General features: G+C 48.6%; 4 protein-coding genes across 14 annotated transcripts in view; 3 read left to right on the top strand and 1 right to left on the bottom strand.

Annotated features, from left to right (window-relative positions):
* The first annotated feature begins 28,866 nt into the window (after positions 1-28,866).
* On the top strand, positions 28,867-31,087 carry IER3 (immediate early response 3). Its single transcript, XM_002816638.5, has 2 exons — positions 28,867-29,993; positions 30,106-31,087. The coding sequence occupies exons 1-2, from the start codon at positions 29,784-29,786 to the stop codon at positions 30,364-30,366; spliced, it is 471 nt and encodes a 156-aa protein (XP_002816684.1). The 5' UTR covers positions 28,867-29,783; the 3' UTR covers positions 30,367-31,087.
* A 519-nt stretch (positions 31,088-31,606) lies between these two features.
* On the top strand, positions 31,607-46,393 carry FLOT1 (flotillin 1). Of its 2 annotated transcripts, NM_001132011.1 has the most exon segments (13): positions 31,607-31,736; positions 32,060-32,116; positions 32,402-32,477; positions 32,565-32,655; positions 32,936-33,079; positions 33,478-33,597; positions 33,685-33,780; positions 33,965-34,117; positions 43,104-43,285; positions 43,477-43,522; positions 43,638-43,775; positions 44,017-44,181; positions 46,078-46,393. In NM_001132011.1, coding segments are annotated over 12 exon segments (1,284 nt in total). In that variant the 5' UTR covers positions 31,607-31,736; positions 32,060-32,073; the 3' UTR covers positions 46,108-46,393.
* A 2,388-nt stretch (positions 46,394-48,781) lies between these two features.
* TUBB (tubulin beta class I) lies at positions 48,782-53,754 on the bottom strand. Its single transcript, NM_001132525.1, is given in 4 exon segments — positions 48,782-50,904; positions 51,216-51,326; positions 51,598-51,706; positions 53,671-53,754. Coding segments are annotated over 4 exon segments (1,335 nt in total). The 5' UTR covers positions 53,728-53,754; the 3' UTR covers positions 48,782-49,846.
* Positions 53,755-56,353: 2,599 nt separating this feature from the next.
* The window catches only part of MDC1 (mediator of DNA damage checkpoint 1), an 18,334-nt gene continuing 4,591 nt past the window's right edge, over positions 56,354-70,096 (top strand). Inside the window, exons 1-11 of one of the 10 annotated variants that reach the window (XM_063725175.1) lie at positions 56,946-56,998; positions 57,465-58,666; positions 59,079-59,217; positions 60,085-60,465; positions 60,551-60,620; positions 60,914-62,382; positions 62,534-62,593; positions 62,756-62,848; positions 65,916-66,707; positions 66,819-66,889; positions 68,030-70,096. The exon at positions 68,030-70,096 is cut by the window's right edge and continues 780 nt beyond it. In XM_063725175.1, coding sequence (XP_063581245.1) covers positions 59,082-59,217; positions 60,085-60,465; positions 60,551-60,620; positions 60,914-62,382; positions 62,534-62,593; positions 62,756-62,848; positions 65,916-66,707; positions 66,819-66,889; positions 68,030-70,096 — 5,139 coding nt within the window. In that variant the 5' untranslated portion in view covers positions 56,946-56,998; positions 57,465-58,666; positions 59,079-59,081. The other 9 variants (XM_054558644.2, XM_054558641.2, XM_024248146.3 and 6 more) reach the window with 9 other exon arrangements.

The following is a 70,096-nucleotide window of genomic DNA, read 5'->3' as shown; positions in this document are numbered from 1 at the left end:
AGTCTGTAACTTCTGAGAACTTTTTTCCCTCAGCGTAATGCCTTTGAGATTCATCCAAGTCATTGCATGTGTCAGTAATTTGTTTCCTTTTTTCATTTTAAAAATGTATGCAGTTTGATGTTTTTTTCCTTTTCCTTTTCTTTTCTTTTTTTAAGCAAGGTTTCATTGTGTTGCCCAGGCTGGAGTGCAGTGGCATGATAACGGTTCACTGCAGCCTCAACCTCCTTGGCTCAAGTGATCCTTCTGCCTCAGCCTGAGCAGCTAGGATTACACGCATGCACCACTATGCCCAGATAATTTTTGTATTTTTTGCAGAGACAGGGTTTCACCATGTTGCCCAGACTGGTCTTGAACATCTGGGCTCAAGCGATCCTCCCACCTCAGTCTCCTAAAGTGCTGGGATTACAGGAATGAGCCACTGTACCTGGCCCCAATTAGTTTTTTAAAATTAAATTAATTAATTAACTAATTGACTATCAGCAAGAAACAAATCCGATGAGCTTTTACATTTATATTTACCCATTTAACCACCACACCATCAGCCATGAAGATAGCTTCAACCCAGAAGTCTCCCTTGTTTCCCTTCCAGTCAATATGTAGCACACTCTTTCCTCCCACCTCACTCCAAACTAACCACCATTCTGACTTTTTTTTTTTTTTTTTTTTTGAGACAGAGTCTTGCTCTTGTTGCCCAGGCTGGAGGGCAATGGAATGACTTCAGCTCACGTAACCTCCACCTCCCAGGTTCAAGCGATTCTCTTGCCTCAGCCTCCCGAGTAGCTGAGATTACAGGCGCCCACCACCACGCCCAGCTAATTTTTGTATTTTTAGTAGAGACGGGGTTTCACCATGTTGGCTAGGCTAGTCTCAAACTCCTGACCTCAAGTGATCTGCCCACCTCGGCCTCCCAAAGTGCTGGGATTACAGGTATGAGCTATCGTGCCCAGCCTGCATCCCCTCTTTTCCCTGAGTCCATGGAGGTCTAAGAGTAAACCAAGAAGTAGGCTCCTGCCCTCACACCCTGTACTCTCAGACCATCCGGCACCACAGGTATCTTTCCAGCTCTTCCAAAACAAGGCCTGCTTAGGGTGGGTTTCCTTTACAGCCCCACCCAGACTGATTCTTTCTGTTCCTTCTAAAACATACACAAAAAGTCAAACACCTCAGGGGTCAGGAAATCCACAGCTTCAAAGAAACGAAGTCCTGGTTACCCAGGGGTGGGAGAGGAGAGGAACACTTTCGTTTCTTTTTAATTCTCAATAGATTGTTGTTACATGACATTCATAATAAACTGTCCTGCTATGTAACATATTCTTTTAAATATGATTGTTCCTTCAAATGTGATACATGTTGGGAAGGTTGTAGGGAGATCGATTAATAATCATTTATGGGAATATTTCCTGAATGAAGGAGCCCAGGATGGGCACGGGATAGGAGATTTCAAGTAAGGAACAGATAGGACCCTTCTGAGAGATTTCAACTCAAATTAGACAACAAAATACATATACTCTCTGAGGACAGCTCAGGTCAATGGAAATGTATTGAGCATCCACCAATAAAAGCTAATCTTGACTGCTTAGTAGGCACCAGGCACCGTGCTAGCCCTGGGGATGTTGCAACCAACCAGATAGAGATCTTCTTTCCTTGTGGAGCTCAGAGGGACAGATATAAAACACACAGGACTGAGGTGGTGACTCTTACACAAGGTGGAGTTCAGGGTACCATAGGCATGTATAGCCAGAGGACCTAACACAGGATGCGGATCAGGGAAGGCCTCTCCTAGAAGCTAATGTTCAAACTGAGACTTGAAAATGATGAAAATATAAAAACATCAGAGCAGGGGGAGGGGGAACCTGAGCTACAAGAGATCCAGACAAGCTGGAGGAACCAAAAAAATTCCAAGATATAAAAGCGTACAGGCAGAGAGGTGAGTTGGGTTTGGAAGAGGCTGGTAAGGTGGGCCCAACCAAAAAAGGCCCAGTGGACCCTACACTATGGAATGAATTGTGTCCCCCCAAATTCATATGTTGAATCCCTAACCCCCAATGCGACTATATTTGGAGATAGGGTTTTTAGGTGATCCAGGTTAAATGAGGTCCTAACGGTGAGGCCCTAATCTGATGGGATAGGTGTTCTTATAAAAGGAACAGGATGCACAAGAGAGCTCTCTCTCCCCACATGCACAAAGAGGCCATGTGGGTACAGAGCAAAATGGCGGCCACCTACAACCAAGCAAAGAGGACTCTGGGCCAGGTGCGGTGGCTCACACCTGTAATCCCAGCACTTTGGGAGGCTGAGGAGGGTGGATCACCTGAGATCAAGAGTTTGAGATCAGCCTGGTCAACATGGGGAAACCCCGACTCTACTAAAAATCAAAAATTAGCCAGGCTTAGTGGTGGGCGCCTGTAATCCCAGCTACTCAGGAAGCTGAGACAGGAGAATCACTTGAACCTGGGAGGCAGAGGTTGCAGTGAGCCGAGATCATGCCATTGCACTCTAGCCTGGGTGACAGAGCAAGACTCTCTCTGTCTCAAAAAAAAAGAAGAAAAAGAAAAAGAAAGAAAGAGGCTGGGCGTGGTGGCTCATGCCTGTAATCCCAGCACTTTGGGAGGCCGAGGCAGGCAGATCACAAGGTCAAGAGATCCAGACCATCCTGGCCAACATGGTGAAACCCTGTCTCTATTAAAAGTATAAAAATTAGCTGGGCATGGTGGCAGGCGCCTGTAGTCACAGCTACTCAGGAGGCTGAGGCAAGAGAATTGCTTGAACCCAGGAGGCGGAGCTTGCAGTGAGCCGCGATCACGCCATTGTACTCCAGCCTGGGCAACAGAGCAAGACGCCATCCCAAAAAAAATAAAATAATAAAAGAAAAGAAAAGAAAAGAAAGAAAGAAAAGAGGACTCTGAACGTCTGAATGAAGCCGACCTTGCCAGCACTTTGGTCTTGGACTTCTCAGCTTCCAGAACTGTGAGAAATAAACTTCTGTTGTTTAAGCCAGCCCGTCTAGGGTATTTTGTTATGGCAGCCTGAGCTGACTAATACACCATATAAGAGTTTTGAGTATATTTCTAAAAGCCTGGTGGGAAGCCACTGGAGTTCTAAGCCAGGGACAGACATGCTCATGCGTACATCTGTGAGGCTCATTCTGGCTGCAGAGTGGAGAAGGGATCTGAGCAGGGCAAGACTAGAAGCAGAGAGATGAGGTAGGAGGTGAGGGTAGGTGCTCAGGCTGAAGATGATGTTGGAGGCTTAGAGCCTGGTGATGTGGGGGTGAGGAAAAGTGGAGAGATTGGAGAGACCTTCACGGGGAAAATCAAAGGACTTGGGGATTAACAGAATGGGAGGAGAGGGGAGGGGGAGTCCAAAGGCCCCTAGGTACAGTGGAAAGAGCCCTGGGCTGGGAATCTAAAGATCCAAGTTCTATTCCCAGATCTGTCACCCAATGGCTTTGGCTAAGTCGCTTCACTACCCTTCACCGCTTTAGTTTCCTCGTCTGTACAGGAAGAGATGGGCCTGCTGATCTCATGGTGCCGTCCAATTCCATTATCCTGTGATCCTGTGAAGTAAATGCATTAACAAGATAAAACAATGGTGTCACCTCCCCAGGATTGTTCATGGACCTCTTTTCCACACCTTACCTAACACTATTGATCACCGTATACTTAGCTGTACATTAGAAAGCTTCCGTTACTGATCTGTCTCCCTCAAAAGACTGAGACCTCCTTGAGGGTAAGAACTGGGTCATTTCTCTTGGTATCCTGTACCTGAAACCAAGCCAGGCACATAGTAATTGATTAATTATATTTGTTAAATTGATTATTGTAAGTGCTTGGAAGACAGGTACATGGTTATTCCGGGAAGGCATCTGGGTATGATGTATGTTTTCCGAGTACAGGGCACTGTGATGGGTGCTAGGGCCATCAGAGTAAACAAAAAAACCAGTCACAGACCTTACGTCAGGTAGCTAGGCAGACATTAAACACAAGAGGACAAAAATGATGATTTAATTCTAGTTGTGGTGAGTGCTACAAGGAAAAGTACTGGGTATTGTGAGTGTGTAATAAAGAGACTAGCTTGGGGGTAGAGAGAAGGTTTCTCTGAAAGAATGACCCTTAAAATAATAAGGATGAGGAGATTTGCTCACAGATTGAAGGAGGGGAGAGACAGAGAGCACGACTTCAGGTAGAAGAAGCAATAAGCACACATGAAGGCCTGAAGCTGGAAGGAATTCTGGCGAGGAGAATGCCAGATGGAAATCCACCAGAATGTAATGTTAGCTAATTTGGGTTATGGAATTATCGGTGCTTTTTATTCTCTTTTGTGTATATTTTGCATATTACAGATTTCCCACAACAAACATGTACTATTTTAATCATGGGGGTTGGGGGGGCATTGCTAGTTTTAACAAAATAATAAAGGATGTGGGGAGCATGGGTGTCTGGAGGAGGGGGTGCATTCCAGAGGGATTGATGACACGAGCGGTGACTAAGTCCTGCATGGGGGAGGGCGGGAGGCCCATCAGTGGGGCTGGAACAAAGCAGCAAGGATGACTCACAAAAGACACAGCCGAAGCCAGTGCATCAGGGCCCGTGGAGGTGAGGCTGGGGAGTCGGAGGTGATATGAGAAGTCGCAGGGAGCTACTGTCAGACCAACTAGGCAGGGACAGCCTACACCTGAGTAGAGGAGAGGATGAGGAACCAGAGAGAAAAAGCTCCTCTCCGCAGTCCCTGTGGGGTTGGTACAGGACCTTGGGAACCTGGTAAGGGCAGAGTCCTTGTTACTTTCCAGGCACGAAAGGGTTAGATTGTCCCGTGCTTTCTGCCCCCACAGCGGAAGTGGAAGCTGTGGTTTCCAAAGGCCCTTCCTGATCTGCAATCTCTGAGAAATCAACTAAAGAGATAAAGTCAAAGGTTGGTTGGTGGTGTGCAGTGGGCGCGGGGGTGGATCGCAGGCAGGAGTTGGAAAATCGAAGCCTGATGCAAGCTCTAAGATCCGCCCCCACCCACTCCTGATCATGAATGATAAGCACCCCACCACCCACTCTGCCACTTGGCCAGGATTTCCCCGGAGCCTGTGAAGTATTCCCAGGGCTGGGATGTGACTTGGGGAGGAGGTGGTAGTTGGCTCCCTTCTCCGCTCTGAGCTGGGCCTATAGGAACTGTCTCCACCACTTCCCCCTTCCCCTCCAGGGGAGTTACTCAGCACGGTCTGACTGCTCCACCTGAACCCTCCTTAGCATCACCCACTCACCTCACACTCCTGACCCAGGTGCCGCCTGCTCATAGCCAGGGCACAGACATGAGGAGCAATTTTATCCCAGTCTTCCATCCAGCCCCAAAGCTGAATTCCACAACAGGACCCTGGTCCTGACCCTGCTCCCATGAAGAGATGCAAAATCACACTAAATCTTCATATTAAGTCATCGTGTGTATCAAATGCCAACCAGTCAGTAAGTAGCTGAGGGCACACTGTCCACAGCCCTACAGCTAGGCCTGTGCTGCTACCAGGGTGCAGAGGCAGGGGTCTTGAAGAAACAGCCCCAGCCCCTAGGAATGTTATTTGCTGTTGGAGACAACAAGTTCTTAATAAAAGCCACATCAACCCAGAAGACCTGAGTCATCTGAGAGAGACCATTTGTGCCTCTAAGCCTCACTTTCTTCAATTGTGAAATGGTAATGACAGCTAGTTTAGAATTAAATGATGCAGTGTATGTAAAAATAGATGAGAGACTTAGAAGGATCCTGTCCTTCCACAGATACTTATTCCTGGGCCAATGCTCAGGATATAAAGATAAAGTAAACAAACGTAACAGGCCTGATCCCTGCCCTCAGGAAGTTCCTCAAGTTGCTGTTATTGTTGACCCAATGACAGCTAAATAAATGAAGGCCACTTATAAAAAGCAAATGGAGGCTCCGATAGAGTGTGGCTGATGGTATTTTCCAAAGTTGGGTGCCCCTTTCCACTTGCTCTCCTTGTCCCGTGACTGACACTCCAGGTAGGGGCCATGTTCCCTCTCTTTGAATGGGAGTGGGGCTATGACTACTCTGACCAATAGGGTAGGAGGGAAGTAATGCAGATCAAAAAAAGATGAGGTTATAAAAAGAATGCAGCTGGGCACAGTGGCTCACACCTGTAATCCCAACAGTTTAGGAGGCTGAGATGGATAGATTGCTTGAGCCCAGGAGTTGGAGACCAGCCTGGGCAACATAGTGAGACCCTGTCTCTAAAAAATAATAATAATAATAATACAAAAATCAGCTAGGCATGTTGGCAGTAGCCCCAGCTACCAGGGAGACTGAGGCAGGAGGATCACTTAAGCCTGGGTAGTCAAGGCTGCAGTGAGCCATGATTGCACCACTGCACTCCAGCCTGGGCAACAAGAGTGAAACTCCACCTCAAAAAAAAAAAAAGCAGTTCATGCCTGGTTCCCTCACAGCAACCCAGCCACCATGCAAGAGAAACTCTAACTAGACCACAGGTAGAAAACCTGAGGTCCCTGAGCTAACCGCCAGCATCCACTGCAAAGTGTCTGCAGATGATTTCAGTCCCCCAGCTTTCGAGTCTTCCAGCTGCAGCCCCAGATAACATGGAGCAGAGATAAGCTGTCGCCACTGCAGTGTGTCCAAATTCCTGACCCACATAATCCGTGAATGTAACAAAGGGTTGTCTCATGCCACAAAATTCTGAGGCAATTTGTTGGACAACAAAAAATAACCAGAATGCAGAGGACAAGCCAGAATGAGCAGCACATAAGTCGAAGGAGAAAGTATCCTAGAGGTGTTAAGAGTTAGTCAGAATGGAAGGACATTAACTGTGGAAAGCATTACTAGACCTCACCTCACCATACGGTTTTGTACTCGGTCCTGCTGTGAAACTCTTCCTTCAAAGGCCACCAGCAACCCCCAAAGTGACAAATATACAAATTCCCTCTTCTTTAAACTATCATCTAGGCTGGCGCCATGGCTCACACCTGTAATCCCAAAACTCTGGGAGGCTGAGGCAGCAGGATCATTTGAGCCCAGGAATTTTAGACCAGCCTGGGCAACACAGTGAGACCCCCCCACCCCGTCTCTAAAAAAATGTTTAAAAAATTAGCTGGGAGTGGTGACATACACCTGTATATCAGCTACTCAGGAAGCTGAGGTGAGAGGATCTCTTGAGCCTGGGAGGTCAAGGCTGCAGAGAGCTATGATCATGCCACTATACTCCAGCCAGGGTTATAGAGCAAGACCCTCTCTCCAAACAAACCAAAAAAAAAAAAGCCCTCAGAAACAAACAAACCAAAAACTCTATCATGTGTGCGCCAAAGTCCCCCACTCCAATAGCTACATACCTAGTCCTGTCTTTTCACCTGAACTCCTGTCTTGTGGCTCCAGTTTCCCACAGTCACATGCCAGTTCCTTATTTCTTTGCCACCTCAAATCCAACACAACCAAAATGGATTCACTGTCATGGACACTGTTTGGGCTCAGGTCCTTTTCACCAGTGAGTCCACTCACCTTCCAGCTTTTGGGAATATCAGCTGATAACCACACACAATTGTCCCTTTTCTGGAGAATTGCCCTGGGCCAAACAGGAGCCAAGCCCTCCTCCCTTGCACACACTCTGGACAGACTCCCAGTGGCTGCCTGACCTTAAAGCAGATCTACAAAACGCCAGCCCCCATGCCTCCAAGTGCAATTGACTGGTGCAATTTGCTGCCCTGAGCTTCCCCATGAGCTCAGGCTGAAGCTCACATCCTTGCTTAGCCTCTTTCCCTTCCCTATCCTGTTTTCTTCAGTCTTTCTCCTGAGAGCCTCCCGCAGTGCATCTCTTGAACAAAAGTCCCCACCCCAGGTTCTGCTTCAAGGTAGCCCAATCTAAAACACCTGCTGCCAAGTGCAGTGGCTCACAACTGCAATCCCAGCACTTTGGGAGGCCAAGGTGGGCAGATTGCTTTGAGCTCATGAGTTCAAGACCAGCCTGGAGACAGGCTGGACACAGCAAAATCTTGCCTCTTCAAAAGATACAAAAAAAAAAAAATTAGCCTAGCTTTGTGGCATGCGCCTGTAGTCCCAGCTACTTGGGAGGCTGAGATGGGAGGATAGATCGCTTGAGCCCAGGAGGCAGAGGTTGCAGGAAGCTGAGATTGCACCACTACACTTCAGTCTGAGTGACAGAGCAAGACCCTGTCTTGAAATAAAATAATAATAATAATAATAGGCCAGGTGCTGTGGCTCATGCCTGTAATTCCAGCACTTTGGGAGGCCAAGGTGGGCGGATCACTTGAGGTCAGGAGTTCAAGATCAGCCTGGCCGACATGGTGAAACCCAGTCTCTACTAAAAATAAAGAAATTAGCTGGCCGTGGTGGCACATACATGTTACCCCAGCTACTCGGGAGGCTGAGGTAGGAGAATCACTTGAATCTGGGAAGCAGATGTTGCAGTGAGCTGAGATTGCACCATTGCACTCCAGCCTGGGCAACAAGAGCAAAACTCCATCTCAAAAAAATAATAATAATAAATAAAACACCAACCAAGCCAAGTTTACTTTGTTTACCCTGTTGCTATGAGTCCTGTCTCTCATCACCCCAGCCCGCAACTCCCTTTCAAACCAGCCATCAGTTTGAATACATTTTCTAGCAAATGCCTCTCATTCTTCCTCCTCATTCCCATTATCCCCATGTAATCACTGTTGCGGGAACTCAGGGACCCCAAATGGAGGGACCAGCTGAAGCCATGGCAGAAGAACGTGGATTGTGAAGATTTCATGGACATTTATTAGTTCCCCAAATTAATACTTTTATAATTTCTTATGCCTGTCTTTACTGCAATCTCTAAACATAAATTGTGAAGACTTCATGGACACTTATCACTTCCCCAATCAATACCCTTGTGATTTCCTATGCCTGTCTTTACTTTAATCTCTTAATCCTGTCATCTTGTAAGCCGAGGAGGATGTATGTCACCTCAGGACCCTGTGATAATTGCATTAACTGCACAAATTGTAGAGCATATGTGTTTGAACAATATGAAATCTGGGCACCTTGAAAAAAGAACAGGATAACAGCAATGTTTAGGGAACAAGAGAGATAACCTTAAACTCTGACCGCCAGTGAGCTGGGCGGAACAGAGCCATATTTCTCTTCTTTCAAAAGCAAATGGGAGAAATATCACTGAATTCTTTTTCTCAGCAAGGAACATCCCTGGGAAAGAGAATACGTGCCTGGGGGTGGGTCTCTGAACTGGCCCCCCTGGGTGTGGCCATCTTCTATGGTTGAGGCTGTAGGGGTGAAATAGACCCCAGTCTCCCATAGCGCCCCCAGGCTTATTAGGAAGAGGAAATTCCCACCTAATAAATTTTGGTCAGACCAGTTGCTCTCAAAACCCTGTCTCCTGATAAGATGTTATCAATGACAATGGTGCCAGAAACTTCATTAGCAATTTTAATTTCACCCTGGTCCTGTGGTCCTGTGATCTCACCCTGCCTCCATTTGCCTTGTGATATTCTATTACCTTGTGAAGTACTTGATGTCTGTCATCCACACCTATTCGCACACTCCCTCCCCTTTTGAAAGTCCCTAATAAAAACTTGCTGGTTTTCCAGCTTGTGGGGCATCACAGAACCTACCGACATGTGATGTCTCCCCCAGATGCCCAGTTTTAAAATTTCTCTCTTTTGTACTCTGTCCCTTTATTTCTCAAACCAGCAGATGCTTAGGGAAAATAGAAAAGAACCTACGTGACTATCGGGGCAGGTTCCCCGATAATCACCTCACACCTGGCTTATGAAATCATTCTCCTTTCCAACCTCCCTGCTGCTTCCTGTTTTTCCTCCTGCCTCCAATATGTCTAGCACTTAAGTGTGAGATTAAAATTTCTGAAATGCCTCTGATCATGTAGCTCCCCTACTGGAAAGTTCAGTGCCTCCGGTGTCTAGTGGCAGGAGATAAAGATTCTTTTGTCTGCTTTCCTGGTCCCTCACTGAGCTCTGGCTTCCACCTTGTTTATTTAACCTCATTTGTCAGTATTTTAAATTTTCTATTCCAGTCAGCTCCTCCAGAGTTCCACAAACTATGCTCATTCCCATCACACCAACACCAGTTCTCCCTCTCCCCTACATGTTCTCGAATCCCACCCGGCTTCTCAGCTGCCCCCCAGCCCCTGTCCTCCCCTTCTCAGCCCCCAGGAGGGCACATGGCTGCCTGCAGGAAGCAACAGGGCTCTAAGCCTCCCTGGCAGCCAGATGTGGCGGAGAGACTTCCTTCCAACCTATTTGAAATGAGCAGAAATTTTACGGGTTACTTCTGTCTGTGGACCTACTAGGATGGAGTGTGTATTTCTTTGTCCTTCTCTTTCCCCTTGGCCTGAACATGGAGCCTGAGCAGTCATCCTAAATCACAAAGAGCCATGCATCAAAGACAGTGAGGCAACGAGGTGGAGCTGTCCCAGCCCCCAGCTGCCTGCCTGGCTCTGGACTTTGTTTCTGTCAGAGAGAAATGGACTTCCATCTAGGAAGCCATTGTTCTATTCGGTTTTTGTCACTCACAGGTCAACCTAATGCTAACTTGGTTCTCCTCACAACTTGTGAAGGAAAGAAAGGAGCAGATGCGGCAGTGGCTTGTAAATGTTTAACTCTCAGAGGCAGTGGAGGGCTGGGGGTAGGTGAAAGTTCTGATTTGCAACATTTCCGATTTCCGTGGTGTAAATACTTCCATCAAGGTGTTGGGGCTCAGAAAATGATACCCCAGAGTTTGGTGTTTTGGCAAGTTGAGAAGAACATGGGAAGGACCTGAGAAGTGAAGTCTGCCTCTGACCTTCTGCTCCCCTCTCTCCTCCAAGACAGGTCAAAGAAACCAGAATGTCTTTCCCCGCAAAGCCAATCATAAAACTTAGAACTATTACTCTAGCCTTCCTTTGCCTTTCTGATTAAGCACAGCTCATTTAAAAAAAAAAAATCTTACCTACCTTTTCTAATAGTAGGTCATAAAACCCTCATGTCAGAGAGTTCCTGCCTATATCCAGAAGGAAGGAATGCTGCGCAGAGAGACCAAGCAGAATCCCAACAGACAGGCCCTGCTGGCTTTCTCCCTCGGCCTATTCCCACGCGACCATTCACTTTGTGTTCAATCACATTTCTTTTTTTTTTCCTTCTTTTTTTTTTTTGAGGTGGAGTTTCGCTCTTGTTGCCCAGGCTGGAGTGCAATGGCGCTATCTCAGCTCACTGCAACCTCCTCCTCCCCAGCTCAAGCGATTCTCCTGCCTCAGCCTCCCGAGTAGCTGGGATTACAGGCATGCACCACCACGCCCAGCTAATTTTGTATTTTTAGTAGAGATGGGGTTTCTCCATGTTGGTCAGGCTGGTCTTGAACTCCCGACCTCAGGTGATCCGCCCGCCTCGGCCTCCCTAAGTGCTAGGATTACAGGCATAAGCCACCGCGCCCAGCCTGTGTTCAGTCACATTTCTACATGACTGTCTGTTTTTTTTTTTTCTCTGAGACAGAGTTTCACTCTGTTACCTAGGCTGGAGTGCAGTGGCACGATCTCGGCTCACTGCAACATCTGTCTCCCAGGTTCAAGTGATTCTCCTGCCTCAGCCTCCTGAGTAGCTGGGATTACAGGCACACACCACCACGCCCGGCTAATTTTTGTATTTTTAGTACAGACGGGGTTTCATTATATTCACCAGGCTGGTCTCAAACTCCTGGCCTCATGTGATCCTCCCACCTCAGCCTCCCAAAGTGCTGGAATTACAGGCTTGAGCCACTGCGCCCAGCCTTGGTTGTCCATTCTTCATCGAAACTAATCAAAAAAATTGTTTTCTCTGAGCATTTCTGGGGTCTTCATTTCTGAAGGCTCCCATGTCATGTAAAACTTTGACGAAATAAATTTGTTGGCCAGGCACAGGGGCTCACACTTGTAATCCCAGCACTTTGGGAAGATGAGACAAGCAGATGGCTTGAGCCCAGGAGTTCGAGGCCAGCCTGAGTAACATGGTGAAACCCCATCTCTACAAAAAATTACCTGCGTGTGATGGTCTGCACCTGTAGTTCCAGCTACTCTGTAGGCTGAGGCAAGAGGATTGCTTGAGCCCAGGAGGTTAAGGCTATAGTGAGCCATGATCATGCCACTTCACTACAGCCTGGGCAACAGTGAAACTCCGTTTCAAAAAAAATAGATAAATAAAATAAAATAAATTTGTTATGCTTTTGTTTTGTTCACCTGTCTTTTGTTATAGGAGTATTGGTCATGACTCAGGATGGGTACAGAAAGCAGCCACATCTTTCTGTGTCTACAAAGGCCAACTTCAAGCTACCAACGTTATGCCGGCTGGCTCATAAAGTTCCTGAAAGTATAATGATTCTTCTCATGAACTGGTGTGAGCTAGATTCAGCACAACAGTGGGTGAATGGGAAGGGGTGAAATGGGACTGACATTTACTGAACCTTGCTACATGCCAGGTAAGGTAATAGGCATTTTGCATATATTTTCTTTAATCCTTATATTTAACACTGAGGGGTAAGTAGGGCCAAACTTTCCCAACCATTAATCCTTTCTGGGAAAAATTCCAATACAGGTAGATTTATTTTTCTATATCTTTTTCACAACCTTGGAAGATACATTAGTCACCCCCGTTGTGGATAATTAGAAAAAGTAGAAAATGGAGGTAAGAGAAAATGCAAATGTGGTGGATATTTTCTGAGGTTTGACCATCCTGCATGCATTCTCTTCTCCTGTGAGAACGGTCACTGGATTCCTTGGAGAATTACCTATGTGCATTCCTAATGAGCTATGGTTAAGGTGTGCTTTTTCCCCTAGCCTTTACCTAGACTAGGCTGATCAGATTCTCTCTGCTAGGGCTTTGAATGATGAACAAAAATGGAAAGGATGGAAAAAACCCTTTGTCACTTACTCATTTCAGCAGGTAGCCAGGACAACACCGTGGATTCCTGCTACCTCATCCGCTGGAGCTACCCTGGTTCTTTGTTTCCTAAGCCTGATTCTCTGGCCTTCCTTTGATTCTGTGAGCTATTCAATATCCTCCCAAGACTCATCTATTCTGTTCAAATTAAGGACAATCATTTTTGTGGCTTGAAGCCAAAGAAATGCAAATGCCAAGGAAGAAAAGTAGAAGCTCTTTAGAAAAGTTAAAGGAAGCTGGCCAGGCGCGGTTGCTCACACCTGTAATCCCAGCACTTTGGGAGGCCAAGGCGGGCGGATCACCCACGATTGGGAGTTTGAGACCAGCCGTCTCTAATAAAAATACAGAATTAGCCGGGCATGGTGGCATACACTGTAATCCCAGCTACTCGGGAGGCTGAGGCAGGAGAATCACTTGAATCTGGGAGGCGGAGGTTGCGGTGAGCCGAAATCAAGCCATTGCACTCCAGCCTGGGCAACAAGAGCAAAAGAAACTCCCTCTCAAAAAAAAAAGAGAAAAGAAAAGTTAAAGGAAGCCAAGGCAAAGTGCACAGGGCTTTAGAAGAACATTTTAAAATTGCTCCTGGCAGGGAAGTGGTTATGATTATGTAAGGAGAACCTAGGCAAGACTGGTCAGACTGCAGGGTTGGATTTTTATGTGTTCTACACGGCAGGAATTTGGGGCAGAGCTGATGTTATATAAGCCTGAGTTGTAAGTTATTTGACGTATGTCATTGTATGCTCATCACAGGATTATTAAATAAAGGTAACTCAAACCATTTTGTATTTAGAGTATCCAAATTATTCTACATTTCTAGAATCACTATAAAATATGTGGGAGTTTGTTTTTTTAAAATGTGTTATTTTGGTGGAGGACTGGAGAGAAAACATGGATCATAAGAACTCTTCATCAGCATTTTATCTTTTAGAAAGTAAAATGAACTACAAGCAGTGGGCCCAGCGCAGTGGCTCCCGCCTGTAATCCCAGCACTTTGGGAGGCCGAGGAGGATTACTTGAGCCCAGGAGTTTGAGACCCGCCTGAACAACATAGCAAGGCCCTGTGTCTACAAATATTCAAAAAATTAGCCGGATGTGGTGGCACACACCCATGGTCCCAACAAATCAGGAGGCTGAGGAGGGAGAACTGCTTGAGCTCTGGCAGTCAAGGCTGCACAGAGCCATGATTGCACCACTACACTGAGCCATGATCACATGACTACACTGAGCCATGATCACACCACTGCACTGAGCTATGATCACATGACTGCACTGAGCCATGATCCCACCACTACACTGAGCCATGATCGCACCACTGCACTGAGCCATGATCCCACCACTACACTGAGCCATGATCGCACCACTGCACTGAGACATGATCGCACCACTGCACTGAGCCATGATCGCACCACTGCACTGAGCCATGATCGCACCACTACACTGAGACATGATCGCACCACTACACTGAGCCATGATCGCACCACTGCACTGCACTCCAGCCTGGGCCACAGAGTGAGACCATGTCTTAAAAAAAAAAAAAGCAAACGGAAACTACAAGCAATGGAGAGCCTGGGAAGTGTCTAGTAGGGAAACCAGGAGTTGTATCTGTGTTTGTGTGACTGCCCCACATTCCTGCTGGTTCTGCCTCAACAAAAGCTTTCCCCCATCACTCCATCCTACAGTGATCTCACCCGGCTGCGAATGCCTAGAATGCTTGCTCTCTGTACCAACATTCCATTTGTCTGACATTCATCATGGGGATCTGCTGAGTCTTCATATGAGGAAAAGTACCTGTTAAGCTCTAAGATATCAAATAAATGTTAATTAATTATGTTATTAGATTAGGTAGATAGATAATAAATAGATGCACACACATATATAGCTACAGATACAGTTACAGTTTTGTATATTTATATTTATGTGCTGATCTCTTAATTTCTCTTAACTTGGTTATAAACTTCTTAAGACCCATATTTTATACACCTTTCTGCCTTCCACTGCTCTTAGTTGGAACACATTTGACAATCTACTGACGTTTGAAGTGTAGGATCTAGCCTCTACCAGCTGAAAAATCTGTGAACTATGGCCACTTATTTTCACCACTTTCCTGTGCCCTGGGAGGACTAGACGAGCTCATGGGTACAAAGCGCCATGGATCAGTTAGTTACCTGTGGCCCAAGACAGAACTCAGCAGTCTCAGTTCCCCCTTCAACTTCATGCCTTCCTTTCTGAAGAAGCACGGGTCACGTATGTGATGAGAAACGGGCTTCCATTTCTCAATACAGGATTTCTGAAGAAGAAGTGGTTTCTGGACCGCTGAATGGGCAGTGTGCGATACAATCTAATGAGAGACAACGGATCTTGACTCTTTTAAAAGTGTCAAAAGCAGATTAAAGCGATCAGCCTATACCAAGCATTTTCCCAATGCAGCATTTTCTCTTCCCCCACCTATCTGTCATCTAGCCTAGTGCTGTCCAACAAATCTTTCTGTAATGATGGAAATGTTCTGTTTCCGTGTTTTCCAATATGGTAATCACTGGCCACATGGGATTATCGTCCTTTTGAAATGTGGCTAATGAAACTGAGAAACTGAATTTTAAATTTTGACTCATTAGAATTTACATTCAAATAGCCACATGCAGCCGGGAGCAGTGGCTCACGCCTGTAATCCTGGCACTTTGGGAGGCCAAGGTGGGCAGATGACCTGATGTCAGGAGTTCGAGACCAGCCCGGCCAACATGGTGAAACCCCGTCTCTATTAAAAATACAAAAATGCTGGGCGCGGTGGCTCATGCCTGTAATCCCAGCACTTTGGGAGGCCAAGGCGGGTGGATCACAAGGTCAGGAGATCAAGACCATCCTGGCTAACACGGAGAAACCCCATCTCTACTAAAAATACAAAAAATTAGCTGGGCGTGGTGGCATGAGCCCGTAGTCCCAGCTACTCAGGAGGCTGAGGCAAGAGAATGGTGTGAACCCAGGAGGCGGAGCCTGCAGTGAGCTGAGATTGCACCACTGCACTCCAGCCTGGGCGACAGAGTGAGACTCTGTCTCAAAATAAATAAATAAATAAATAAATAAATAATAAAAATACAAAAATTAGCTGGGCATAGTGGCACAAGCCTGTAATCCTAGCAACCTAGGAGGCTGAGGCAGGAGAACCGCTTGAACCTGGGAGGCAGAGGTTGCAGTGAGCCAACATCATGCCACTATATTCCAGCCTGGGTGACAGAGTGAGACTCCATCTCAAAAAATAAAATAAAATAAATAGCCACATGCTACTATATTAGACAGCATAGACTTAAATTAAGATACTCTGGGTTTCTTTATTTATTCATTTATTTATTCATCATTCAATCAAAACCATTGGGTACCTAGTATATATCGATCAGGCACACTGCTGAATACTGACAGTGGGTTCAGTGATTAGTCTCTCACCTGAAAAAGCCCAAAATCCGTTTGAGGAAACAAATTATCCTTGGGGATGGCCTCAAGACCTTAAAGTGTCTTCTGGTTACACCACCTTCTCTTGAGAAAAGTATTTGGGAGCAAGTCCTTGGGCATAGGTCGCCCTGGAGATAACCTTCCGGCCCTGACCTCATCTACTAAATTAGGATCCTTGCTTGAGCTAGGGGCAGTTCTCAAGGGCTGGCAAGAGGCCAGTGATACAGCCAGAGGTGAGAATACCCAAAAGGTTACTGTATCCTGGGGAGTGTGTACACAACCCATTCAGAGTCTCAGTGTAAGACATAAGCAAGGACATGAACATCAGAGCAGTGTAAAATCCCAAAGACAAAAAGAGCTATGTCAGTGGGTTGAATAATAACATTAATAATGAGGATTGTTGAGAGGCAGGAAAGTGTGGAGGTCAATAGCTTTGTCCCTGGAGACAAACTTCCTGGATGCCAAACTCAACTCTGTCATTCCCCTGCTTCACAGAGTTCTGTGCTGTCACTGCACCTGTATAATGAGTGTTGTCATGCCTTCCTCTCAGAGGTGTACCATGAAAATTAAGTGAAGTAAAACACACAGTTGTCCGGGCATGGTGTTTCACACCTGTAATCCCATCATTTTGGGAGGCTGAGGCAGGAAGATCATTTGATGCCAAGAGTTTGAGACCAACCTGGGCAAGAAAGTGAGACCCTATATCTACCAAAAAAAAAAAAAAAAAAAAAATTAATTAGCTGGTCATGGTGGCACATGCCTGTAGTCCTAGAAACTCGGGAAGCTGAAGTGGCAGGATTGCTTGAGCCCAGGAGTTTGGGGCTATAGTGAGCTATGATGGTGCCACTGCACTACAGCCTGAGCGACAGTAGAAGATCTTGACTCTAAAAACAAACAAACAAGCCAGGCATGGTGGCTCATGCCTGTAATCCCAGCACTTTGGGAGACCAAGGCAGGCAGATCACAAGGCCAGGAGTTCAAGACCAGCCTGGCCAACATAGTGAAACCCCATCTCTACTAAAAATACGAAAATTAGCCGGGTATGGTGGCACATGCCTGTAATCCCAGCTAATCGGGGGCCTGAGGCAGGAGCATTGCTTGAACCTGGGAGGCAAAGGTTGCAGTGAGCCAAGACCATGCCATTCCACTCCAGCCTGGGCAACAGAGTGAGACTCCATCTCAAAATCAAAAACAAAAAACAAACAAACAAACATGGAGTTGAACCCAGGTAGATGGGCTCTAGCATCTATGCTCTGACAAATAGGTATGCCGCTAGGCTTTGGAATGAGATAGACCTAGGTTCATATCTAACTCCCATTACTTCTTGGTTACACAATCTTAAGAAAGTGAATTGCCTCATTGTACCTCATTTTTCTCATCTGTAAAATGGGTGTATAGATAAAATAACAGTTGGGGTTATGAAGGCTTAATGAATTGATTTGAGTATAGCTCTTAAAACAGTGCCTATGCCGGGCGTGGTGGCTCACGCCTGTAATCCTAGCACTTTGGGAGGCCAAGGTGGGCGGATCACAGGATCAGGAGATCGAGACCATCCTAGCTAACATGGTGAAACCCCATCTCTACTAAAAATATGAAAAATTAGCCAGGCGTGGTGGTAAGCGCCTGTAGTCCCAGCTACTCTGGAGGCTGAGGGAGAGAATGGCATGAACCCGGGAGGTGGAGCTTGCAGTGAGCCGAGAACGTGCCACTGCACTCCAGCCTGGGCTACAGACAGATCAAGACTCCGTCTCAAAACAAACAAACAAACAAAAAAACACAGTGCCTCTGAGGCATCATACATGCTCAGGTGTGTGGGCTAGTGTCACTTCACACTACACCACAAGACCTGGGCAGAGCCAGTCACTGCAGACAGAGATGCTGAGCCACAAGGGGTCTGGGCAGGGAGGCAGGGTGTGCTCCTGGGGCTGCCACTGGGCACTGGAAGCCACTGTGGCTTCTGGAAGACATGCTGGTTCTTCAGGGGGCAGGTTACTGGCCACTGAGGTGGCTGCATTCCAGCCCATCTCTGTCCCTTGAGGTAATCTGAGTGGCAGCCTGTTCTATAACAAACAAAACACTTAGTTTTGGCATATTTTAAGCAAGAATTTACAAGAGGAACATTTTGATGCAGCTTTCTTAAAACAGTTCTGTCAGTACGAACCACTTTGGAAAACAGCATAGCAACTTCTTTTCTTTTCTTTCTTCTCTCTTTTTTTTTTTTTTCTGAGACGGAGTCTCGCCAGGCTGGAGTGCAGTGGCGCAATCTTGGCTCACTGTGCAATCTCCGACTCCCTGGTTCAAACGATTCTCCTGGTTTAGCCTCCTGAGTAGCTGGGATTACAGGCACGCACCACCAAGCTCAGCTAATTTTTGAATTTTTAGTAGAAACGGGGTTTCACCATGTTAGCCAGGCTGGTCTCGATCTTCTGACCTCATGATCTGCCCACCCTGGCTTCCCAAAGTGCTGGGATTACAGGCGTGAGCCACTGAGCCCAGCCCTTTTTTTTTCTTTTTTTAGAATGGGGTCTCGCTCTGTCTCCCAGGCTGGAGTGCAGTGTTGTGAACGTGACTTATTACAGCCTCGACCCCTGGATTCAAGTGATCCTTCCACCTGAGCCTCCCAGAGTAGCTGGGACCACAGGCGCGCACCACAACGCCTGGTTAATTTTTTAATTTTGTAGAGACGAGGTCTCTCCATGCTGCCCAGGCTGATCTCAAACTCCTGGGCTCAAGAAATCCTTCTGCCTTTAGGCTGGGCATGGTGGCACACACCTGTAATCCCAGCACTTTGGGAGGCCAAGGCGGGCTGATCACTTGAGGTCAGGAGTTTGAGACCAGCCTGATCAACGTGGTGAAACCTGTCTCTACTAAAAATACAAAAATTAGCTGGGCGTTGTGGTGCAAGTGCTGGGATCACAGGTGTGAGCCACTGGGCACAGCAGCAATTTCTTACTAAGCTAAATATGCACCTAGTTATACTACTCCTAGACATCTGCTCAAGAGAAATAAGAATACATGTCTTCAAAAAGAGTTGTCTATGAATGTTCATAGTAGCTTTATTCATCATTTCCAAAAATAAGAAAAAAACCACAATGTCCATCAATGGTGAATTAATAAGCCAACTGTCATATATTTACACAATGGAATGCTATCCAGAAGTCAAAAGGAAAGAACTACTGAATCATGCCATGACATGGATGAATCACAAAAATATTATACTGAGCAAAAGAATCTGGACACAAAAGAGTGTCTACTGTAGTTTCTTTCTTTCTTTCTTTCTTTTTTTTTTTTGAGACTGAGTTTTGCTCTTGTTGCCCAGGCTGAAGTGAAATGGTGTGATCTCAGCTCACTGCAACCTCCACCTCCTGGGGTCAAGTGATTCTCCTGCCTCAACCTCCCAAGTAGCTGGGATTACAGCCACTCGCCACCACACCTGGCTAATTTTTAGTAGAGACGGGGTTTCACCATGTTGGTCAGGCTGGTCTTGAACTCCTGACCTCAGATGATCCTCCCGCCTCGGCCTCCCAAAGTGCTGGGATTACAGGCATGAGCCATCGTGCCCAGCCTGTAGTTTCATCTATATGACATTCTAGAACAGGCAAAACTGTAAGGTTAGAAGTCTGATCAGCGGTTGCTATAGGGGATGGGGACAGGACTGACTACAAAGGGATGTGGGGAACTTTTGGGGGTGATGGAAAACTCTATATCATAATGGTGGAGGCCTTTACACAAACTATATGCATTTATCAAAACTCATCAAAAACTACTCCTAAGAAGGATGAATTTTACTGTATTTAAATTATACTTCAATCTACCTGACTTTTTAAAACAAAATGCAGTATCACAAAATACTACCAAATTTTATGTGAAAGGCTCAGGGTCAGAGATAGGATGAGTTCAACCCACAGGGATAGGTTGAGAATATCTGGTTTATACATTTCTTACTGATTTTTTTTTTTTTTTTTTGAGAAGTCTTGCTCTTGTCCCCCAGGCTGGAGTGCGATAGCATGATCTCGGCTCACTGCAACCTCCGCCTCCCGGGTTCAAGCGATTCTCCTGCCTTAGCCTCCCAAGTAGCTGGGATTACAGGTGCCTGCCACCACATCTGGCTAATTTTTGTATTTTTAGTAGAGACAGGGTTTCACCATGTTGGCCAGGCTGGTCTCAAACTCCTGACCTCAGGTGATTTGCCCACCTCGGCCTCCCAAAGCACTGGGATTACAGGAATGAGACACCGTGCCTGGCCACTGATTTTTTTTTTTCAATGGTGACAATTTAATAATAATTTTAGGCCTTGTCAAGAGGTTACCAGTATTAAGATGGCTGCATCTCAATGGCACGTGCCTCTCCTGGCAATCAAAAAGATAAATAGACAAATGACTGTAATATCGTGTGTGTGGTGCTTTGAGAGATTTATATACAATGTAGATGAACTAATTCTGGATGGCAGGTTCAGGAGTGGTTTTTTCCCAGAAGAACAGGGAGGAAAAAGGAAAAGAAATAGAATGGTTATAGGGTCCAATGGGTAAGAGTTTGGCATGTATGAGAAAAAACACAAAATTAGAGATGCACAACATCAAGAAGCAATGGGGGTGTTGAAAGAGAAAGCCTGCAAGGTGCCTGGACTTGGGTTGGGAGCTCAGAGAGTTTGGAGCCACTGAACTTACTAAAGCAGGCATGGACATGGTCAAGTCCGTCTTTGAACAAGAAAGCCCTGGGGGGTATAGAAGGTGAACTGGAGGAACAATAGTTAGGAAGGTTCTTTGTGGCCCATGATTGTCCCATTTTCACTAAAATAAAATGTGCATTTTTGGTAGTGAACTGTTCTGAATGCCAAAAGTACTAGGTAAGTTGGTCCCAACTGGAATATTGCAGCCCTGAGGGTGGCTCGGCTGCCCAGTCATTTGGTACCCCCTTTTTCTTTCCTGAACCAGGGAATCTCAGCTCTCAAGAAATCTATTAATTCAGGCTCCCAGGGTCAGCACCACTTGGTCTGTGTCAGAGACACAGCAGTCACACACACAAACCCAAATTGTCATGGCTGACAGTGGAGGCCTCAGCAGGGCCAAGGAACACAGAGATTCGCAACCTCCCCTTGTGTGCAATTCCCCTTCTGTGGTAGGTGGGATTCCCAACCTGGGGAAAGAAATGACCAAGTGTCTGGGAAGGGAAAGTGTCATAAAAGAGCCAGGGCCCAGGAGCTAGGATGACGGTGGCCTGAGGCCCAGACACTCTAGGGAATCCGTGAGACGTGGAGAGAAAACATGAGGAAAAGCAGAGCTACTGTCTGGCTGGCCCAGCTTCCTCTTTTATGAGCTCATGGGCAAAGCCAGGCCAGGCAGAGGGTGCTAGAGATTGAGTGAGCTTGTTTTTTCCCTAACTTGGTTCTGAGTCACACATGGCATCTCTCCTTCCCAGAAAACCGCCTCAGGGCTCACCCCTTGGCAGCCCACCAAGCCCCAGTACTGACACGCGATCCCTACTGGGTAGGGCCAAGGAGCTGCAGACAGGCCAGCCCCAGCACCCGCCTCCGCCCCTGGAGAGGCCTCTTGGGGAATGAACTGTCCCTCCCAACCCTGGAAGAAAAGAGCCTATGGCAGCTGCTTTGGAGGGTAGGCCGGAGGCACGTCCAACTTTTGAGCACACATGGGAGGCGCTGCTGAATCATGAGGTTTCAGAGGAGGAGGAACATTAGAGAGCCTTTAATTTATGCCTTTCACTTTGTAGATCAACTCATCCAGTAAATACAGGGTGTCTGAAAAGGCTGGACAAAAGGGAAAATATTTTATTTGTTGTGCATTTTCCCCCTATGATTATGTTTTGACTTAAATCTCAATCAAATACTCCAATGGCTGACACTGGAGCTGTCTACAGAGAGATGCAGGCTGCTTCCCACGGGAACAGCACTGTAACAGTAATGACATCAATGACCCTGTATTTCTAGCCTTTTCAGCAGCCTGTATTGATTGACAGGCACAGTTCTAGGCACTGAAAATAGAGCAGTACACAAGATAGATAAAGTCCTACTCTGGTGGAGTTATAGTCTGGTGGGAAAGAAACCAAGACCAAAGGAGGAGCCACAACACTGGGGTCCTAAGAAGCCAGCTTTGGCAGGAGGACAGGAATGCTGGGCCCTTTCCCAGCTCCCGGCTCAGCTCATAGCAGCCTCCAGGGTAGCTGGGTTGAGTTGCGCTAGGTCAGGCTGAGCTGCATCCCAGGGTAGGGTCATTGTGCCACTTTTGTGACCTTGCCTTGGTGCTCCCGGAACTCTTGCCATGGTTTTGCGTCAGGGGAACTGCCAGGGCCTGATTTTGGGCCTCCTAGAGCCTAGATGAACATCTTTAGGGATCATTTATTAACTTGCTGCCTAGAACTCACCACCCCACTCTACCCCCGTGCCTCTGGAGAATTAATTGTTCCTGCTAAAATGTAGGTGGGAGGGGGTGTTTAAAATCACCTGTTCCTTGTCAGTATAGTGGTGAGTAAAAACAAATTTTTTTTTGACTGGGTGCAGTGGCTCATGCCCGTAATCCCAACACTTTGGGAGTCCGAGGGGGGCAGATCACCTGAGGTCAGGAGTTTTCGAGACCAGCCTGGCCAACATGGTGAAACCTCATCTCTACCAAAAATACGAAAATTAGCCAGGCATGGTGGCATGCGCTACTCGGGAGGCTGAAGCAGGAGAATCGCCTGAACCTGGGAGGCAGAGGTTGCAGTGAGCCGAGATTGTGCCACTGCACTCCAGCCTGGACGACAGAGTAAGACTTTTTTTTTTTTGAGACGGAGTTTCACTCTTGTCGCCCAGGCTGGAGTGCAGTGGTGCAATCTCAGCTCACTGCAACCTCTGTCTCCCTGGTTCAGGCAATTCTCCTGCTTCAGCCTCCCGAGTAGCTGTGATTACAGGCACACGCCACCACGCCCAGCTAATTTTTGTATTTTTAGTAGAGACGGGGTTTCACCATGATGGCCAGGCTGGTCTCAAACTCCTGACCTCGTGATCCACCCACCTCGACCTCCCAAAGTGCTGGGATTACGGGCGTGAGCCACCATGCCCAGCCAAACTAAATTTTTTCAATAAATAAAGACCAGACTCTGTGGCTCACGCCTGTAATCCCAACACTTTGGGAGGCTGAGGCGGGAGGATCGCTTGAGCCCAGGATTTTGAGACCTGCCTGGGCAACATGGCAAGACCCTGTCTCTACCAAAATAAATAAAAATTAGCTGGGCATGGTGGCACGTTCCTGGAGTCCCAGCTACTCAAGAGGCTGAGGTGGGAGGATCACTTGAGCCCAGGAGGTTGAGGTTGCAGTGAGCCATGTTTATGCCACTGCACTCCAGCCTGGGTGAGAGAGTGAGACCTTGTCTCAAAAAATAAATAAATACATACATAAAAAATAAAATCACTCACATTAGTTGAACAGGAACTAGGAATGCAAAAGTCTTTGCTTCTCTGGAAAATAAAGAGTCACAAAACCTGCCTGATATGGAGAGGGAGGGAGGGCGGAGTAAAAAGAGAAAGAGAACTTGTATCTCCTGGTGATGTTAGCAGTTAGAGGTTATTTTCTCATTCCAGTTCCCTACTCCCGGGTTGGCTCACTGCTGCCCATCCCTGTTCCAAAGCAGTCCCTCTTCTCATAATTATAATAATGCCCCTGCTCCATGCAAGAAGCACCTACTATGTGCCCAGAAGGAGTACATTTATATTCTTAATCTTTGCAATTACCTAGAGGTCAATTTGCCCATTTATCAATTGAGGAAACAGATTTTCAGCAACATTAAGTAACTGGCCCAATACTGCCTAGTTAATAAGTAGCAGAGCTGGCACTTAAACCCAATTTCGTCTAACACCACTAGATTACAATATGTCCTTTTTGCTATTCCATGTTTCCTTTCTATCTCAAACCCATCTCAAGTCAACAAGTAGTTATTGAGGAGCTACTGAATACCAGGTGCAGCTAAAAAGCTTTCACTTGTCATTCCCTAACCCCAGGACCCTGGCGCAGTCCCTTCACCCTGCTTTCCTTTCTCAGATGCTCCCATTTCCAAATCTCTGCCTCCCTTTCCCCTGCCCATTCTGCCTCTGCCAGTGCCCATTCTTGCCGTCCCCCGTTCTGGGCCTGTGGTCAGCAGTGCAGCAGTACCCAGGTGGGGCAGCAGGCCTGACTCACTCCTATGTCAGGGATTGTAAAGGGCGCGGGCCAGGGCTTTCCTGTCGCTGTCGTCACTGCACAATTGTTCCTGATTCAGCAGCGGATCACCTGAGCCACACCTGAGTGACCCCAACCTCCTCTTTGAAGAGCAAACATGGGGGCCTCTAAAGAAACATGGCTAGATAAACAGACCTCTCTGGAGATGAGGTTTAGCTCCTCGGAGGAGATAGATTTAAGAATATTTATTAAGCTCCTACTAGGTGACAGCCAAGTACTGGAGATACTACAGAGATCTAATGAGAAAAAGGTCAGATGTGGCCCTGTACACTCGTGGAGATTATATTCCAGTAGGTGGGACAAACAACAGCAAAAAGCAAATACATAAAATGATTCCCCAACGTGATATGTGTCATGAAGTAAAACAAGGGGCTGAGAAGGAGGCTAGCGGTGGTGATGGATCAAAGGTCAAACGAGGGAAATGAAGGAACATGGTGATCTGGGGGAAGATGGGAAGGAAATGAGGAGGAGAGCTGGAAATGGAAGAGGCTAAGGACCTGTTTCTCCAGGATCAGGGGAGTGGGAGCCAGTCCAGTTGCTCGTCTCAGCCCCTGGCACTTTCTGGCCTTAACTCATTCCCCAGCCTGCACTCCCCCACCCCCTTATTGGCTTAATGATTCACCTCCAACCTTTCTCTAGCTTCCTGCGTGGCAGGAAGGGGCAGGAGCAGAGCCCTAGGGCTCTGAGGGTAGCAGGAATGGGGATGGGATTGGTTGGGAATGGTGAGCAGTCCAAGTTCTCAGGTCTTCTCTTTCTCCCATTCTGGTCTTGCCACAAAGAAAGGTCTCTCTGTGCTGGGAGGACAGCGAGGATAACTAGACCCAGCTGGAGGCCCAGATTCCAGATGTGGGAGGTAGTGGCAAAACAAGATCCTGGCATCCCCTTCATTTCCCCTCCTCTGCCTAATGCCCTAGAGAAATTTTCCATCATAAACAAGTAATGCATTCCTAACCTTCGGTGCTTCTCTCTCTCTTCCACCCACTAGTTTTCTTCCATCATCACTATCTCCCCCTACTCCCAATTTATGTCTATGTGAGTGTGAGGGTCTGTCCACATGTGTAAGTAGTCATGGGTTTATGTTGGTCATTATGTAGCATGCGAGTTGCCTTGGAATAAGGATGTTGGGGGTGGGGATGGGCTCCCTGCGCTTGGGTTTAAATGTAAGAATGATGGCAGGTGTGAAGGCAGGCGTGGGAAAGCAATGCGCCTTTGTTTACAGAGGAGGTGTGTTTTATGCCGGCCAGGAAGAAGTGTGTAATGTGGAAGGGATCTTGTGTATTTAGATAAGAGTAGTGAGTATAAAATAAAGTGACTTGTAGGCCCAGGAATTGTACACAGAGCAGTAGTGTATCTATTTCTAGCCGGTTGTGGCCTGTCCTCTTATTTGTGTTCCTACATGTTCTTGATTGAAAAATCTCTTCAAGTGTTTCCTAAGTGGGAGGGGAGAAAAGTGTTTCCTGTTTGGTGTCTGTGTAAGAATTGTCCCAGCTTTTCTAAAGACGTTGTACATTTGTATGAGTGGGTTGGAGGAGTGTACCCACATCTCAGAAGCTTGGTGTGACCCAGCCAAGGTGGGAATACTACATGCACACCTACAGTTGTACATTTCACCTGGCATTTAACAAGATTATTGAGCAATTGCTGCCTACAAGGTACCATGCTGGGGTCTCTGGAGGACACAAAGATGTGTATGACACAGCCTCCAATGGAAGAGATCATATATGTATTCACTTTGTGCACCAGGCTTAAAATGATGGTAGAAAGATCTGAGCCAGATGTATTTCAAATCTCTGGAGTCATCTCAGATCTTTTCATCCTCTTACTGTCGGCAACCCTCCCTCTCCCATGCTCCCTTCCCCTAATGATATCCATCTCATTGCCCAATTCTGATTATCTTATGCTAGGAATGTCTCTTAGGGCCACCTTCTCAGGCTCTTGTTATCATCTACCTGAGCCCCTCCAATTGCCTCCTGTCTCCTGCCTTAGTCTCTCCCCGTCCAGAGCATCACTCCTCATCCCAATCAGTTCCCTGCTTGAATTTTCCTCCCTTTATCTCATCCAGCAACCCACAAGCTCTACAGTCTAGAGTGAAACCCAGGCTCCTGACCTGGCAGCTCTGCTCCCCCACTCTGCCCAATTCCACTCCTTTCCAGCCATTATTACTTCCCACTACTTCGTTACAGGAAACTTACTCTGAGATTGTTTTTCTTGTGATTCCCCAAACACATCCTGTACTTTTCCAGCTCAAGGTCTTTGCTAATTCCATTCTTACAGTCATCCTCCACATCTGAATTTGTCATATCCCACCCACTGTTCAAGGTCACCTCCAGTGCCACTCTTCCATGAAGCCTCCCCTGATTGATTGGACAGATGTGAACACTAGCTCTTTTGGGTCCCCCTTAACACTTAGTCTTCAGTTTTCTTAGGTTTTTTTGTTTTGTTTTTGTTTTTGTTTTTTTGAGACAAGGTCTCACTCTGTCACCCAGGCTGGAGTGCAGTGGCACGATCTCGGCTTGCTGCAACCTCTGCCTCCTGAGTTCAAGCAATTCTCCTGCCTCAGCCTCCCAAGTAGCTGGGATTACAGACATGTGCCACCACGCTTGGCTAATTTTTGTATTTTTAGTAGAAACAGGGTTTCGCCATGTTGACCAGGCTGGTCTCGAACTCCTGACCTCAAATGATCCACCCGCCTCAGCCTCCCGAAGTGTTGGGATTACAGGTGTGAGCCACCGTGCCCGGCCTTTCTTAGGATCTTCAAGAAAGCTTGCCTTTCCTTCAGGCAGAAACTCAATGTAACAAAAAAAGAGAGAGAGAGCAACAGAGAGAGAGAGAGAGAGCTCTCCTGGCCATGGTTCTCTCCTCATGCCGGAGGGTAAGGCCCTCATGGCTGGAGTATCAGCTTTATCTGGCTTTCCTCAGGCAGCTGCATGGCACAGCACTTATACTGAAACTAGCCTCGGGACTCTCAACAGTAGTACCCTCAACAGAGGGCGCCTGAAACAGGTGAATGCTCAAAAGATGTTAAATTCTGCTCGGTGGCTCCCAGCACTTTGGGAGGCCGAGGCAGGCAGATTGGTTGAGCTCAGGAGTTCAAGACCAGCCTGGGCAACATGGCAAAACCCTGGCTCTACAAAAAATTTTATATATATATATATATATATATATATATATATATATATATATATTAGCTAGGCATGGTGGTGCTCACCTGTGGTCCCAGCTACTCAGGAGGCTGAGGTAGGAGGATGGCTTGAGCCAAGAGGTGGAGGTTGCAGTCAACCGAGATCATGCCACTGCACTTCAACCTGGGCGACAAAGCCAGACCCTGTCTCAAAAAAAAAAAAAAAAAAAAAAAGTTAAATTCTGTGTCCGTGAGCAGCTGTCTGTAAGGAAGTTATGGAAATGTGAATCTTCTTTAAGTTGAGTAATTACCATTACTGTAACATTTGTATAATGTCTCACAATTTAGAATGTTTGTCCCATAAATTTGGTTGTTTGACTTACAGCAAGGGGCAAATCTGGGTGGCTGCTAATCTATTGCCTTTGTATTTGTGGCCCTCTGCACCAGCCTTTATGTGAATATTTCTGCACACTCCTAAGAGAGTAGTTTTGCTGAACTGTCCCTATACAGTCTTTGCACTTTTACTGTGTACATGTGTGTTGGTATGTGTATGTGGTATGTTTTCCTTTTTTTCCAGGATTTCATTCTTTTTATGGCTGAATAATATTTAATTGCGTATTATTATTGTTGTTGTTGTTGTTGTTATTTTATAGTGACAAGGTCTCACTATGTTGCCCAGGCTCCTGAGCTCAAATGATCCTCCCACCTCAGCCCCCCAAAATGCTAGGATTACAGGCAAGAGCCACCATGCCCCACCATTGTGTATTACTTTTTAAATCTTTCTATCCTTCCCTCCCTCCCCAACTTTTATTTTAGATTCTGGGGTATATGTGCAGGTTTGTTACCTAGGTATACTGCATGATGCTGAGGTTTGGGGTACGAATGATCCTGTCACCCAGGTACTGAGCACAGTACCCAATAGTTAGTGTTTCAACTTTTGCCTTACTCCCTCCGTCCTTCTTCTAGTAGTCTCAAGTTGCTTTTATTGCCATCTTTATGTCCATGAGTTCCCAATGTTTGGTTCCCACTTATAAGTGAGAATGTGTGGTATTTGGTTTTCTGTTCCTGAGTTAATCCACTTAGGATAATGGCCTCCAGCTGCATCCATGTTGCTGCAAAGCACATAATTTTGTTCTTTTTTATGGCTACGCGGTGTGTGTCTTCATGTGTGCTCAGGCAGGCAGGTTTGTGTCTGTGTGTGCTAGTGTGTTCATTTCTCCCTTAATCTTGACTATTTCTGTAACAATTTCCTCCTTGGGGAGTTTATATTCTAAGGATACCTACAAGTCCATGAATGCATGCATGTAACTGGGTCAGTATTGTAGCAGGATGGCCTGATCTCCAATAAAAAGCCCTCTTGGCAGGGCGCGGTGGCTCACGCCTGTAATCCCAGCACTTTGGGAGGCCGAGGCGGGCAAACCAAATACCATGCATTCTCACTTATAAGTGGGAACCAAACATTGGGAACTCGTGGACATAAAGATGGCAACAATGGCAACTTGAGACTACTAGAAGAAAGACGGAGGGAACGAGGCAGATCACGAGGTCAGGAAATCGAGACCATCTTGGCCAACATGGTGAAACCTCGTCTCTACTAAAAATACAAAAATTAGCTGGGCTTGGTGGCGCGTACCTGTATTCCCAGCTACTCGGGAAGCTGAGGCAGGAAAATCGCTTGAACCAGGGAATCAGGGGTTGCAGTGAGCCGAGATCGCGCCTCTGCATTCCAGCCTGGCGACCGAACGAGACTCCTCCATCTCCAAAAAAAAAAAAAAAGCCTGTGAGGGATCCTGTGGCTAAACCATCTCCTAGGCTGTCGTGAGCCCCTCTCCAGATGCCACATGCCTCGACATGTGCCTGCAGCCCGGGATCTCACCCACCCCCACTCACGACTCACACACTCACAACGTGCAGTTGGGCGCCTAGGATTGTGCATGCCAAGTCTCCACCCACTCCCTTTGTTTAATCGTCGGAATTTCCAGCCCGCTGCTGCCAACCGCTCCCCAGCTGCGGGAGGAGGAGTTAGAAGGACCCGCCCAATTTCCAGGAGCACATAAATCACCTCTGCCGGCAGCTGGCCCTCACTTGGCCTTACACTCCGCTCGGCTCACCATGTGTCACTCTCGCAGCTGCCACCCGACCATGACCATCCTGCAGGCCCCGACCCCGGCCCCCTCCACCAACCCGGGACCCCGGCGGGGCTCCGGTCCTGAGATCTTCACCTTCGACCCTCTCCCGGAGCCCGCAGCGGCCCCTGCCGGGCGCCCCAGCGCCTCTCGCGGGCACCGAAAGCGCAGCCGCAGGGTTCTCTACCCTCGAGTGGTGAGTATCGCCGAAGTGGGCATTCGCGGGGTGCGCTGCCGTGGAGTCACTGGGGAACGACCCGACTCCAGAGGCCTCGACCTGACCTGTCTCCTGTTTTGTCTCCCCTTAGGTCCGGCGCCAGCTGCCAGTCGAGGAACCGAACCCAGCCAAAAGGCTTCTCTTTCTGCTGCTCACCATCGTCTTCTGCCAGATCCTGATGGCTGAAGAGGGTGTGCCGGCGCCCCTGCCTCCGGAGGACGCCCCCAACGCCGCATCCCCGGCGCCCACCCCTCTGCCCCCCGTCCTCGAGCCCTTTAATCTGACTTCGGAGCCCTCGGACTACTCTCTGGACCTCAGCACTTTCCTCCAGCAACACCCGGCCGCCTTCTAACTGTGACTCCCCTCACTCCCCAAAAAGAATCCGAAAAACCACAAAGAAACACCAGGCGTACCTGGTGCGCGAGAGCGTATCCCAAACTGGGACTTCCGAGGCAACTTGAACTCAGAACACTACAGCGGAGACGCCACCCGGTGCTTGAGGCGGGACCGAGGCGCACAGAGACCGAGGCACAGCCAAGCTGGGGCTAGGCCTGGTGGGAAGGAGAGCATTGTTAATTTATTTCTTATTGCTCCTAATTAATATTTATATGTATTTATGTACGTCCTCCTAGGTGATGGAGGTGTGTACGTAATATTTATTTTAACTTATGCAAGGGTGTGAGATGTTCCCCCTGCTGTAAATGCGGGTCTCTTGGTATTTATTGAGCTTTGTGGGACTGGTGGAGGCAGGACACCTGGAACTGCGGCAAAGTAGGAGAAGAAATGGGGAGGACTCGGGTGGGGGACGACGTCCCGGCTGGGATGAAGTCTGGTGGTGGGTCGTAAGTTTAGGAGGTGACTGCATCCTCCAGCATCTCAACTCCGTCTGTCTACTGTGTGAGACTTCGGCGGACCATTAGGAATGAGATCCGTAAGATCCTTCCATCTTATTGAAGTCGCCTTTAGGGCGGCTGCGAGGTAGAGGGTTGGGGGTTGGTGGGCTGTCACGGAGCGACTGTCGAGATCGCCCAGTATGTTCTGTGAACACAAATAAAATTGATTTGCTGTCTGCACTCTTGAGTGTATCTTTGCAAGCGCCGACTCCCCATTCTTCCCCGCCTTCAGATGGCAACGACCGGCGGGAGGCGCCGTGGTCGAGTCCCCAGCCCGCGCACCTCCCTGGGCCCAGGAGCCCCTTTTCCTGGAGTCACAGAACCCAGCATCCGGTTGCCGGATGTAGTCTTTCCATTGCCCAGTCTGCGGTTTTCCCAGGTAGTTGCCCCGCGGCGAATCCGAGATGTGGCAATCACCCTTACGCCAGGGTGCCAGGCGGAGGTCAAGTCCCGCACCCGGGGGCGGAGCGTGGAGCCGCGTGGGCGGGATTCCCGGCTCAAGAAGGGCGGTGACTGGTGCGGCAGGGATGTGGCCCTCCCCGGGCTAATCAGGCAGCCCGCCTGGGCCCGGGAGCCAGCGGGCGGGCGGGCTGCGGACTCTAGCGGGGCCTGCCGGGAAAGGGGCGGGGCGAAGTGGGGGTGCTTAGTCCGTTTCGGGGGGCGGGGTCGCGTCTGCCGCAGTAACAGGGTGCGGCCGGGTGGGGAACGCGGGAGCGGGGCCAGCTCCCAGGAAGGCTGGTCCGCGACCGGCTCCTGCTCGGCTCCCAGGTCCCTGCGCGCCCCCGCCCTTCCCGAGACCCCAGCCAGGCTGCCGCCCGCGTCCCGGAAGGTCAGTGGGGGAGGGGAGATGGAGCCTGGGGCTGCCGAGAAGCAGGGAGAGAGGGGAAAGGTCTGCAGGCCTCTGGGCGCGGGGAACCTTTATCAAAGGGAGCGGCGAGGGGAAGGGAGGGACCGTACGCAGGCGGGGAAGAGGTAGCTGGGGATCTTAAGGATTTTGCAGGGAAAAGCCTTAGCGGACCCATGGGTGCAGAAGGCACCGGCCGTGGCGGATGCAGACTGGGAGGGCCTGACGGGAAAGGGAAAGGATGGGCCCCTGTGGACGCCACAGCGCCCCTTCCCCATCCGCAAAGGCTTTCCCTCCCTCTCCTCCAGCTCCAGCCTGAACCATGTTTTTCACTTGTGGCCCAAATGAGGCCATGGTGGTCTCCGGTAAGTACTGTTGTTCCCTTCCCAGCCAGTGACCCCAGAACCCCTGTGAGTCTGGCCTCTGCCCCTTCTCCCTCTCCCTACCAACTTCCCAGCGCCAGACTTCTGCCCCTTGATGGCCACGAACTGGCCAGTTTGATTCCCACCATTCTAAGGCCCAGACTGCTTCCCCTCCAGCTCCCAGATTCTCTCCTGTGGGTTGCTGTCCCCTCGCCACCCCCTCCCCCAGTTCCTCAGTCTTCCACATTCAAGCTCTGCCACATTTCCTCACTGCCCCTCACCTTGCAGGGTTCTGCCGAAGCCCCCCAGTCATGGTGGCTGGAGGGCGTGTCTTTGTCCTGCCCTGCATCCAACAGATCCAGAGGTAGGCAAGAAGGGAACCAGGGAAGGGGGACCTCCGTTTTCTCTTTTTCCTCCTCTTCTTACTGTCTGCCCCTTCTTTTTCCCCTAGGATCTCTCTCAACACACTGACCCTCAATGTCAAGAGTGAAAAAGTTTACACTCGCCATGGGGTCCCCATCTCAGTCACTGGCATTGCCCAGGTGAAGCTTTCAGAGCCTTTTCCCCAAAGTCCACTTCCCCATCACCCTCTCTCCCAGACATTAAGACATCTTCTGGCCACAGCCTTCTTAACCCTTGCCTGCAGAGAAGTTCCTCTGCTAGTCTCATCTTTTCCAGGCACCCCCAAGGCACTTGCCTCCTCCTCCTTTCTTTCCCTGAAATGGAAGAAGCATTTCTTAGAGGGCTCTCCCTTCTCTCTCTGCTTCTTCTCTGACTTCATGAGACCCCACCACACCTTTCCTACCCCTCCTCTGGCTACAGGTAAAAATCCAGGGGCAGAACAAGGAGATGTTGGCGGCGGCCTGTCAGATGTTCCTGGGGAAGACGGAGGCTGAGATTGCCCACATTGCCCTGGAGACGTTAGAGGGCCACCAGAGGGCCATCATGGCCCACATGACTGTGGAGGTTGGCCTAGGGGCAGGGAACCATCTGGAAGGATGTCAAAATGAGGGGGGCCCAAGGACCACACTAGTTTGTGAGAGACAGTGGATCCAAGAGCTTACATCCCGGCCAGGCAGGGTGGTTCATGCCTGTAATCCCAGCACTTTGGGATGCCAAGGGGGGCGGATCACTTGAGGTCAGGAGTTCGAGACCAGCCTAGCCAACCTGGTGAAACCTCTTCTCTATTAAAAATACAAAAATTAGCTGGGCATGGTGGCGGGTGTCTGTAATCCCAGCTACTTGGGAGGCTGAGGCAGGAGAATCACTTGAACCCAGGAGGTAGAGGTTGCAGTGAGCCAAAAAAAAAAAAAAAACAAAAAACAAAACTTACATCCCCTCTCCCCACCATCCTGTTATCACAGGAGATCTATAAGGACAGGCAGAAATTCTCAGAACAGGTTTTCAAAGTGGCCTCCTCAGACCTGGTCAACATGGGCATCAGTGTGGTTAGCTACACTCTGAAGGACATTCACGATGACCAGGTAAAACTAGGCAATTGATCCTTCCCCGCTTCCTTGCTCCCATCTCTTAAGCCCTCCAAAGGACTAATTTCTACATCTCTTCCATAGGACTATTTGCACTCTTTGGGGAAGGCTCGAACAGCTCAAGTCCAAAAAGATGCACGGATTGGAGAAGCAGAGGCCAAGAGAGATGCTGGGATCCGGGTGAGAGAGATGCGGGTTGCTTAGTGGGAAAGGGGATAGAAGTGGCACAACTGAGAAGAAGCAGGGGTGCTGGGTGAGCAGGAAAATACATGAGGCAGACAGAGAACCTTGGTGGGAAGCAGGCTCTCACCATGGCCTTTCTCCCCCTGCCCTGACATTTCCTACCTGATCTCTGCTTGGACAGGAAGCTAAAGCCAAGCAGGAAAAGGTGTCTGCTCAGTACCTGAGTGAGATCGAGATGGCCAAGGCACAGAGAGATTATGAGCTGAAGAAGGCCGCCTATGACATCGAGGTCAACACCCGCCGAGCGCAGGCTGACCTGGCCTATCAGCTTCAGGTCAGAGCCACTGCCAGGCCACTCTCTGCCCCTTCCCCATTCCTCTCAGGCTGTCCATCTCAGGACACCACTATTTCTCATACTTTAACTTTGATATTTTTCTGGCTCTCCATCTCTGGACCAACTCCCCCATATGAGGAGAGATTTAAAAGACTCAGACGTTACAGCTGAAAAGCTTTAAAGAAAAGGCCAGCTGGGTGTAGTGACTCATGCCTGTAATCCCAGCACTTTGGGAGGCCAAGGCGGGCTGATTGCTTGACCTCAGGAGTTCAAGGCCAGCCTGAGCAACATGATGAAACCCTGTCTATGCGAAAAATACAAACATTAGCCAGGCATGGCAGCTCGGGCCTGTAGTCACAGCTACTTGGGGTATGAGGCAGGAGGATCGCTTGAGCCAGGATGCGCAGGTTGCAGTGAGTCGAGATCACACCACTGCACTCCAGCCTGGGTGACAGTGAGATCCTGTCTCAAAAAAGAGAAAAGAAAGAAAAGGCCAGGCACGGTGGCTCATGCCTGTAATCCCAGCACTTTGGTAGGCCAAGGCAGGTGGATCACAAGGTCAAGAGTTTGAGACTAGCCTGGCCAACATAGTGAAACCCCGTTTCTACTAAAAATACAAAAATTAGCCAGGTGTGGTGGCACGCACCTGTAGTCCCAGCTACTCGGGAGGCTGAGGCTGGAGAATTGCTTGAACCCGGGAGACAGAGGTTGCAGTGAGCTGAGACCACGCCATTGCACTCCAGCCTGGGTGACAGAGTGAGACTCCATCTCAAAAAAAGAGAAAGCCAAGAAGGGATATGATCAATAAGGCTGGTCATAAGTTTGGAGCAGGCTGTGCCCGTGCAAACGTATCTGAGAAAGTGGATCCGAGCTCAGATCCGGCCCATGCCCCTCTAATCAAGCAGTGCATTCTGACATGGGTCTGCATCTACACGGAGGAATTTCTAATTTGCACAGAGGCATGCTATGGGCTAGCAGCAGCCCTGGTTAATCAAAAAAGTGTATGAAGAAGGAAAACATGGACTTGGATGTTGAATCCTGCAAAGTGAGATATGGGCAGCCCTTGATATTGCCAGGAAGTATAGTTGATTTTCATTCTTCATTATTCGTATCTGAGAATTTGCCTATTCACTAAAATGTATTGGTAACCTCAAAAGGTTACCAATAAAGTCGCAGCACTTTCAGGATCTTTTGCAGACACGCACAGTACCCAGGTGAGGTTGAGCAAGGAGATGCTCTGCTGCCTTGTTTCAGCTCTCATACCCTAAACCGTGTTATTTTCACAGTATATTTACTGCCATGTTTTTTGCATTTTTGTGCTTTTTCTTGGTGAATTCGCTCTTTAAAATGGCCCCCAAGCATCAGTGCTGGAGTGCTGTCTAGTGTCCTTTAGTGCAAGCAGGCTATGATGTGCCTTATGGGAGAAATACACGTGTTAGGTAAGCTTTGTTCATGCATAAGTTATAGTGCTGTTAGCTGTGAGTTCAGTGTTAATGAATCAACAATATATTTTACATAAGGTGTCTTTAAACAGAAACACATATAAAGCAAGGCTCTATGTTGATCAGTTGATGAAAACGTTGTGACCAGAGGCTCACAGGAACCTAGCCCTGTATTTCTTCTAGGAACAAATTAGGTATTAACTAATTCAGCATTCATGGCTACTTTATAGAACAGAACTACCAAGAACAATGAAAATCAACTGTACTTTGAGACCTTTACCCAAAGGATAGCAATATTATGCATTTTGTTTTTGCCAAGAGTTGGTACAGGCTGAAAGCATAATGAAGGTACAAAATATTTTTGTTATTATGTTAAATTCCTGGGTGACTTGACAGGTTGAGCATGGCATACAGCTTTGCAACTCAAACTGTGTTCTACCTAGCAGCAGCTGCAGCATCACTGCGAAGCTTGTTAGAAATACAAAATTGCAGGCCCTGGCCCTGACCAGCTGAATCAGAACCTGCATTTTAACAAAATCTCAAAGTGAATTCCTAGGTGATTTGTATGCACATTGGAGTTTGAGTTTGAAAAGGATTACCATAATGGAAACTGCTAGCTTGCAGTGAAGCTATGGATAATGTTCTTAACCTTCTAAGCATGACCTTACTTGTCTGCAGATTAAGGGATTGGACTGGTTGGACTCTTTTCAACTTTTATCAGTTTCTCATTATACACCAGGCAGTGTGCTAGGTGTTCAGGAAAGAAGGATTTATTCAACAAATATCTGTTAAGTGCCTTCTGTGTGCTAGACATCATTTTGGAGGTGAGGCTATAAATATGGAGGTGAGGCAGAAAAGATTCCTGCCCTTATGCAGCTTACATTATGACACAGGAAACAGCTAGTAAGCAAGTAAATGACCTTCCCAGGCTATAATTCTTGTTTAGGTGCTGTGAAGGAAATAAACAGGGTGATATGAAAAACTGTGGGAGGGGAGTTAGTATATTAGGTTAGAGGGTGGTGAGAGAAAGTTTCTATGAGGAAGTGGTGTTTGAGATCAGACCTGGAGATAAGAAGGAACAATGTAGAGTTCTGGGCCAAGAACATTCTAGCCTGTGCTTTTTAAGTAGTCATACTTAAAAAGTGGCTGGGCGCGGTGGTTCATGCCTGTAATCCCAACACTTCGAGAGGCTGAGACAGGAAGATCACTTGAGGCCAGGAGTTTGAGACCAGTCTGGCCAACATAGTGAAACCCTCTCTCTACCAAAAATACAAAAAATATTAGCCGGGTATGGTGGTGTGAACCTGTAATTCCAGCTACTTGGGAGGCTGAGGCATGAGAATCGCTTGAACCCAGAAGGCACAGTGAGTGGAGATCGCACCACTGCACTCCAGCCTGGGTGACAGAGCGAGACTCCTTCTAAGATAGATAGATAGATGGATGGATGGATAGATTGGATAGATTGATAGATTAGATAGATAGATAGATAGATAGATAGATAGATAGATAGATAGATAGATTAGATAGATTACATAGACAGTCAGTCAGTCATATGTGGCTTGTGGCTAGGCAGGGGACCAGTAAGTGCAAAGGCTGTGAGGTGGAGTCAGAAAGGAGGTTTCTGATCTGGGGGAGCTGGTGTGCTGTGAGTGAGGAGGAAAGGCCGGCAGGGCCAGATCACAAAGGGTTTGTGTGGTCATGATGGAGACACAGAAGAGACTGAAAGCACAATGGAAAGCTTTTGGAGAACTTCAAGCAGAAAGGTGCCATGGTCTTATTTATATTTGTATAGGGATCAGTCTGGTTGCCTTGTGGAGAATGGGCAAAGAGAGAAAGCAAGGCCGGGTGCGGTGGTTCACACCTGTAATCCCAACACTTTGGGAGGCCGAGGCGGGCAGATCACGAGGTCAGGAGATCGATACCATCCTGGCTAACATGGTGAAACCCCGTCTCTACTAAAAATACAAAAAATTAGCTGGGCGTGGTGGTGGGCACCTGTAGTCCCAGCTACTCGGGAGGCTGAGGCAGAAGAATGGCATAAACCCGGGAGGCGGAGCTTGCAGTGAGCCGAGATCGTGCCACTGCACTCCAGCCTGGATGACAGAGTGAGACTCTGTCTCAAAAAAAAAAAGGAGCAAAAGATGAGCTGGGCTCTTTTTCAGAGATGATGGTTTAAACAAATGTAGCTAATTTTACTCTCTCCTAAAACCTCACTAAAGCCAAAATGATTTTTTTTAAGATAGAGGCTTGTCCAAAGGTAGTGAGTTATCTCAATTGATTGTTCAGTCAGTTACAGATTGAACTCCTTGTTCTACTCTTTACCTACTTCTCACTATTGCACTCGACTAGTCTTTCTTTCTTTCTTCCTTTCTTTCCTTCTCTTCTCTTCTTTCTTCTCTCCTATCCTCATCTTTGAGACCGGGTCTTACTCGGTCCCCCAGGCTAGAGTGCAGCGGTACAATCTCAGCTCACTACAGCTTCAACTGCCTGGGCTCAAGCAATACTCCCACCTCAGCTTCCTGAGTAGCTAGGTCTACAAGCCTATGCCACCACGCCTGGCTAATTTTTGTATGGTTTGTAGAGATGGAATTTTGCCATGTTGCCCAGGCTGGTCTCAAACTCCTGGACTCAAAGGCTCCTTCCCGCCTCAGCCTCCCAAAATGCTAGGATTACAGGCGTAAGCCACCATGCCCAGCTGACTAGGCTTTTAAAAAAAAAAAAAAAAAAAAAAAGATGGAGAAAATAGGAACAGAAACCAGAGCATCATTTTGGAAACTGGAAGTCAGTGGTAATTGACTAAGCAGGTATGAGACAGCTGAGCTTGAAACCTGCGAAAGGGAAAACAATGAAATGATCTGAGGCTCAGGAGCTGGCAGCACCCAGTGCTTCTCCAGCTGTGGTAGACTGGTTAAATAAGAGGAACAGGTGAAAAGCACCTTCTCAGAGTCCCTCACTGCCTCTGGGTAATGGTTCCTACCCTGCTCCAACAGACATCTGGAGGTTTATTATCTTATTTATTTATTTATTATTATTTTTTTTTTTTTTGAGACAGGGTCTCTCACTCTGTTGTCCAGGCTGGAGTGCAGTGGCGCAGTCTCGGCTCACTGCAACCTCTGCCTCCTGGGTTCAAGTGATTCTCGTGCCTCAGCCTCCCAAGTAATCCTCAACTGGGATTACAAGTGCCCACCACCACTCCCAGGTAATTTTTGTATTTTTTTTTTTTTTAGTAGAGAGGGGTTTCACCATGTCGGCCAGGCTGGTCTCGAACTCCTGGCCTCAAGTGATCTACCCACCTCAGCCTCACTATGTGCTGGGATTACAGGTGTGAGTTACCCCACCTGCCATTGGAAGTTTATTATCTGAAGAGAGTAGACTAGAGGATGTGATGGGGGCTGGCCCAGCACAGGTGAGGACCCAGATAGTTTACCAGTAACAGGGGCATGAAATGACCATAACTTTCATGAATGCTAAATACTGAGAGCCAACCCCAACCCCAACCCCCTCAACCCCACTCAGCTCCCAGAACTTCCATCTTCCAAAAAAGAGGTCAGAAGACTGCTCTGGGGAACATGATTAATCCAAAAAGAAATAACTTAAAATCCTGAATCAGATGTTTCTCCGTACATGGCCTATCCAGATCACCGTAGAGTGAAGCTCAAAGTCAGCAAGCCTCACCCACGTACTCAGAGCGTCCTTTCAGTGTTGAGACCTTCTTCCCTCTGAGCAGATGACAAAGGAGTTCGAAACCAGCCTGGCCAACATGGTGAAACCCTGTCTCTACTAAAAACACAAAAATTAGCTGAAATGGTGACTATAATCCCAGCTACTCAGGAGACTGAGGCAGGAGAATCACTTGAATCCAGGAGGCAGAGGTTGCAGTGAGCTGAGATCGTGCCATTTCACTCCAGCCTGGGCAACAAAGCAAGCCATCACAGATTTGGGAGCAACCAAGAAAGCCAGGGACAGGGTATGCTTGGTAACCTGGCAAGAGCTGACAAAGGAGAAAAATAAAACCCCACAGAAAGAAGCAGAGAAGTAAGGGAAAGGGACCAATAAGAATCAAGCAGTGCCAGGGGCGGTGGCTCATGCCTATAATCCCAGCACTTTGGGAGGCCAAGGTGGGTGGCTTACGAGGTCAGGAGATCGAGACCATCCTGGCTAACACAGTGAAACCCCAACTCTATAAAAATACAAAAAATTAGCCAGGCTTGGTGGTACACACCTGCAGTCCCAGCTACTCGGGAGGCTGAGGCAGGAGAATCACTTGAACCTGGGAGGCAGAGGTTGCAGTGAGATGAGATCATGCCACTGCACTCCAGCCTGGGTGACAGAGCAAGACTCGGTCTCCAAAAAAAAAAAAAAAAAAAAGAGTCAAGCACATGCAAATGTGGCATGACTTATTGGGAGCAGAAACATTCTGAGAAAAATTATGTAAAAATGAGGTTTTAGATTGAAATGGTCTACTAAGTGCCCAATGCAATGAATGAAAAATATCTACATTGAAACATATCACTGTAAAACTTAAGAATGCTAAGGACAAAAAATATGAAAGCTTCTAGTGAGAGAGAGATCTCAAAGAGGCAGGCTTCAAAATGACTTCAGATTCCTTTTTTTTTTCAGACACAGGGTCTTGCTTTGTTGTCCAATACAGTGGCATAAACAAGGCTTACTGTAGCCTCAACCTCCCAGGCTCAAGTGATTCTCCCACCTCAGCCTCCCCAGTAGTTGGGACCACAGGGGCACACCACCACGCCCAGCTAATTTTTAAATTTTTTTCTAGAGGTGGGATCTTGCCATATTGCACAGGCTAGTCTTGAACTCCTGGGTTTAAGTTATCCTCCCACCTTAGCCTCCCAAAGTGCTGGGATTACAGGCATGAGCCACTGCACTAAGCCCAGATTTGTTTTTTCTTTTTTTTTTTTTTTTTTTTGAGATGGATTTTCACTCTTGTCACCCAGGCTGGAGTGCAATGGCACGATCTCAGCTACTGCAACCTCTGCCTCCTGGGTTCAAGCGATTCTCCTACCTCAGCTACCCAAGTAGCTGGGACTACAGGTGTGTGCCACCATGGCCGGCTAATTTTTGTATTTTTAGTAGAGATGGGGTTTCACCACGTTGACCAGGCTGGTCATGAACTCCTGACCTCAGGCGATCTGCCCAAAGTGCTGGGATGACAGGCATGAGCCACCGTGACTGGCCCAAACCCAGATTTCTTAAAAAGCTAGAAAACCATGGAGGAATGCCTTCAGAATTCTGATGGAAAGTTAATCCCAACATAGCAGCCTGCTTTCAGCCTAACTGGTATTAAAATAGAAGGGTAGAGGCTGGGTGCAGTGGCTCACGCCTGTAATCCCAGCACTTTGGGAAGCCGAAGCAGGTGGATCACCTGAGATAAGGAGTTCGAGACCAGCCTGGCCAATGTGGTGGAACCCCATCTCTATTAAAAATACAAAAATTAGCTGAGCATGGTGGCAGGCACCTATAATCCCAGCTACGTGGGAGGCTGAGGCAGGAGAATTGCTTGAACCCAGGAGATGGAGATTGCAGTGAGCCAGGATTGCGTCACTGCACTCCAGCCTGGGTGACAAGAGCGAAATTCCATCTCAGAAAAAGGTAGAATAAAAATCTCAGAGAAAGCAAGACCTCAGAAAAAATATTGTCTTTATATTCTTTCTGAGGAAGCTTCTGGATGTTGAGTTTCACCAAAAGGTGGGCATAGACAGGAAGGAAAAAGAAACAAATGGTTGCCTAAGGGACACAGGAGAGAGGTGATCCTGCACACCGATGTAGAGGGCAACGAGGCCAGTTTGGAACGGGTTTGAAAATTTAGGGTGAAAGACAGTACGGAGTGCCGTCTCCAGAGCCATGCTTCTCTCTGGAGTGAACAGATGGGCCCAGGGGAAGGTAGAAGGCAGGGGAAGCATCACATGTATTGATGAGACCTACAATGATGATGGTGCATGGCTGAGCCTGAGCAATGGGACAACGAAGGCGTGTGTCTGGCTGGATGTGATGACACATGCCTGTAACCCCAACACTTTGGGAAGCTGAGGCAGGTGGATCACCTGAGCCCAGGAGTTTGAGACCAGCCTGGGCAACATAGCAAAACCCCGTCTCTACAAAAAGTACAAGAAATATCCGGGTGTGCTGGTTGACGCCTGTAGTCCCAGCTACTCTAGAGGGGGAGGGGGGAGGATCATCTGAGCCCAGGGAGGTCAAGGCTGCAGTGAGCCATGATTACGCCATTGAACCTGGATGACAGAGTAAGATGATGTCTCAAAAAGAAAAAAAAAATGTGTTCCTTGCCTGGCACCTCTCCTCACTAGCATCTTGATAAGAGCCTTCTGATTCCCTCACACTGCAAGGAATAAGAAGATGAAATCTAGGCTGGGTGCGGTGGCCCATGCCTATAATCCCAGCACTTTGGGAAACTGAGGTGGATGGATCACTTGAGATCAGGAGTTTGAGACCAGCCTGGCCAACATGTTGAAACTCCGTCTCTACTAAAAAAAAATACAAAAATTAGCCAGACGTGGTAGCACATGCCTGTAGTCCCAGCTACTTGAGAGGCTGAGGCAAGAGATTAGCTTGAACCTGGGAGGTGGAGGTTGCACTGAGCTGATCGTGCCACTGCACTCCAGCCTGGGCAATAGAGCGAAACTGCCTCAAAAAAAAAAAAAAAAAAAAAAAAAAACTGCCTAAATAAGAGGAATTCTATGAATACACACATTCTTGTAGATGTTCAGAGTATCCCTGGAAGGATACACAAGAAGCTGGTCTTGGTGGTTTCTCTGGGAAAGGGACCCAGGTAGTTTGGAGAATGAGGAAGAAGCCTCGTGGTTCACTTTTTTTTCTGTTAAATCTGCACCATATGCAAAAGACAAAAAAGATCACCTCTCCCCACCCCCACAAAAAATAAGTCAGCTATTGCAGTAGCCTAGGCTAGCACTAAGGTTATCGCAGCAACAGTGGGGGGATTTGAGCAAGACTGGAGATAGCAGAAAGCCACCATGTGCTCAGTGCCCTCAAGGTATTTATACTCTAGAAGGGGGCACAGATGGGAAAAATAGATTAAACGGGGGCTCATCAGAGGAACACTGGACTCCGCTGGACTGGCCAAGCAGACAAGAGGGAACCCACCTTCATGTACCTGCTATTTTTTTTTTTTTTTTGGAGATGGAGTCTTACTCTGTTGACCAGGGTGGAGTGCAGTGGCGTGATCCCAGCTCACTGCAACCTTTGCCTCCCAGGTTCAAGCAATTCTCCTGCCTCAGCCTCCCAGGTTGCTGGGACTACAGGCGTTCGCCACCACACCTGGCTAATTTTTTGTATTTTAGTAGAGACAGGGTTTCACCATGTTGGCCAGGCTGGTCTCGAGCTCCTGAACTCAGGCAATCCACCCTCCTTGGCCTCCCAAAGCGCTAGGATTACAGGCGTGAGCCACCGCGCCCGGCCACCGGCTCCTATTTTTATATCCCACTCTGGAGCTCTGGTTCCCGGGCACTTGCTCTTCACCTCTGACTCAGAGCGCCCCTCCTACCCAGGTGGCCAAGACTAAGCAGCAAATTGAGGAGCAGCGGGTGCAGGTGCAGGTGGTGGAGCGGGCCCAGCAGGTGGCAGTGCAGGAGCAGGAGATCGCCCGGCGGGAGAAGGAGCTGGAGGCCCGGGTGCGGAAGCCAGCGGAAGCCGAGCGCTACAAGCTGGAGCGCCTAGCCGAGGCAGAGAAGTAAATGTCCCCTCCCTGACCCTTCCTAGCTCACTTGCCACCTAGGCACCCCAAGATGGAGGGCTGAAGCCTTCACCACCTGGACTCCTGTGGATTTCAGGTTTCAGGAGCCTCTGCCTCTGCAGCACTGGGCCTTTCTCCTGGGAGTAAGGGTCGCTGGGCTCCACCCTCCACTTCCCTTCTGTCCACAGGTCCCAACTAATTATGCAGGCGGAGGCAGAAGCCGAGTCTGTGCGGGTGAGTTAAGAGGCAGCTCCAGCTGGCTTGTGGAGAGGGTGGGGGTTGCTGTTTGAGCCGGGATTTCTTGTTCTTAATGATTTCTGTCAATTTCACAAGCATCCTTAACCCTCAGATGCGTGGGGAAGCTGAGGCCTTTGCCATAGGGGCCCGAGCCCGAGCCGAGGCTGAGCAGATGGCCAAGAAGGCAGAAGCCTTCCAGCTGTACCAAGAGGCTGCTCAACTGGACATGCTGCTAGAGAAGCTGCCCCAGGTCTGGAGGTCGTGTGGGCACCAAGAAAGGAGGAAATAGAACCAGGGACTAAGGGGTGAGGTGAAGTGAGGGGCTTAGGGAGAAACAGTCTAGGGGGACTCTAAATTAGGGGTGGGAATTATTAGTGACCAAAGTGAGGAAGGATGACCAATGGAACGAGGACCTTAAAACCCAGGGTAAGTTGTTTTATGAGGAATGTGGTCAGATCATGGGCACTGAGTGGGTGTCTCTCTCCTGCCAGGTGGCAGAAGAGATCAGTGGTCCCTTGACTTCGGCCAATAAGATCACACTGGTGTCCAGCGGCAGTGGGACCATGGGGGCAGCCAAAGTGACTGGGGAAGTACTGGACATTCTAACTCGCCTGCCAGAGAGTGTGGAAAGACTCACAGGCGTGAGCATCTCCCAGGTGAGGTCTCAGGTTGGAGCTGAGGAGCAGAATTGCTAGGTTCCTGTGTTGTGTGACGTAGCATGCCTAGCATTTAACCAGCATCCAGGCCTGGGAGTCATTGATGTTTATTAATCACTTTCTGTGTGCCAGACACAGTGCTAAGCTTCTACATAAATGAGTTGTTTTAAATCAAACTACCCTTAGGGTATATAGGATTTTACAAAGTCAAGAAACTCAACTTCCAGCATGTTCCTACTCATTCTGCTGGTGCAGCTGGAGTGAAATCCAGGTCGACTGTCTCTGCAACCTGTGCTTGTATAGGGAACCCCACTAGTATAGTGAACTAGTTGCAGCCTATTGACAGTTAATTAATTCCAGAGCATATCACTGCTTTTCTTGGTGCCCCAGTTAATTCACCTGTAGATCATGGTAGAGGTCAGCAAACAGGCTCTGGAACCACTGTTTTGTTGTGAATCCTAGCTACAATGCCTGCTAACTGTAATCTTGGACAAGTAATCAACCTCTCTATACCTGTTTCCTCATCTTAAAATTGGGTTAATAATTAGAAACTACCGTGTTGAATTGTTGAGGGGCTCGAGCAAATATTTGCAGTGTTTAGAATAGTGCCTGGTATATAGTAAGCATTACGTGTATGTTAAAGAAATGGGGCCAGGTGCAGTGGCTTACGCCTGTAATCCCAGCACTTTGGGAGGCCGAGGCAGGCAGTTCACCTAAGGTTAGGAGTTGGAGACCAGCCTGGCCAACAGGGTGAGACATCGTCTTTACTAGAAATACAAAAAAAAATTAGCCAGGCTTGGTGGTGCCTGCCTGTAATCTCAGCTACTCAGGAGGCTGAGGCAGGAGAATTGCTGGAACCCAGGAGGCAGAGGTTACAGTGAGCTGAGATCACACCACTGCACGCCAGCCTGGGTGACAGAATAAGACTCTATCTCAAAAAAAAAAAAAAAAAAAAAAAAGGCCGGGCGCAGTGGCTCACGCCTGTAATCCCAGCACTTTGGGAGGCCGAGGCGGGCAGATCACGAGGTCAGGAGATCAAGACCATCCTGGCTAACACAGTGAAACCCCGTCTCTACTAAAAATACAAAACAGCCGGGCGTGGCGGTGTGCGCCTGTAATCCCAGCTGCTGGGGAGGCTGAGGCAGGAGAATGGTGTGAACCTGGGAGGCAGAGCTTGCAGTGAGCTGAGATAGCACCACTGCACTCCAGCCTGGGCAACAGAGCAAGACTCTGTCTCAGAAAAAAAAAAGAGAGAGAAAGAAATGCATATTTGGGTTGGGTGCTGTGGCTCACGCTTATAATCCCAGAACTTTGGGAGGCCAAGGTGGACGATCAGCTGAGGTCAGAAGTTTGAGATCAGCCTGGCCAACATGGTGAAACCCCGTCTCTACCAAAAATACAAAAATTAGCCAGGTATGGTGGCGCATACCTGTAATTCCAGCTACCCGGGAGGCTGAGGCAAGAGAATCACTTGAACTCAGGAGGCGGAGGTTGCGGTAAGCCAAGATCGCGCCACTGCACTCTAGCCTGGGTGACAGAGTGAGATTCCGTCTCAAAAAAAAAAAAAAAAAGCACATGTAAATAAAAGCACTGGATCATACCAATGACCTTCAAGCTGGGTTCCTTGGAGCCTCCTGGAGGCCTGCAGTAGAATATTCAGAGCTAAGGAGAGTGCGCAAACAAGGCTCTGCCCCCTCTCCTCTCTTCAATGATTTATTGTATGTGAATCCTGATGTCTTTGTTTGGGGAAACAGGATGAGGTAGGGCACCAGAAAGAAGAACCCTGGCCGTGTGTGTTCTCCCTATAGCCCATTCGTCTAAATGGGGGCCCGGGAGAGCAGGGGCCTCAGCCTCCCGAATGTTCCCAAGTGTCATCTACTGTTGTCTTTTTGCCAGGTGAATCACAAGCCTTTGAGAACAGCCTGAGCCTTCAGCCCTCACAGATGCCCAGCCTCAAAGCTGAAGTTGCCTGAATGATACTCCTGTTGCATGTAACCCACTGGCCTCCCTGAGCATGTCCATTGACACTGAGGTCCCACTCCTCATCTCTCCTTGCCAAATAGTTTGTGCCTTGTCTTGAAGGGGGTTGCTCCCCTTGCCAACCTCACACTGCTGTGATTGCCAACTCCAGCGGTCCCATGTCAGCCTTCTGATGATCCCACTTCACCCCACCTCAACTTATTTAACTTCCTAATTAAATCAGACTGTTTGAGCCTGTTGTCTAGAATACTTTCCTGACCAAGACTGAGGGATGGGCTGGAGGTTTTCAACTTTGCTACCCAAATAAATTGCTGTAAGTAAGTACTGATACTTATCAACAATTAATAAAAAAGAAGCAATTGGAAATTAATGCTTGGCCCGGCGCAGTGGCTCATGCCTGTAATCCCAGGACTTTGGGGGGCCAAGGCAGGCAGATCATCTGGGGTCAGGAGTTCAAGACCAGCCTGGCCAACATGACGAAACCTTGTCTCTACCAAAAATAAAATAGCCAGGCAGGGTGGCACATGCCTGTAGTCCCAGCTACTTGGGAGGCTGAGGCAGGAGAATCACTTGAACCTGGGAAGCAGAGGTTGCAGTGAGCCAAGATCACACCACTGCACTCTAGCCTAGGTGACAGAGTGAGACTGTTTCAAAAAAAAGAAAAAAAAAATGAATGCTAGACTCAGGTGTGGTGACTCTTGCCTGTAGTCCTAGCTACTTGGGAGGCTAAGGTGGGAGGATCACTTGAGCTCAGGAGTCTAAGGCTGTAGTGAGCCATGATCACACCACTGCACTCCAGCCTGGGTGACAAAGCAAGATCCTGGCTCTATTAGAAAGAAAATGAATGCTAGAATGTAGCTTGTTCCCTTGCATACAATAGGCTTTCTTGCATACAATAGGCTTTCTTGCATACAATAGGCTTTCTAGAATGGGAGAAAAGCAAGTTACTTATATACTGTCAAGAGTTTTAGAGTTAATTTTTCCCCCCAACAGTGTATTATAGTCAGAAAAGCATGCTAAAATAGAAGGAATGTTGGGAATAGTATTAGTTCCCAGAATTCCTGAAAACATAGCAAAAGGAATTATTGTTTTCAGGGTAGCTTTGAGACTTGCATTGTGAACTTAAAAGTATGAGGTAGTAGATGGTACAGATTGTTTTAGAATGAGATCATAAGGTCGCATTCCCGCCTAGTTATCCTTTTAAGACAAGGTCTTGGGCTTGGGCCAGGCACAGTGGCTCATGCTTGTAGTCCCAGAACTTTTTGGGAGGCTGAGATGGGTGGATCACGAGGTCAGGAGTTTGAGACCAGCCCTGGCCAACGTGGTAAAACCCCATCTCTACTAAAAATACAAAAATTAGCCCAGCGTGATGGTGGGTGCCTGTAATCTCAGCTACTTGGGAAGCTGAGGCAGAATTCCTTGAACCCGGGAGGCAGAGGTTGTAGTGAGCCAAGATCGTGCCAAAGCACTCCAACCTGGGCAACATAGCAAGACTCCATCTCAAGAAAAAAGAAAAAAGACAAGGTCTTGCTCTGTCACCCAGGCTGGGGTGGAGGGTTATGGTCAGGGCTCATTGCAGCCTCAACCTCCCAGGCTCAGGCAATCCTCCCACCAATTCCTGCCCCCCTACCCCAGCAGCTGGGACTACAGGCATGCGCCACCATGCCCAGCTTTTTTTTTTGTTAGATGGTTTACTGCTGCCCAGGCTGGTGTGGAACTCCTGGGCTCAAGCCATCCTCCTGCCTCAGCCCCCCAGAGTGCTGGGATTACAGGTGGGAGCCACCATACCAGGGCTTCACTAGTTATCTTGGTGTCATAGGTTGACCAAGCCCACAGGATCACAGGAAATGGCCATGGGTACACATAACCCAAAGGAATCCTGGGCTGGGTGGCCAAGGCCAATTCAACCATTTCTGGTTCAGTACATCTGGGTGGGACGAAAAACTTGCATTTATTTCTGCAAGTTCCCAGAGGATGTGGATGCTGGTCTGGAAACCAGTTACGCGTGACTTGTCATTCTTCTCAGCTTCCATCTTCCATCCCTGGATCCTGCATCTAAGCCTATGCCTTTCCTAGTTAAGACTCATTTGTGGGCCTGATGCACTGGCTCACCTGGCTCATGCCTCAGTCCCAGCTGCTTGGGAGACTGAGATGGATTGCTTGAGCCCAGGACATCAAGGCTGTAGTGAGCCATCAGACTCCAGTAAAGACTGACTGGTGCTCGGAGCAGTTTGGGTACCAGAAACGATGTGAGGCTCTATAAAGCAGTCAGTGTCCTTACCAGTACCTCCCTGAGATACCAAATTGGCAGATGCCCAAGTCCCTCATATAAAATGTAGTACTTGCATATAACCTGTGTACTTTAAATCATCTCTACATTACTTATAATACCTAATCCAATGCAAATATTATGTAAATAATTTATACTATTATTGTTTAGGGAATAATGAGAAGTCTATACATGTCCAGTACAACTCTTTTCCCAATATCCAGTTGGTTGAACCCACAGATAGGACAGGGACTCAATATTAAGTGTCAATTGAAGGAGAGCAGTGCAACTGAACTCAGGCCCCATGCCTCCATCAGCAGTGTTTCCCTAAATAAGCACACATCTCACAGCTTTTTTCAATTCCCATTTATTTTTGGCTCTTGGGGCGATGTCATCTTTTCAATATGAAAAAAAGCAGCAAGTTCAACACAAAATAGAAATCTCAAATGTAGGATAGAACAAAACCAAGTGTGTGAGGGGTGAAGCAACAGCAAAAGGAAGAAATGAGATGTTGCAAAAAAGATGGAGGAGGGTTCCCCTCTCCTCTGGGGATTGACTGAAACACTGATGTGGCAGTATACACCATTCCAGAGTCAGGGGTGTTCATTCTTTTTTGGGAGTAAGAAAAGGTGGGGATTAAGAGGACGTTTCTGGAGGGAGTAAGAAAAGGTGGGGATTAAGAGGACGTTTCTGGAGGCTTAGGGACCAAGGCTGGTCTCTTCCCCCCCGCCCACCCCCTTGATCCCTTTCTCTGATCAGGGGAAAGGAGCTCGAGTGAAGGAGGTAGTTGGAAAGGGAAGGATTCCACTTGACAGAGTGGGACAGACCCCTCCAAAGAGTAGAGCTTGGAGGGAGATTGAAAGTGGAGATAATACTGCTGACACCTCCCTTGAAGCTGAGATGGGAAATGGACATATTAGAAATTTAGTGACTTTAATAGCGTGTATTTCCCTCTCCAAAATTTTTAGAATGGAAAATCCCATCCCCTTCCTTATATAGTGACTTCTACCCACTACCTTCTACCATTTTCTACTTTGGGCTTAGGATGGTTGCCATTAGCTACATGTGTTTTCAGTACCTGGTTGGTTCTAAATGGGATCTGGACCCAGCTTCTTGGAGATTTTTAAGAGGGAAATATTAACTGGACAAATGGAAGGAATGGGCACCAGAAGGAAATACAGGGTCACCCAGAATGGCAGAAACCTAGGTTTCCCAGAGTGGAAAGAGAGAGGAGACATTCAACAAACAAGTATTTATTGAGCGCCTACTATGTGCCAGGCACTGTTCTAGACCCCCCCAGAAAAAAAACAAAAAACAAGATAGAGGCAGCAAACACAAATTCTGAGGGAGAGGAAAGGGGCAGTTGAGTAAGACGGCTAAGGGAACTGAGAAGCCTGAGGTGATGGGGGCTCTGCCTTAGGCCTCCTCTTCGGCCTCCTCACCGAAATCCTCCTCCTCTTCTGCAGTGGCATCCTGGTACTGCTGATACTCAGAGACGAGGTCGTTCATGTTGCTCTCAGCCTCGGTGAACTCCATCTCGTCCATGCCCTCGCCTGTGTACCAGTGGAGGAAGGCCTTCCGGCGGAACATGGCAGTGAACTGCTCCGAGATGCGCTTGAAGAGCTCCTGGATGGCTGTGCTATTGCCAATGAAGGTGACTGCCATCTTGAGGCCACGAGGTGGGATGTCACAGACGGCTGTCTTGACATTGTTGGGGATCCATTCCACAAAGTAGCTGCTGTTCTTGTTCTGCACGTTAAGCATCTGCTCATCGACCTCCTTCATGGACATCCGACCACGGAAGACAGCAGCCACGGTGAGGTATCGGCCGTGGCGGGGGTCACAGGCAGCCATCATGTTCTTGGCATCGAAGACCTGCTGGGTGAGTTCCGGCACTGTGAGAGCTCGATACTGCTGGCTTCCACGGCTGGTGAGAGGGGCAAAGCCAGGCATAAAGAAATGGAGACGTGGGAAGGGGACCATGTTGACTGCCAACTTGCGGAGGTCAGCATTGAGCTGGCCAGGGAAACGGAGGCAGGTGGTGACACCGCTCATGGTGGCTGAGACGAGGTGGTTCAGATCCCCGTAGGTTGGTGTGGTCAGCTTCAGAGTGCGGAAGCAGATATCATAGAGGGCCTCGTTGTCAATGCAATAGGTCTCATCAGTGTTCTCTACCAACTGATGGACGGAGAGGGTGGCATTGTAGGGCTCGACCACGGTGTCAGACACTTTGGGTGAAGGCACCACACTGAAGGTATTCATGATGCGATCAGGGTATTCTTCTCGGATCTTGCTGATAAGGAGAGTGCCCATTCCAGAGCCTGTGCCCCCGCCCAGTGAGTGGGTCAGCTGGAAGCCCTGCAGGCAGTCACAGCTCTCTGCCTCCTTCCGTACGACATCCAGGACAGAATCAACCAGCTCGGCGCCCTCTGTGTAGTGGCCTTTGGCCCAGTTGTTACCTGCCCCAGACTGACCTGGAATGCAGTCAGAAGAAAAGCTCAATTAACAGGGTATGGAAGATATATGATGTTTCCATCTTTCAACTTTTGAAATAATTCCCTTGGATGTATCTTCCTTCTCCTTCACTGTGATATATTCTCCCCCTACTGCCCCATAATTTACCAGCAATAGTAGGCACTACCTCTACCCTCCATTAGATTTCAGAACACAATTCTGTATTAGCACTCCAATACAACAATCATCTCCTAACTTTTGCTGTGTCCTTGCACCCAAATAAGTTGAACACGATGGTATATCATCTGCTAATATCATCTGTATAACTCACCAAATACAAAGTTGTCTGGTCTAAAGATCTGGCCAAAAGGACCTGAGCGAACAGAGTCCATGGTCCCAGGTTCTAGATCCACCAGGATGGCACGAGGAACATATTTGCCACCTACAGAGAATAAAGTTAAGAGCTGTGAAATCTGGCAGAAGAGAAGGTTTATAGATATACTGGAAATGGGAGACAGCAGGACCCGAGACTTGTCATTCCAGGTCCTGCCACCAGGTGGCAGCAGACGTCTTTGGCCCCGACGGTGGTTCACGAAAGGGACAAAATGACAGATACGCCCAAAGGGAGTAAGGCGTGCCCAGAAATGGAAAGAGATCCCAGAGAAGTGGGAGACAGGGAAGGGAACCTGAGCTGCCCGGGCTCCTGCCCTTACCTGTGGCTTCATTGTAGTACACAGAGATGCGGTCCAGCTGCAGGTCGCTGTCCCCGTGGTAGGTGCCGGTGGGGTCGATGCCATGTTCATCACTGATCACCTCCCAGAACTGCCGAGCGGGAGCAACAAGACCACAACAGGTCAAGTCCCAGCCAACTATGTCCCCAACTACCATTTTATTTCATCTTTTTCTTAATTTTTTTCGAGACGGAGTCTCGCTCTGTCGCCAGGCTGGAGTGCAGTGGCGCTACCTCGGCTCACTGCAACCTCTGCTTCCCGGGTTCAAGCGATTCTCCTGCCTCAGCCCCCGGAATAGCTGGGACTATAGGCGCGCACCAACACGCCCAGCTACTTTTTGTATTTTTTAGTAGAGACGGGTTTCACCATGTTGGCCAGGATGGTCTAGATCTCTTGACCTCGTGATCCGCCCACCTTGGCCTCCCAAAGTGCTGGGATTACAGGCGCGAGCCACCGCGCCCAGCTTCTTCTAATTTTTAAGACAGGGTCTTCCTGTTGCCCAGCCTGCAAATGCAGTGGCGCAATCACGGATGACTACAGCCTGGAACTCCCAGGCTCAACCGATCCTCCCATCTCAGCCTCTCGAGTAGCTGGGACCACAGACGCGCGCCACCACGCCCAGCTAATTTTTTTTTTGTAGAGACGTGGCATGGGGGAGGGGTCTCGCTTTGTTGCCCAGGATGGTCTCGAACCCCTGAGCTGGAGCGATCCCAATTCGCCCGCCTCGGCCCCACATCTCCCATTTTAATTCCACACGCGCTCAGGCCGTTGTTCTAAGGCATGGCATCCCGTGTGCCTGCCACACCCTTCCCCTACACACTCGCTCCCCCGAGAAAGCCACAGCTTTCCCTGCTATGGATATGTGCATCGAGTCCCAAGTGCTCGGTGGGCGGATGGAGGTCGACCACACTTGGATAAGCGCCACTCTCCTTCCCCCAAGCTGGGCACCGCCCCACCGCGCGGCGCACAAAAGGCTGGGGGTCTGAGGAGCTGCCGCCGCAGTCTCCCACCCACCCCGCCCTCCACGTGACTGCGGCGCACGCGCAGGTCGAGCCGCCGACAAAAGACTTCGCGCGTGGGCGGGGCCAGGGGCAAGAATTCCGCGCACGAGGGGCGGGGCTCAAGGTAGCGCGCCCCTGCCGGCGGGCAACGCCGCATTGTCCCCGCGCGCCCACGGCGCCCCGGCCCCGCCCCGTAGGGCCCCCGCCCTTCTGCTACAACGTAGCAGCCGCACTTCCTCCCGCCCCTCCCCCGCTACACTGTAACCGCGCGCAAAAAAAAAAAATCCCCCTTGGCCTCGGAATTTTTATTCCTTCGCTTGATTTCTCCCTCTTGATTTAAAGGATTCTTTCTTTCCCACTAAGTCCTGAGGGACTCATTAAAGAAAACCACACACCCCCATTTTCTCGACATATCTGTTCACGCCCTAAAAAAGTCTCTCTTAGGGGCCATGAAAGCAAGTAAAATTAATCCCGTTCTTATTCTCCTTCCATCCAGGAACAACTACAGGACCGGCCCTCTGGGGTCGCGGGCGCGTTGGGGTCCCTGGTCTTTTGTGAAAGGTAGCGACCAGCGCAGCCCACCCTGGCGCATCGCCCCCCCACCCTTGCGCTGGAGCTCTCTGCAGCCGCCCGACGGCCTCACCCCTTCCCGCTACGGTCTGGCCCCAAGAACCCCGCAGGGGGGTTGGGCGGGATGCACATGGGCAAAACCTCGCCCCGCTTTGTCTGCGACCGTTTCCGCATCTCTCTCCCTGCCCGGTTCTCGGACCGTTAGAAGCCCTTTTAAGTAACATCTTATAAGTGCTCAGTCTTCCCGCCCCCGAAACCCGAAAAGCCCTTTTACTAGTTTCTCCAAAATGTGCCTGCCAAGAAAAATGATTCCCAGCTTTCCAAAAGCAAATGCTAGCTACAATTGTTATATATATAAATGTAACAAACCTGGGAGGGGTAAAGCTTGATTAAGGAGAGGGTGCAAATGCCCCACAACCACTTTTTCATAACTTACCTGGATTTTTCCTTCTAAAAAGAAATAAAAGAGGTGTAAAATTCTTACCTTGGCACCGATCTGGTTGCCACACTGACCAGCCTGGATGTGCACGATTTCCCTCATGGTTAAAATTTAATTTTTTTGCTCGCCTCAAGGTATGTATGGGGCAAGAAAATAAGTAATTTTTTTTCTCTGCAGGTCGCAGGCTGGAAGGTTGGAATGCGCCCCAGAGGTTGGAGCAGCGAGGTGCAAACGCGGCGGCAGGAAGGTTCTGAGAGGGAGAAAGGAGAGGGGAGGGCGCCGAGGGAAGGCAGGCTGGGCGGGGCGCGCGTGCGCCGGGGCTGGGAGGCGGGAGAATCGGCCCCGCGCGCGGTCGGGAGACAAAGCCTCATCGAGCCTGGCCCTGATTAGTCGATGCCGGTCATGTACCAGGCGTCCATTGGCCTCTGAGCCAGTGGACGAGCGCAGTCCTCTTTGGGAGTTGTAGTCCCCTATTGTTGTCCACGCTGCAAAATGAAGTGACGAATGGGTGGGTACCGGTTTGGTTTTCGTGGGGTTTTTGTTTTGTAAATGAAAAACGACCTTGCGCAAGATTCCTTTCCTCTATGCCTGAGGTTTTTGTACAAAAAGTGAGCAGTTCTCGGGGGTACAGGAATTGAGAAGTCTGGGGTTCCAGAAGTTGGGTGGTGGGGTAGACACGCCCTGAAAGCTCCCAGCTGCAGTACCTCTGGGGAAGAAAGGATTGCTTAGCTCAGCGAAAAATGGGGAGAAGTCTGGCACGGTGCTCTGCTACCCCTGGCCTTTGGTGACCCAAGGCATGAACTTCAGTAAGCTTCTGCTCCCTCAAATACTTCAAGAAGGGAATCGCCCTCTTGCTATTTCCTTGGAAATTTTCGAGTCATTGTTTTGAAAGAGAAACAAAATTGCAGCAAGGGCTTTTCAGGATAGCGTTGTTGTCTGGAGAGTATGTTCAAAGAATAAAATAGTTCAGAGAAACCGACATCGGGGATTTGTGAAACTAGAAGTCTCCTACGTGGGTAGGAGATCTGCACCTTAGGGCGGACTTTGAAGACACCTTGGTCTTCTTGTCAAACAGGGAACTATGGAATGAGATGCCTGATAGATTTTCAGTTTTTTCAGCCTGCCTCTTTAGACATGTTAATGAAGTCAGTGGTTTTTCAATTCGCTGATTTCACTGACCAGGTGGCCGCCACTGCAACTCTGCAAGAGACCCAGTATTGAAAAACGAGAGAGGGGTAATTGATGGGGGAAAAATTGGGTGGGCTCAAGACAGAGTCCATCTGCTTCTTCCCAGAGATTTATTCACTTATTTGATAGTTACTATGTATCCACCAAATTAGGAACTATGGTTACAAAATGATTAAGAATTAGCTCCCTGTTCCCCAGGATGTTGCAGTCTGGTGAGAAGCATACAATCAATAAAATGTGGTAACCACTCAGAAATGTAGTATCAAGTCAACGTCATTGTTAATTCACATTCGATCACATACAGATCAATGTATTTCTTTTTTTTTTTTTTTTTTTTTGTATTTTTAGTAGAGACAGGGTTTCACTGTGTTAGCCAGGATGGTCTCGATCTCCTCACCTCGTGATTTGCCCGCCTTTGCCTCCCAAAGTGCTGGGATTACAGGCGTGAGCCACCGCGCTGGGCAGATCAATGTATTTCTAAGTTGCCTTCTAAATGAGGGAACATCAACTTGTGTAAGTCCTCTCTACCCACTTAAAATATAATGCTTTATGTTTTAGGGAAATGAAAACAGTCATTTTGTGGGAGTAGAAATAACTCAAAACACACAATCAGATAACTTGTTTCAATTTGTCTCTATTAGCGGTAGGATCCTAGGAAAGTCCTTTAACTTTGCAGGGCTTCAGCTCCTCGTTTGTAAAATCTGCTTATTTGATTGTTGTGCACAGAATTGAGATAACCAACAGAAAGGACTTTATGAATTATGCAAGTGTTATAGTTACCATTTTCTTCATGTCTTATTGTGAGATAATAAAATAGGCCGGGCGCAGTGGCTCACGCCTGTAATCCCAGCACATTGGGAGGCCCAGGCGGGAGGATCACCTGAGGTCCGGAGTTTGAGACCAGACTGACCAACATGGAGAAACCCCGTCTCTACTAAAAATACAAAGTTAGCCGGGCGTGGTAGCGCATGCCTGTAATCCCAGCTACTCGGGAGGCTGAGACAGGAGAATTGCTTGTACCCAGAAGGCGGAGGTTGCGGTGAGTCGAGATCACGCCATTGCACTCCAGCCTAGGCAACAAAAGCGAAAGTCCATCTCAAAAAATAAAATATAAAGGGCCGCACGCGGTGGCTTACGTCTGTAATCCCACCACTTTGAGAGGCCGAGGCGGGCCCGGATCACCTGAGGTCAGAAGTTCGAGACCAGCCTGACCAACATGGAGAAACCCCGTCTCTACTAAAAATACAAAAATTAGCTGGGCGTGGTGGCGCATGCCTGTAATCCCAGCTACTTGGGAGGCTGAAGCAGAAGAATCGCTTGAACCCGGGAGGCGGAGGTTGCGGTGAGTCGAGATCGAGCCATTGCACTCCAGCCTGGGCAACAAGAGCGAAACTCCATCTCAAAAATTAAATAAATTAGTTAATTAAAAAATAAAAATAAATGATTTTATTATCCTTCCCTCGCCCCTCGAAAGGTGGGGACAGCCTTTAAGACAGAGAGCAAACCAGTTTTCTCTGTTCGACTACAGATCTTTAGGATCTTGGATTTAAGAAAATGACCTCAAAATGTCCGTCAGAGATGTATTCCCAGGAAGAAAGATATGACTTCTACTACAAACCAAATCAAAAGGAAATGAAATTCCAATGCAACAAGGAGTGAAATGCCACGCCTACGGGCTGTTCTCCAAACTGCAGCCTCCAGCCACGACTGCAACGCGCAACCCACTTTCATTTCTCATGAGTCAGCGGACACCATGTCTGGGAGGACCGAGGAAAGGCGCTCTGGCCGTACGAGACACGGCGGACGTCTATGACACAGCCCCTCTATCCGTTGCCGGCAGCTGGCGCCAGACTCTCTGGTCGCGGTTTGGAACTGCGCGGGAAGTGGGTGGTGGGCGGGCAAGCGGTAGTGGGTTGTCCCTTGGAGCGGCCAATCGACGTGCATTATTCTGTCGGCGCAGGGCGGCCTTCAATTACCGTCTCATTAACTGATCTCAGCAGCCTGGGAGACACCGCCCATTTGAACTGTAAGGGGGCGGGGCTTTGGGTGTGCCTCCGCTCGACTTGCTGCGGCTGTGAAAGACAGCGGCAGGAGCCAATCAGCAAATCGGATCTTTTTCGGCGCACGCAGTCGCTCCACCCGGGTCGCGACCGTTACTGGTGGCGCGCGCGGGGACTTAAAGTAGGTGAGTTCTAGGGGCCTGGCCCACGGCTCCCCAGGAGCCATCTTGGTTCCCCCAGAAGGCGGGAGGGGTGTACCTTGGGTGCGACTGGGCGGAGGTGACTTGGAAGTTCGCTTCTCGGACTGTAATACCCTTACCTGGCGCCCCGCTCCGAGTTTAGGTATGAAGACACAGGGAGACGTTGGGCCACAAGGGAACCCACTCAGGTGGGGACCAAAGATGGTGGCTCTTTGAATTGGAGCCAAGCGTGGTGGGCACTCGCTGAGTTGGCCTGTCATAAAGACGGAGTTGACACTTTATCCATGGGGCATCCTACTTTCCCTACCTGTCAACAGTTTCCCTCTAGAGTGGCATATTTTCAGGTGAATTCCATTTATGCTATTTTCTTTCCATCTCATTTGTTCCTTCATCAGTAGGCTCGGTGATGAGCCTTCCCAAGGGCAGGGTTGATTTCATGTTTGGTTCACAGATGTATGCCGAATACTTCAAACAGCACTAGGTATACCATAACCATTGAATGAATATGATGGACCCTAGGGGAAAGACACAGTTCCCCTAATCCAGTCCTGGAGGTGGGTGTGAAGGCAGAAATGGAAAGTAATGGTTACAATATAGCGAGAGATCTTAGAGTAAACACAAGTCCATTGACCACTGTGGAACAGGCAGGATACACCAGGAACACCAGAAAGCAGGGAAGACGCCAGGAAAGGGTTTGCTGAGAAAGTGACATTTGAGGCCAGGCGCGGTGGCTCACTGCTGTAATCCCAACACTTTGGGTGGCCAAGGTGGGCGGATCACCTGAGGTCAGGAGCTCGAGACTGTGGTGAAACCCCGTCTCTACTAAAAATACAAAAATTAGCCAGGCGTGATGCCGGGCGCCTGTAATCCCAGCTGCTCGGGAGGCTGAGGCAGAAGAATCGCTTGAAGCCGGGAGGCAGAGGTTGCAGTGAGCCAAGATAGCACCACTGCACTCCAGCCTGGACGACAGAGCGAGATTCCATCTCAAAAAAAAAAAAAAAGAAAAGAAAGAAAGTGACATTTGAACTGAATCTTAAAGGATAGGTAGAAGTTGGACCAGAAAACTAGGTGGGAAAAAGCCAAGGAATTGGTCTAAGGCATGAAGATGTGGGGGGACAAGAACAGTGTGTTCGAAGACTGGGGAAAAATGTCTGGCTGAACCATAGGCTTTTGCGGGCGAGGGGTAGGCGTTACAAGATGTGAAGTTCAGATCATGGAGGGTCTCGCTAAGCAGTTTAGATTTTATTCTGTGTGCACGAAAAACCATCAGAAGATTTTAGAGGAGAGACATTATCTGGGTGATTTGGGGCAAGTCTTAACCTTATATATGCTTATGTATGTTTCAAGGAGATCTGAAAATCTTAACCCAGCTATGTTGCAGTTTCTTTATCTGAAGAAATGGAAGATAGTAATACCTACTTTACAAGGTTCTTGTGAAGATTAAATGAGTCAGAGTCGATATAAAGTAATTAGAACAGTGCTTGACACATAGGAAGCTTCTATATATGTCATCTTTTGTTATCATTTTTTGCAGTTGCATCTGATCATACTGAGGTGGTCTGGTAAAGTATAAAAAGCATGGGCTAAAAAAGAAAGAAAAACAACCGGGCGCAGTGGCTCACACCTGTAATCCCAGCACTTTGGGAGGCCAAGGTGGGCGGATCACCTGAGGTCTAGAGTTCGAGTCCACCCTGGCCAATATGGCAAAACCCCATCTCTTCTAAAAATACAAAAATTAGCCAGGCATGGTGGCAGGTGCCTGTAATCTCAGCTACTCGGGAGGCTGAGGTGAGAGAATTGCTTGAAACCGGGGAGGCAGAGGTTGCCATAGGCCCAAGATCTTACCACTGCACTCCAGCCTGGGGAGCAGAACGAGACTCCGTCACAAAAAAAAAAAAAAAAATGTTTTAAGTGCTTCAGAAGGTTAACAACAGAAAGATTGGTGGAAAGAGAAGCATCGACGTTCACAATGATCCAGTTCACCCCCTAGGTTTCAGTCTGATAACTCTGATGCTGTTTGTGTGAACCAATGATGAGGATAATTGATAATGTGTATCCTTCCCAGATCATGGAGGACACCCAGGCTATTGACTGGGATGTTGAAGAAGAGGAGGAGACAGAGCAATCCAGTGAATCCTTGAGGTGTAACATGGAGCCAGTAGGGCGGCTACATATCTTTAGTGGTGCCCATGGACCAGAAAAAGGTCGGAGGGTATTGGGTGTTCAAGTATTGATATAGGTCTTTTATTTTTGTGGGAAGGTATTTGGAGGGTTGCAAGAAGCTTATGTATGTTTCAAGGGGATGTGAATTTTTTTTTTTTTCATGAATGGAAGAGATGGGGCTGATTGAGTTGATTGTTGCAGACTACTACCCTGGACTCACTGGAAGTGATTTTACTTTGATAAAAGAAGATTAAGAGATTGAATCAATTAAGTGAATCAATTAAGCAGTGATTCACACCTGTAATTCCCATGCTTTGAGAGGCCAAGGCAGAAGGATCACTTGAGACTAGGAGTTAGAGACCAGCCTGGGTAGCATAGCAAAACCCTGTCTCTACGAAAAATTTAAAAATTAGCCAGGTGTGGTGGTTCATTTCACATCTGTAGTCCCACCTACTTGGGAGGCTGAGCCAGGATGATCGCTTGAACCCAGGAGTTCAAGATTGCACTGATCTATGATCATGCCACTGCATTCTAGCCTGGGTGACAGAATGAGACCCTGTCTCAAAACAAAAAAAAAATCAAATAAAATCCAATTGTATGCTCTGGAGATGGATGGTAGTGATGATTGCACAACAGTGTGAATGCACTTAATGCCACTGAACTGTACACTTAAAATTATTAAGGTGATACATTTTGTGTTATGTGTATTTTATAACAGTGAAAAAACATCCATTGTGGATGGATGCGGTATTGCATATACTCTTTCAGTGCCCAGATATCCTAGGGCTTTTTATTTTTCTAATGCATATGGAGGCCTTGAGTGAGTAGTAGAGTACCTAATAGGCACTTTTTCCTAATGACAGGCCAGAACTCTGACCTTGGAGCTTACCTACCTCTCTAATTCTTAGATTTCCCACTACACCTTGGGAAGAATGTGGTAGGCCGAATGCCTGACTGCTCTGTGGCCCTGCCCTTTCCATCTATCTCCAAACAACATGCAGAGATTGAAATCTTAGCCTGGGACAAGGCACCTATCCTCCGAGACTGTGGGAGCCTTAATGGTACTCAAATCCTGAGACCTCCTAAGGTTTTGAGCCCTGGGGTGAGTCACCGTCTGAGGGACCAGGAATTGATTCTCTTTGCTGACTTGCTCTGCCAGTACCATCGCCTGTATGTCTCTCTGCCCTTTGTCTCCCGGGGCCCTCTGACAGTAGAAGAGACACCCAGGGTACAGGGAGGAACTCAACCCCAGAGGCTTCTGTTGGCTGAGGACTCGGAGGAGGAAGTAGGTAAGTTCGTATATTGGCAGGGAGAATGAGGAGACAGGAATAATGAGTGTACAATTGTCAACTTATTCCTTTCCGTTCTTGACAGATTTTCTTTCTGAAAGGCTCATGGTAAAAAAATCAAGGACCACATCTTCCTCTGTGATAGTTCCAGAGAGGTGAGTGCCAAAGAGTCAGACACCTGAGTCTTCAAAATGAGGAAGAACCAGGGGCTGGAGGATCAATCTCTAAAAGAGATGATTATCATGAGAGTTGGGGCTGGGGAACCATACATATTCATTCACTCAGCTGAATTTTTATGGAGCACGTCTGATGTGCCAAGTGGAAAACAAATTGGAAACAGAAGAAGAAATATGCTACCTTGTGTCTCCCCTCAAGGAGCTCACAGTTGAGTTGGGGTATCCCTTCCAGGGAAATAAATTCTATAGACTCTCTTTTCTTCCCTTCACAGTGATGAAGAGGGGCACTCCCCTGTCCTGGGCAGCCTTGGGCCGCCTTTTGCCTTCAATATGAACAGTGACACAGATGTGGAAGAAGGTCAGCAACCAGCCACAGAGGAGGCCTCCTCAGCTGCCAGAAGAGGTGCCACTATAGAGGCAGAGCAGTCTGAAGCTGAAGTTGTAACTGAAATCCAGCTTGAAAAGGATCAGCCTTTAGTGAAGGAGAGGGACGATGATACAAAAGTCAAGAGGGGTGCAGGGAATGGGGTGGTTCCAGCTGGGGTGATTCTGGAGAGGAGCCAACCTCCTGGAGAGGACAGTGACACAGATGTGGATGATGACAGCAGGCCTGGAAGGCCAGCTGAGGTCCATTTGGAAAGGGCTCAGCCTTTTGGCTTCATCGACAGCGACACTGATGCGGAAGAAGAGGGGATCCCAGCAACCCCAGTTGTCATTCCTATGAAGAAGAGGAAGATCTTCCATGGAGTTGGTACAAGGGGTCCTGGAGCACCAGGCCTGACCCATCTGCAGGAGAGCCAGGCTGGTAGTGATACAGATGTGGAGGAAGGCAATGCCCCACAGGCTGTCCCTCTGGAGAAAAGCCAAGCTTCCATGGTTATCAACAGCGATACAGATGACGAGGAAGAAGTCTCAGCAGCGCTGACTTTGGCACGTCTGAAAGAGAGCCAGCCTGCTATATGGAACAGAGATGCAGAAGAGGACATGGCCCAACGTGTGGTCCTTCTGCAGCGTAGCCAAACCACCACTGAGAGAGACAGTGACACAGACGTGGAGGAGGAAGAGCTCCCGGTGGAAAATAGAGAAGCTGTCCTCAAGGGTCACACAAAGATTAGAGCCCTTGTTAGAGCACATTCAGAAAAGGACCAACCTCCTTTTGGGGACAGTGTGGAAGCAGATAAGAGCTCACCTGGGATCCACCTGGAGAGAAGCCAAGCCTCCACCACAGTGGACATCAACACACAAGTGGAGGAGGAAGTTCCGCCAGGGTCAGCCATTATACATATAAAGAAGCATCAGGTGTCTGTGGAGGGGACAAATCAAACAGATGTGAAAGCAGTTGGGGGACCAGCAAAGCTGCTTGTGGTATCTCTAGAGGAAGCCTGGCCTCCGCATGGGGACTGTGAAATAGGTGCGGAGGAGGGCACCTCCTTAGCAGCCTCAGCAGTTGCAGATGTAAGAAAGAGCCAGCTTCCAGCAGAAGGGGATGCTGGGGCAGAGTGGGCTGCAACTGTTCTTAAGCAGGAGAGAGCTCATGAGGTGGGGGCCCAGGGTGGGCCACCTGTGGCACAAGTGGAGCAGGACCTCCCTATCTCAAGAGAGAACCTCACAGATCTGGTGGTGGACACAGACACTCTAGGGGAATCCACCCAGCCACAGAGAGAGGGAGCCCAGGTCCCCACAGGAAGGGAGAGAGAACAACATGTGGGTGGGACCAAGGACTCTGAAGACAACTATGGTGGTAAGTGCTGGCCTGCCTTCCTTGACCTCTGAAATCAACCAGGGTTCTAACAGTTGGGGTTGGGGAGAGAAAGGTAGAGATTATTTAAGGAGTTTAGTGTCAGGTATGATTTTTGTTTTAAACTATCTATCTTATATTCCTCCCCTACCAGATTCTGAAGATCTGGACCTACAAGCTACCCAGTGCTTTCTGGAGAATCAGGGCCTGGAAGGTGAGGACTTCTGTGTTATTTGAATCCAGTACCAATAGGAGCTGGGAGATTAGACTGGTGGTCCTTGAAGGGTAAAGGCTAGTGTGGGTAGGGTAGGAGACCAGGAATGGGACCCTACAGTAGTATGGAGGAGATGAACTTAGGCCATCTTTTCTTGTATAGCAGTCCAGAGCATGGAGGATGAACCTACCCAGGCCTTCATGTTGACTCCACCCCAAGAGCTTGGCCCTTCCCATTGCAGCTTCCAGACAACAGGTACAAGAAACTCTTTCCTCCTCTGTGTCGCCAATTTTGCATTCTTTTTTTTTTCCTCTGTCACTCAGGCTGGAGTACAGTGGCGCAGTCTCGGCTCACTGTAACCTCCACCTCCCAGGCGGTTTCTCTTCCTTCAGCTTCCCAGGTAGCTGGGATTACAGCTGCCCATGACCATGCCTGGCTAATTTTTTGTATGTTTAGTAGAGACAGGGTTTCACCACGTTGGCCAGGCTGGTCTCGAACTCCCGACCTCAAGTGATCCGCCTGCCTCGGCCTCCCAAAATGCTGGGATTGCAGGCGTAAGCCACTGCGCCTGGCCTGCATTCTTTCTTGATTTGCCTTCCTACATGTTTCTTTCATATTCTGATTACAATCAGCCCTCTGTGTATGCGAGTTTGTGTCCGGGAATTCAACCAGCTGCAGATTGAAAATATTTAGGGACTGGCCTGGACAACAGAGAGAGACCTGGTCTCCACAAAAATGAAAAAATTAGCCCAGCCTAGTAGTGAGCACCTGTAGTCCCAGTTACATGGAAGGCCAGGATGGGAGGATCAATTGAGCCTAGCCTGGGAAATAGCCCTTCCCTCAACCCCCACCCCCCAAGGTCTTTTTAAAAAAACACACACACTATTGCAGCACTGTTCACAATAGGCAAGATATGAAATCAAACTAAATGTCCATCAACAGATGAATGGATAAAGAAAATGTAGGCCGGGGTCGGGCACAGTGGCTCACACCTCTAATCCCAACACTTTGGGAGGCCAAGGCAGGCAGATCACCTGAGATCGGGAGTTTGAGACCAGCCTGACCAACATGGAGAAACCCCGTCTCTACTAAAAATACAAAATTAGCCGGGTGTGGTGGTGCATGCCTGTAATCCAGCTACTCAGGAGGCTGAGTCAGGAGAATCCCTTGAACCCGGGAGGCGGAGGTTGCAGTGAGCTGAGATCGTGCCATCGCACTCCAGCCTGGGCAACAAGAGTGAAACTCTGTCTCAAAAAACGAAAGAAAAGAAAATGTAGGCCGGGCACAGTGCCTCATGCCTGTAATCCCAGCACTTTGGGAAGCCGAAGTGGGCAGATCACATGAGGTCAGGAGTTTGAGACCAGCCTGGCCAACATGGTGAAACCCTGTCTCTACTAAAAATACAAAAATTAGCTGGGCATGGTGGCAGGTGCCTGTAGTCCCAGCTACTTGGGAGACTGAAGCAGGAGACTCATTTGAACCCCGGAGGCAGAGGTTGCAGTGAGCCAAGATCACACCACTGCACTCCAACGTGGGCGACAGAGTGAGACTTCATCTCTAATAAAAAAAAAAAAAAAAGAAAATGTGTATATGGGCTGGGTGCAGTGGCTCAAAATACAAAAATTAGCTGGGCATGGTGGCATGCACCTGTAGTCTTAGCTACTCGGGAGGTTGAGATGGGAGGATTGCTGGAGCCTAAGACGCAGAGGTTGCAGTGAGCTGAGATCACGCCACTGCACTCCAAACTGGGCGACAGAGCAAGACTCAATCTAAAAAAAAAAGAAAATGTGTATATATACACAATGGAACAGTATTCAGCCACAGAAGAGAATGAAATCCTGTCATCTGCAGCAACATGGATGAACCCTGAGGACATTATGTTAAGTGAAATAAGTCGGCACAGAAAGGCAAATATTGCATGCTCACTCATGTGGGAGCTAAAAACATGGATCTCATGGAAGTAGAGAGTAGAATGGTGGTTACCAAAGGCTGGGAAGGGTAGAGGGACAGAATGCATAAAGAGGTTGGTTAATGAATACAAAAATCCAGTCAGATTGAATGAATAAGTTCTAGTGTTCAGTTCCACAGTAGGGTTACTATAGTTAATAATTTATTGTGTATTTCAAAATAGCTAGAAGAGATTTGATATGTTTCCAAGACAAAGAAATGATAAATGTTTGAGATAGTGGATATCCCAATTATCTTGGTTTTATCATTGTACATTGTATGTATGAGTCAAAATAGCACAGGTACCCCATAAATATGTACAATTATTATGTGTCAATGAAAAAAAAAGAAAATGTGGTATATATACACAGTGGAATACTATTCAGCCTTTAAAAAGAAGGAAATTCCAGCCAAGCATGGTGGCTCACACCTGTAATCCCAGCACTTTGGGAGGCCAAGGTGGGCGGATCACTTGAGTCTAAGAGTTCAAGACCAAACCCCATCTCTACAACAAATACAAAAAATTAGCCCGGCACTTTGGCACACGCCATAGTCCCAGCTACTTGGGAGGCTGAGGTGGGAGGATCTCCTGAGCCCAGCAGTTGGAAGTTGCAGTGAGCCAACATCATGCCTCTGCACTCCAGCCTGGGTGACAGAGTGAAACTCTGTCTCAAGAAGAGAGAGACTATTCAGGGAACTCTCTTATTAGGCTATGATGTTTTTCTTTCTTGCTTTATTTTTTTGAGACATGGGCTGGAGTGCAGTGGTATGATGAGAGACTATTCAGGGAACTCATATTAGGCTATGATGTTTTTCTTTTTCTCTTGGTTGTTTTTTTTTTGTTTTTTTTTTTTTGTTTTTTTTTTTTTGAGACAGAGTCTCTGTCACTCAGGCTGAAGTGCAGTGGTATGATCGCAGCTCACTACAGTCTTGACCTTTGGGGTTCAAGTAGTTCTCCTACCTCAGCCTCCCGGATAGCTGAGACTACAGGACTACAGGTCCCCACCCCCACACCTAATTTTTTTGTATTTTTTGTAGAGATGGGGTTTTGCCATGTTGTCCAGCCTAGTCTCAAACTCCTGGCCTCAAGCAATCCTCATGTCTTGGCCTCCCAAAGTGCTGGGATTACATGTCTGAGCCACCATGCCCGCCCAAGGCTATGACCTTTTAGAGACAAACGTTAAATGTTATAACTATCGTTCTTATTCCCAGCTTTCCTTTAATAACCTGTTCAGATTTATTATTCATGAGTTTATCTAAATCCTTTCTCATCATATTTATTATGTCAACCTGTACTTCCCTTTCCCTCCTCCTCTCCCTCTTCTCTCTCTCTCTCCCCCTCTCCCTCTCTCTCTCTTCCTTCCTCCCCTTCCAGGTACCCTAGATGAACCATGGGAGGTCCTGGCTACACAGCCATTCTGTCTGAGAGAGTCTGAGGACTCTGAGACCCAGCCTTCTGACACCCACCTTGAGGCCTATGGACCTTGCCTGTCTCCACCTAGGGCAATACCAGGAGACCAACATCCAGAGAGCCCAGTTCACACAGAGCCAATGGGGATTCAAGGCAGAGGGAGGCAGACTGTGGATAAAGTCATGGGTATACCAAAAGAAACAGCAGAGAGGGTGGGCCCTGAGAGAGGGCCATTGGAGAGAGAGACTGAGAAACTGCTACCAGAAAGACAGACAGATGTGACAGGAGAGGAAGAATTAACCAAGGGGATACAGGACAGAGAACAAAAACAGTTGTTAGCTAGAGACACCCAGAGACAAGAATCTGACAAAAATGGGAAAAGTGCAAGTCCTGAAAGAGATTGGGAGAGTTTGAAGGTAGAAATTGAGACATCCGAGGAAATACAAGAGAAACAAGTAAAGAAGCAGACCCTTCCAAGCAAAGCATTTGAGAGAGAAGTAGAGAGACCAGTAGCAGACAGAGAGTGCGAGCCAGCCGAGTTAGAAGAGAAGGTGCCCAAAGTGATCCTGGAGAGAGACACACAGAGAGGGGAGCCAGAGGGAGGGAGCCAGGACCAGAAAGGGCAGGCCTCCAGCCCAACACCAGAGCCTGGGGTGGGGGCGGGGGACCTTCCGGGACCTACCTCAGCCCCCGTACCTTCTGGGAGCCAGTCAGGTGGAAGGGGATCCCCAGTGAGCCCCAGGAGGCATCAGAAAGGTAAGTGAAGGCAGAGGGGAACCCAAGGTGATACACAGGCCTCATGATAATCAACCCCTGGGCAACCAGCTGCTTGGAACTCAGCCACCTTTGTGTTTACTTTCTGTCTAGGCCTCCTGAATTGCAAGATGCCACCTGCTGAGAAGGCTTCCAGGATCAGAGCTGCTGAGAAGGCTTCCAGGGTGAGAGCTACTTTTTCTACCTCCTATCCCACAAGTCATCTCTATATCCTCTCCAATGCTCTTTCGCCTAGCCTCACTTTAATCTATTCCTTTCTCATTATTCAGTTTTCTTCTGTTTTTGTCACTCCTTGATTGGCTTCTATTCCTTTATCCTCAGCTCCCGTTGTTTTCCATATCTGTTTCCCAAGTTGTATCTTCTACCTGACTCCAAAGAAAGACCCTTCGTGTTTCTTCTTTCTTTGCCCCAGCCATCCTTTTCATTACCATCATCCATATGTGGAGAACACTATAGTAGCATTATGGAGACAGGTCCGTGGGAAAAAGGTAGCCTCCCACGTAGATCCCAGTCTAATGGAGGAGAGATCATAGACAGAAAGGAAAATCCAGTGAGCATATTTTTTGTTTTTGTTTCTGCTCTTTTTTGAGACAGAGTCTGTCTCTGTCACCCAGGCTGGAGTGTGCAGTGGCGTGATCTCAGCTCACTGTAACCTCCGTCTCTCGGGTTCAAACAATTTTCCTGCCGCAGCCTCCCAAGTAGCTGGGACTACAGGCGCATGTCACCCGGCTAATTTTTGTGTGTCTTTTTGTTTTTTTTGAGACAGTCTCACTCTGTCACCCAGGCTGGAGTGCAGTGGCGCGATCTTGGCTCACTGCAACCTCTGCCTCCCAGGTTCAAGCGATTCTCCTCCCTCAGCTTCCCAGGTAGCTGGGACTACAGGCGCCTGCCAACACACCCAGCTAATTTTTTTTTTTGAGACGGAGTCTCGCTCTGTCCCCCAGGCTGGAGTGCAGTGGCGCCATCTCGGCTCACTGCAAGCTCCGCCTCCCGAGTTCACGCCATTCTCCTGCCTCAGCCTCCCAAGTAGCTGGGACTACAGGCGCCCGCCACCACGCCCAGCTAATTTTTTGTATTTTTTAGTAGAGACAGGGTTTCACCGTGTTAGCCAGGATGGTCTCGGTCTCCTGACCTTGTGATCCACCCACCTCGGCCTCCCAAAGTACTGGGATTATAGCCATGAGCCACCACGCCCAGTGGAAATCTAGTAAGCCTATCTAACCATAAACAAGTATCAAGAACAGTATCCAAGTTCTATCTCTCTTCTCCACCTCCTCCCCCTCACTTGCTTCTGTTTCCCCTAGGGCGATCAGGAATCTCCAGATGCTTGTCTGCCTCCTACAGTGCCTGAAGCCCCAGCCCCACCCCAAAAGCCCCTTAACTCTCAGAGCCGGAAACATCTTGCACCTCAGCCCCTTCTTTCTCCCCTTTTACCTTCTATCAAGCCAACCATTCATAAGACCAGGCAAGATGGGAGTCAGGAAGCTGCAGAGACTCCCTTGTCCTCAGAGCTGGAGCCTTTCTACCCAAAGCCTAAAATCATAACTCGAAAGTCCTCCAGGATGACACCCTTTCCAGCTACCTCTGCTGCCCCTGAGCCCCACCCTTCCACCTCCACAGCCCAGCCAGTCACTCCCAAGCCCACATCTCAGGCCACTAGGAGCAGGACAAATAGGTCCTCTGTCAAGACCTCTGAACCAGTTGTCCCCGCAGCCCCTGAGCTCCAGCCTTCCACCTCCACAGACCAGCCTGTCACCTCTGAGCCCACATCTCAGGTTACTAGGGGAAGAAAAAATAGATCTTCTGTTAAGACCCCTGAAACAGTTGTGCCCACAGCCCTTGAGCTCCAGCCTTCCACCTCCACCGACCGACCTGTCACCTCTGAGCCCACATCTCAGGCTACTAGGGGAAGAAAAAATAGATCCTCTGTCAAGACCCCTGAACCAGTTGTCCCCACAGCCCCTGAGCTCCAGCCTTCCACCTCCACAGACCAGCCTGTCACCTCTGAGCCCACATCTCAGGCTACTAGGGGAAGAAAAAATAGATCCTCTGTCAAGACCCCTAAAACAGTTGTGCCCACAGACCCTGAGCTCCAGCCTTCCACCTCCACAGACCAGCCTGTCACCTCTGAGCCCACATCGCAGGCTACTAGGGGAAGAAAAAATAGATCCTCTGTCAAGACCCCTGAAACAGTTGTGCCCACAGCCCCTGAGCTCCAGCCTTCCACCTCCACAGACCAGCCTGTCACCTCTGAGCCCACATCGCAGGCTACTAGGGGAAGAAAAAATAGATCCTCTGTCAAGACCCCTGAAACAGTTGTCCCCACAGCCCTTGAGCTCCAGCCTTCCACCTCCACAGACCGACCTGTCACCCCTAAGCCCACATCTCAGACCACTAGGAGCAGGACAAATATGTCCTCTGTCAAGACCTGTGAAACAGTTGTCCCCACAGCCCCTGAGCTCAAGCCTTCCACCTCCACAGACCAACCTGTCACCCCTAAGCCCACATCTCGGACCACTAGGAGCAGGACAAATATGTCCTCTGTGAAGACCCCTGAATCAACTGTCCCTATAGCCCCTGAGCTCCCACCTTCCACCTCCACAGAGCAGCCTGTCACCCCTGAGCCTGCATCTCAGGCTACTACGGGAAGAAAAAATAAGTCCTCTGTCAAGACCCCTGAAACAGTTGTCCCCACAGCCCCTAAGCTCCAGCCTTCCACCTCCACAGACCAGCCTATCACCCCTGAGCCCACATCTCAGGCTACTAGGGGAAGAAAAAATAGATCCTCTGTCAAGACCCCTGAAACAGTTGTCCCCACAGCCCCTAAGCTCCAGCCTTCCACTTCCACAGACCAACCTGTCACTCCTGAGCCCACATCTCAGGCCACCAGGGGCAGGACAAATAGATCCTCTGTGAAGACCCCTGAAACAGTTGTCCCTACAGCCCCTGAGCTTCAGCCTTCCACCTCCACAGACCAGCCTCTTACCCCTGAGCCTACATCTCAGGCTACTAGGGGAAGAACAGATAGATCCTCTGTCAAGACTCCTGAAACAGTTGTCCCCACAGCCCCTGAGCTACAGGCTTCTGCCTCCACAGACCAGCCTGTCACCTCTGAGCCCACATCTCGGACCACTAGGGGAAGAAAAAATCGGTCCTCTGTCAAGACCCCTGAAACAGTTGTGCCCACAGCCCCTGAGCTCCAGCCTTCCACCTCCATAGACCAACCTGTCACCCCTGAGCCCACATCTCGGGCCACTAGGGGCAGGACAAATAGGTCCTCTGTCAAGAACCCTGAATCAATTGTCCCTATAGCCCCTGAGCTTCAGCCTTCCACCTCCAGAAACCAGCTTGTCACCCCTGAGCCCACATCT

The sequence above is a fragment of the Pongo abelii genome, chromosome 5 (assembly GCF_028885655.2).
Source record: "Pongo abelii isolate AG06213 chromosome 5, NHGRI_mPonAbe1-v2.0_pri, whole genome shotgun sequence".
NCBI lineage: Eukaryota > Metazoa > Chordata > Mammalia > Primates > Hominidae > Pongo > Pongo abelii.
This window is presented reverse-complemented; position numbering and strand designations above follow the sequence as displayed.

Coding starts and splice junctions, on each gene's coding strand:
- FLOT1 (XM_054556768.1), top strand. CDS start 32,963: ATGTTGGCGGCGGCCTGTCAGATGTTCCTGGGGAAGACGGAGGCTGAG. Junction 33,080..33,477: donor TGGCCCACATGACTGTGGAG/GTTGGCCTAGGG, acceptor CTGTTATCACAG/GAGATCTATAAGGACAGGCA. Junction 33,598..33,684: donor AGGACATTCACGATGACCAG/GTAAAACTAGGC, acceptor TCTCTTCCATAG/GACTATTTGCACTCTTTGGG.
- IER3 (XM_002816638.5), top strand. CDS start 29,784: ATGTGTCACTCTCGCAGCTGCCACCCGACCATGACCATCCTGCAGGCC. Junction 29,994..30,105: donor GGGTTCTCTACCCTCGAGTG/GTGAGTATCGCC, acceptor GTCTCCCCTTAG/GTCCGGCGCCAGCTGCCAGT.